The sequence below is a fragment of the Moschus berezovskii genome, chromosome 4, assembly GCF_049115385.1.
Source record: "Moschus berezovskii isolate FMDL1 chromosome 4, NW_MosBer_1.0, whole genome shotgun sequence".
NCBI lineage: Eukaryota > Metazoa > Chordata > Mammalia > Artiodactyla > Moschidae > Moschus > Moschus berezovskii.
The window spans coordinates 125,384,105-125,455,099 of NC_142463.1; the positions used below are offsets into that span (position 1 = coordinate 125,384,105).

The 70,995-nt window shown below is 50.0% G+C and overlaps 2 pseudogenes; both read right to left on the reverse strand.

The window, feature by feature from the left end:
• Nucleotides 1–13,119: 13,119 nt before the first annotated feature.
• Nucleotides 13,120–18,333, reverse strand: LOC148778260 (uncharacterized; annotated as a pseudogene).
• An 11,326-nt stretch (nucleotides 18,334–29,659) lies between these two features.
• On the reverse strand, nucleotides 29,660–45,839 carry LOC148778261 (uncharacterized; annotated as a pseudogene).
• Between the last annotated feature and the right edge of the window lie 25,156 nt (nucleotides 45,840–70,995).

The following is a 70,995-nucleotide window of genomic DNA, read 5'->3' on the forward strand; positions in this document are numbered from 1 at the left end:
TTCACTCCTGAACAAAGACTAGGCCTGATACACCAGTGGAACCTTCATAGCAACCCCAAGATCCGTGTGGCCACTGGAGAGGAACACTGAGTTTACCCTCTCAAGTCTAAATGTGGCCCTCATGCCTTGCTGTAACTCGAAAGGAATCCCGCGGTTCCACTTTCAACATGAATGGAGACATGACTTCCCTTAGGCAAAACTAGCGAGTCTCAGTGGTTCCTGTCATAACTCAAGAAGACCTGCAAGCTTCAAGCCGCAACTCGACTAAAACCATTAAATTCTCCACTCCACGTGACAGGATACCCCTTTCCGCTAATTAGACTTTCCGGACGTTCCCGACGCACAATAGCCAATTACACTTTCACTGTGTCCAGGGAAATGGGAGATGGGTGCATCCCCCCTTTCAGCACCGATCCACAAGTCGGGTTGACAGGGCGCTGATCTTCCATCTGTGAGCCACAGGCCATTGACATCCTAGCTTGCCCTTGCCTGTGTGAGCCCCTGAAGAGAGTTACGTCTCCCCAGGCGCCCAGCAGAACTGTGGCTTCGGATCACCAGAGGTGAGCATCTCAGAGGCCAGGAGCAACCTTGCCAGAAGTGGAGTGGGATCCAGCCTGTGGGTGGGCACTGATCATCAAGAGATGCTCCTGTGAGACGTTGATGGGTCTGGCACACTCTTCACCCAGAGAGCGAGAGAGATGTCTATGGGCTCTACTAGGCCCTCCGCTCCCTCTTATGGTCCTGAAGGCTGGTTGTTACCATCCTGAGCACCTAGCCCTGAGATGATGACACTGCCACCTGCACTGTGCTTCCCTTTGCCCGCGTGTCTATGTGAAGCGTCAGGCCGTCTCTGAGCTACACTAGCCATGTGCATTTCTTCTCATTGGACCTGCACAAGTTTCCTTTGTTTCCTTCCTGATCACTGATTTTCCCGACCTTATGGGGCCCACACGGATGGTGGGTATTTCTCTGGCCTTGTGTTCTGCGGAACACTTTTCCCTTTGTTGATGTGGGTTTATCTTTCCATTTCTCCTGCCTGGTTTATTGTTGTGAGTTTGTTTGTGCCGGCAGAAGAAATTGGTATTTCACTTGTGCCTGAGGTTGTCCCACTTACAACAGCACTGCCTACCTGGAGATTCTGAGCACATTTTCCGAGAGGGCTTCGTTTGGCAGATGACATCTGGAAAGGACCTACACTGTCCCTTCATATACAAAAAGGCTCCTTCCAATGACATAGAAACCAGAATTCTCCAGTTTGCTCTTCCAATATATGGGGAGTCAGAGCAATCCCCCGGAGAAGGGAAAAGCTACCCACTCCAGGATTCTGCACTAGAGAAATCCATGGACTGAAGAATTCATGGTGATGCCAAGACTCTAACAATACTGAGAGACTATAACTTTCACCTTCAGTCAGAGCAAAATCCAGTTTCTTATCATTTCAGTGATTGGCATTGATTAGGGTCCCCGAAAGGATGGGAAGAAATGCAGAGAGAAGAAGACTCAATTTTGTCAGGCGGGCGAGAAAGGAACGGGGTGTGCTTGCCATGAATTCAGGCTTTGCTTGGAAGTGGGGGGGATAGAATGAGGGTGTCCTAATGTAGACTGTGGTGATGCTTACACAGCATTTCGTAGGCCTTCATATTCCCAACTGGCCTCAAGGAAGGAAACTTTATTCACACACTTACGAGCAAAATATAGAGGAAGCCATCAAAGACATAAAAGATGAGAGGGATGCCTCGGGGCCTGATGAAAATTAGCTCAGGGAAGGGAAGTAAGTCTCCCCTAGGTGGGGATGGAGTGGACGGCGTCTACGGGGAAGATACAGGGATGGAGACTGAAGACCCAACCGCGCCCATGGACCAGGTGGTTGATGAAAGCACTCTGGCCTCTGTCCAGAGCAGGGGCCTGTTCTCTTTGCAGGGGAGGGACAGTCATGGTGGGCATCTGAGTCCTTGGCAGGAGGCAGGGCAGGCTGACCCTGCGCAGGTTTTCATTCAGGCCCTGACTCGGGTTCTGCCGTCAAAGTCCAAGCAGGTGCAAGTGCACGGGGAGGTGGAGGTTCTGGAAATCGGGATGGGACTTCCGGGCCTGGGGCTTGGGGTCGTGCAGGCACAGTGATCCGATGTACTGACGGTGCTGGGCAGTACCCGACTGACAACGTGTCTTTGGGATGGGACGTCTCAGGTCTTGATCTCCCCTCAGTGGATCCCTGGGTCTTGCACCTTGAGCTCCAACGTCTGTAGGGGCAGGTCTTGGACGTGGAGGCAGGCTGAGTTTGAAGGCCAGAGCTAGAGCTGGGGGAGAAGAAAAGTTTGCCACAGGCCAGCCTTACCATGTGCCTAAGTGGACCCAAAAGCTTCCTAGAGATTCACTAAGAAGGCCCAGCATCGGAGTCTTCTCTGCATTCTCCAAGATGGTTGATGTGAGGCCAGCCTTTGGTCCAGGCCCAGCCCCAGCTCTGGGGGACTCCTCCCTGTGTGGCTCAGCACTGCCTCCCCACGCTCACATGCAGCAACCCCAGCCACCTCACCTCTGTGCTCTGCCATGCTGGGCTCCAGGTTCTCTTGCTGACTCCGAGGCATGGCTTCTCGGAACTCTGGGTTACAGCCTGCAGTGCTGCACTCCGTGGCAGCCTGAGACTGGGCCCCGGGGTGTGTGCTGGGTGGCATCTGGGCAGCAGGCCTTGCCCTCTTCCTCATCATCGCCAGTTGGGCTGAGCTCTCTGTGGCCATGCTCACCTGGAGTCTGCACTGGGCCTCCCGGGCAGGGGGCTGGTGCTCTGAGCCCTCGCTCTGGGAGGTGGATGGGGTGTGCCCCTCAGGGACCACCTCATGTGGGACGCTCTGCAATGACAGTGACCATCAGCCAGACCTGCTTCAATGTTTCTGAGCTGAGCCTGGCCAGGATGGCTGCTGCTTCTGCCCGTCTGCCTTTCTGCTCCCAGAAAGATCAGAAAGACGAGTGTATGCTCAGATACCCACCCAAGAGGATGGAGACTCCCTTGAGAGTGTGAGGTCAGCCTGGGCAGCCGGGTCTGCCCGGACTCTCTCCATGCCACCCAGCCTGCTCTCCCCTGGGGTGTGGACACAAGCGGCCCAGGGGCTCCTGTCCCACATGCAGCTGGGCTTGCTTGAGGCAGACACACCCCGAGAAACCCCCGACCACACACAGGCGAAGGCCTCAGAGTTCCCTGGGTGGGACGGGAAAGGTGGCCGGACCCGGCCTGGGGCTCCCCGTTACCTTTCTCTTCCTTCAGGCAAACAGCCAGAGGCCTCTCTGGGGCACCTGAGCCAGAGTCGACCGCGTTCCCACACACTGCCTGTGAGCTCGCCTGAGGCCCCTTCCTCTGGGCAGGGGAAAACAGCGGAACATCTTCACAGCAAGCGATCTGTCTGGGGGCTCCTCTCTGCTTGGGAGACCTGGATACCCGGATTCCGGGTTCTGTTGTGTTCTGTTGCCAGGAAGTTGCATCATTTCCTGGTTTGTTGCCGAGGTCCCTTCCACAAAGACCCCAAGGTAACTTCTGTGTTTCTGGCTGTTCCCCCACGCCCTTAAGCCACGTGCAGGCACAGTGACACCAAACAGCCCACCCACAGCCTTGGGGAGACCTGGGTGCAGCCAGGCCTGAGATCTGAGGACACAGCTTCTTTCAGCCCAGGCTCCTTCTTCTCAGAAGTGATGTGGACCTAGGCAAGCCATGTGGCCAGCAGGGTATCCCCAGTCTCTCCATTTGCATAGTGGGGGTCACTTTCCCTTTGCCTATCTAGGTCTGTCACCATACGAAGAGCTCCAGTGCCTGTTCAAACTTTCGGCTGATCACATGGAGTTTAAATACTGAGACTTCCCAAAGGACGGATTCCACACAGGGCTGACCTAGCACAGAATGGGGCAGAATCAGGCCTGAATGGGCTCTGGGTCCTGGGAAAAGGCAGTCCCCTTCTTGCCTTTTTCTTGGCCCCGCATTGGGAGGACCGGAAGGTCATATTCAGACATCGCCCCCTCTGATATAAACCTTCCTCGTCCTCCTCAAGTGTCTCACTCAGCCTCGAGGGGTGGGGGAGGCTGCCCCAACAGTGGATCCCCGCATCCTTGTCTTTGAGTCTCATCATCGTGGGTCATTTCCCCCTGGCAGGGGGAATAGGCACTGTCATTGTTTCCAACCTCAAGAGAGATTCATGCAAATTCTGTGAAATCGACTCATTTCTTCATTTCATTGTTCACTCTCTAGCCCTCCTTCAGTCTCTTTCTTGATCTTTCCAAATTCAGTTTGTCTCTTCCTCTCTGTTTCTCTCCTGTGGATGTTCGCATACCAGTGAATGCATGTACGCATGTATATTGTTGACCTAGGGTGAGGTTTTAACGTTTCCTTTCGAGTGAGGTAAAGATTTGGGGTTGGAGTTGGTGTTAGGAGAGGGGATAGGTCTGGGGTTGTTCTGGGAGACATAGTGGTGTGAGTTCTCAGTCTCTGTTACGTAGGAACTCCTTCTCCAATATTATGCTTGAAAATGTAACTGTGTGTTCAGTTTGTTACCATTTTGATTTGTGAATGCTTAACTTTTGTGTTGCAAAGCTGTTCAAGTGGACGGAAGCCTGTGGTGACTTTTGGTTTCTTGTTTCCTTGACTTGAAGAGACCAAATTATGCTTCCCCGCCACACACATGTTGAGAAGTCCCTGACAATAAGGAGCCTGTTGCCCGTGCTTATTTCCAGGAGTTTCATCACTTCAGGCATTGCGTTGATGTGTTTCACTGAATCTGAGGTGCTATAGACCAAAAGCCAATGTGATTGTTCAGATGGAGCCATCTCCAATTCCCACGGCCTTTCGTTGCAGAGGGTCTTGTTCCCATTTGTATCGCCTCCTCTCCTTTGGCGTCGAGGAACTGACCGTAGAAGCTTCGGTTTATTTCTGGACCCTCAATTCTATTCCATGGATCTGGTTCTGCATGTTTGATTTCTTCCCAGTACCATGCTGTCCTGATGATCCTAGTGTGATAATCTAATTGGCTATCAGGCAGCCTGCTATGTCCGTTTGAGGGCTTTGTGGCAGAATGCATTGAATCTTTTGACTCCTTTTTGTTTCCATAGATATTTTGGTATTCTTTAGTTATAATGCCCTGAGAGCAGCCGTTGGTATTTTGAGAGGAATAGCGGGGAACCTCTGGATTGCCCCACGGTGGGGGTCGGGGGTCGGGGGAAGTGACATCATCTTGCCAGGAGGAATTCTTCTGATCTGAGAGCACAGCTTCCTTTCCATTGGATTGGTGGGCTTCACCTTCTTTCATCCATCTCTTGCAGTTCTCTGAGAAGAGGGGCTTCCCTCCTAGGTTAAATGGACTCCTAGCTATCGTCTTTCAGGGAATGTAACTGTCGGTGGGGTTGATCCTTGCCTTCTCCTTCTAAGTGTTTGCTGTGAGAGTTAGAGATGCCAAGGATTTCTCTTCCCCTTCCTCACTGTCCATCTCTCTGAGACTCCAGGTAGAACAAGCCTAGTCCAGGGTGCAACGGGGCTCGGGGAGTGCAGTTATAGCGTGTTTCTCAGGCCCTCAGTGCTGGGCATCATTCGGTGTACTCTCCCTGTACCTTCCTTCACCTGGTGTTCCTTCAGACCTCTCCTTCAGGCTCTTTTGCATTTATGACGTTTGTATATTATGAACAAAATCCTGCCTAAGCTCTGTGCATGCAAACAGTTGTCTACCAGCTTGGGATGTGTCTTTATTCGTTTTTCAGACGGTCTTTCCCAGAATCCAAATCTTGGATTTGACAAAGTTTACTGTGTTTCCTGGTTACTCTTTGTGTAGTGCCTTTCTGTATTGTGTGTGAAGACTCAGAGCTCATGTCTAATGTCCATGCTCCATTTCCTTCTGGATTTGTGAACCGTTTTGCGTGGATTGTATGTCTAGGAATCATTTGACATGCATTTGTTGAGAGGTGTCAAGTTTCCATGGACATGCATGTCATCCCCTCAGGTTTCCAAATGCGTTGCTCCTGAACTCTTTTGGAGACCTTCTCGGAAAAATGGGTGTTTTTCAGCTTGCATTTCCACAGTTGAATGGATTCAGCAGCTCTAGCAGCAGGGACGCTGTGTCCAGTGAAAAGGGAGTGGGGTGCGGCCTCCCTTTCAGCACCGATCCCCAGGTCTGGTTGACAAGGCGTTGATCTTCCATCTGTGAGCCAGAGGCCACAGGCATCCTTGTGTGCCCTTGGCTGTGTGGGCACCTGAAGGGAGTTTCGTCTCTGCAGGCGCCCAGCAGGCCTGTGGCTTCGGACCGCCAGAGGTGAGCATCTCAGAGGCCAGAAACAACCATGCCAGAAGTGGAATGGGATCCATCCTGAGGGTGGGAACTGATCGTAAAGAGATGCTCCTGTGGGACTTTGATGTGTCCGGCACACTCTTCTCCCAGAGAGCGAGAGAGATGTCTATGCGCTCTTCTTGGCCCTCCGCTCCCTCTTGTGGTCCTGAAGTCTGGTTGTCACCATCCTGAGCACATGGCTCTGAGATGATGACCACCGCCACCTGCACTGTGTTTCCCTTTGCCCGCGTGTCCATGAGAAACGTCAGGCCGTCTCTGAGCTACACTAGCCATGTGCATTGCCTCTCATTGGACCTGCACATGTTTCTTCTGTTTCCTTCCCGATCACTGATTTTCCAAGCTTGTGGGTGCCACACGGATGGTGAGTCTTTCTCTGGCCTTGTGTTCTGTGGAACACTTTTCCCTTTGTTGGTGTGAGTTTACCTTTCCATTTCACCTGCCTGGTTTATTGTTCTGAGTTTGTTTGTGCTGGTGGAAGAACTCAGCATTTCCCTTGTGCCTGAGGTGTCCCACTAACAACAGCACTGCCTAACTGGAGTTTCTGAGCACATTTGCCAAGAGGGCTTCCTTTGGCAGATAACATCTTGAAAGGACCTACAGTTCCTTCCAGATACCCAAAGGCTCCTTCAAATGACAGAAAACAGAATTCTCCAGTTTTGCCTTCCAATTAGTGGGAGTCAGAACAATCCCCTGGAGAAGGGAAAAGCTACCCACTCCTGGATTCTGGACTAGAGAATTCCATGGACTGTAGAATTCATGGGGATGCCAAGACTCTAACAATACTGAGAGACTAACTTTCACCTTCATTCAGAGCAAAATCCAGTTTCCTATCTTTTCAGTGATTGGCATGATTGGGGACCCCGAATGGATGGGAAGAAATGCAGAGAGAAGAAGACTCAAAGTTGTCAGGCAGTAGAGAGAGGAACGGTGAGTGCTTTGCATGAATCCAGGCTTTGCTGGGAAGTGGGGAAGATAGAATGAGTGTGGCCCAATGTAGAGAGTGGTGATGCTTACACAGAATTGAGAAGGCCTCCATATTCCCAACAGGCATCAAGGAAGGAAACTTTACTGACACACACTTCCGAGCAAAATATAGAGAAAGCCATAAATGACATAAAAGATGAGGAGAAAGATGCCTAGGAGAATGATGGAAATCAGCTCAGGGGAAGGGAATTCAATCTCCCCTGGGTGTGGAGGGAGTGGACGGCTTCCAGGGGGAACACATAGGGATGGAGGCTGCAGAGCCAACTATGCCCCTGGACCAGGTGGTTGGAGAAAGGTCTCTGGGCTTCTGTCCAGAGCAGGGGCCTGTTCTCCCTGCAGGGCTGTGACAGTCATGGTGGGCGTCTCAGACCTTGGCAAGAGGCAGGGCAGGCTGCCCCTGCGCAGGTGGTCACTCAGGCCCTGACTCGGGTTCTGCCGACAAAGCATGAGCAGGTGCAATTGCACGTGGAGTTGGAGGTTCTGGAAAGTGGGGTGGGAGTTCGGGGCTTGGTGCTGGGGGTCGTGCAGGCACAGAGATCCCATGTGCTGAGGGTGCTGGCCAGTACCCAGTTGACCCCATGTCTTTGGGAGGGGACGTCTCAGGTCTCGATCTCCCCCCAATGGATCCATGGGTCCTGCGCTTGGAGCTCCCATGTCTATAGGGACAGGTCTTGGACGTGGATGCCAGCTGAGATTGACGGCCAGAGCTAGAGCTGGGGGAGAAGCAAAGTTTGCCACAGGCCAGCCTTGCCATGTGCCTAAGTGAGCACGAAAGCGTCCTAGTGATTCTCTAAAAAGGCCCAGCTTCGGAGTCTTCTCTGCAGTCTCCAAGATGGGCGGTGTGAGGGCAGACTTTGGTCCAGGCCCAGACCCAGCTCTGGGGGACTTGTAACTGTGTGGCTCAGCACAGCCTTCCCACGCTCACATGCAGCAGCCCCAGCCGCCTTACCTCTGTGCTCTGCTGTGTTGGTCTCCAGGTCCTCCTGCTGCCTCTGAGGCAGGGCTCTCTGAGCTCTGATTCAGAGCTGGCTGTGCTGAGCTCCGTGGCAGCCTGAGACTGGGCTCCAGGGTGTGTGCTGGGAGGTTTCTGGGCAGCAGGCCTTGCCCGCTTCCTCTTCATCGCCAGTTGGGCTGAGCCCTCCGTGGCCACGCTCACCTGGAGCCTGCACTGGTCTTCCCGGGCAGGGGGCTGATGCTCTGATCCCTCCCTGTGGGAGTTGGATGGGGTGTGCACTTGAGGGACCACCTTGGTGGGACACTCTGCAATGACAGTGACACTCATCCAGCCCTGCTTCGATATTTCTGAGCTGAACCTGGCCAGGATGGCTGCTGCTTCTGCCCGTCTACCCTTCTGCTCCCAGAAAGACCAGAGAGACGAGTGTCTGCTCAGATTCCCACCCGGGATGACAGAGACCCTCTTGACGGCGTGAGGTCAGCCTGTGAAGCTGGCTCTGCCCGGACTCTCTCCATGCCACCCAGCCTGCTCTCCCCTGGGGTGTGGACAGAAGCGGCCCACGTCTTCTGACACACATGCGGCTGTGCTTGCTTGAGGCAAACAAACTCCGAGAACCCCAATCCACACACAGGGGTAGGCCTTAGGCTTCCCCGGTTGGGACGGAGTGGTGGCCAGACACGATGTGGGTTTCCCCTGTTACCTTTCTGTTCGTTCGGGCAAAGGGTCAGAGGCCTCTCGGGGGAGCCCTGAGCCTGTGTTGACCGCGTTCCCACACTCTGCCTGTGAGCTCACCTGAGGGCCCGGCCTCTGGGCAGGGGTAAACAGCAGAACATCTTGACAGCAAGCGATCTGGCCAGGGTCTCCTCTCCGCTGGGGAGGCCTGGATACCTGGGTTGTGGGTTCTGTTGGGTTCTGTTGCCAGGAAGTGACATCATTTCCTGGTTCGTGGCCGAGGTTCCTTCCAGAAAGATCCCCAAGGGAACCTCTGGGTTTCTGGCTGATCCCCCACGCCCTTATGCCACGTGCAGGCACAGTGACACCCTCACAGCAAACCCCATAGCCTTGGGGAGACCAGGGTACAGCCAGGACCTGAGCTCTGAGGACACAGCTGCTTTCAGCCCAGGCTCCTTCTTCTCAGAAGTGATGTGGCCCTGGGCAAGCCATGTGTCCTGCAGGGTTTCCCCGGTCTCTCAGTCTGCATTGTGAGGGTCACTCTCCCGTCTCCTGCCTAGGTCTCTCAGCTTACGAACAGCTCCAGTGCCTGATTAAACTTTGGGCCGCTATCACATGGAGCTTGGCACTGAGACTTCCCAAAGGACGGATTCCACACAGGGCTGACCTAGCACAGAATGGGACAGAATCAGGCCTGGATGGGCTCTAGGACCTGGGAAAAGGCAGTCCCATTCCTGACTATTTCTCGTTCCCCGCCTTGGGAGGACTGGAAGGTCATATTCAGACATCGCCCCCTCTGATATCAACCTTCCTTGTCCTCCTCAAGTTTCCCACTCAGCCTCGAGGAGTGGGGGAGGCTGCCACAACAGTGGCTCCCCGTATCCTTGTCTTTGAGTCTCATCATTGTGGGTCATTTTCCCCCTTGCAGAGGGAATAGGCACTGTCATTGTTTCCAAATTCAAGAGAGTTTCATGCAAATTCTGTGAAATTGACTCATTTCCTCTCTCCATTTTTCAGTCTCTCGCCCTCCTTCCGTCTCTTTCTTGACCATTCCAAATTCAGTCTGTCTCTTCCTCTCTGTGTCTCTCCTGTGGATGCTCTCATGCCTGTGAATGCATGTACGCATATACATTGTTGACCTAGGGTGAGTCTTTAGGCTTTCCTTTCGAATGATGTAAAGGTTTGGGGTTGGAGTTGGTGTTAGGGGAAGGGATAGGTCTGGGGTTTGTTCTGGGAGACACAGTGGTGTGAGTTCTCAGTCTCTTTTAAGTAGGAACCCCTTCTCCAATATTCTGCTTGCAAATATGCTTTTGTGTTCAGTTTGTTACCATTTTGATTTGTGAATGCTTAGCTTTTCTGTTGCAAAACTGTTCTAGTGGACGGAAGCCCGTGGGTGTCCTTTGGTTTCCTGTTTCCTTGACCTGAAGAGACCCAATTCTGATTTCCCGCCCACACAAACATGTTCAGAAGTCCCTGATATTAAGGATCCTGTGGCCCTTGATTATTTCCAAGAGTTTCATCACTTCAGACTTTGTGTTGATGGGTTTCACTGAATCTGAGGTGCTACGAGACCAAAAGCCAATGTGATTTTTCAGATGGAACAATCTCCAATTCCCATGGCGATTCATTGCAGAGCGTCTTGTTCACATTCGTATCGCCTCCCTTCCTTTGGCATAGAGGAAGTGACCGTAGAAGCTTCGGTTTATTTCTGGACCCTCAATTCCATTCCATGGATCTGGTTCTGCATGATTTATTTCTTCCCAGTACCATGCTGTCCTGATGATCCTAGTGTGATAGTCTAATTGGATCTCATGCAACCTGCTATGACCATTTCAGGGCTTTGTGGCAGATTGCATTGACTCTTTTGACTCCTTTGTATTTCCATAGACATTTTTGAATTGTTTGGTTATAATGCCCTGAGTGCAGCTGTAGGTATTTTGAGAGGAATTGCGTGGAAACTCTGGATTGCCCCACGGTGGGGGTCAGTGGGAGTGGTAAGTGACATCATCTTACCAGGAGGAATTCTTCTGATCCGTGAGCACAGCTTCTTTTCCATTGGATTTGTGGGCTTCACCTTGTTTCATCCATCTCTTTCAGTTCTCTGAGAAGAGGGACTTCCCTCCTGGGTTAGATGGACTCCTAGCTATTTCCTTTCAAGGAATGTCACAGTCGTTGGGGTTGATCCTTGCCTTCTCCTTCTAAGCGTTTGCTGTGAGTGTTAGAAATGCCAAGGATTACTCTTTCCCTTCCTCATTGTCCATCTCTCTGAGCCTCCAGGTATAGCAGGCCTAGTCCTGGTTCCAATGGGGCTCGGGGAGTGCAGCTAGAGCATGTTTCTCAGTCCCACAGTGGTGGGCATCATTCGGTGTACTCTCCGTGTCCCTTCCTTCGCCTGGTGTCCCTTCAGACCTCTCCTTCAGGCTCATTGGTGTTCATGACGTTTGTGTATTAGGGGACAAATCCTGCCTAAGCTCTGTGTATGCAAACAGGTGTCTCCCAGCTTTGGATGTGTCGCTTGCATTTTTCAGACGGAGTTTCCCATAGTCCAAATCTTTGATTTGACAAAGTTCACAGTGTTCCCTGGTTACTCTTTGTGTTGTGCCTTTCTGTATTGTGTGTGAAGACTCAGAGCTCATGTCGAATATCTGCTCCATTTCCTTCTGGATTTGTGAACTGTTTTGCATGGAACGTATGTCTAGGAATCATTTGAAGTGCATTTGTTGAGAGGTGTCAAGTTTCCATGGACATGCATTTCATCCCCTCTGGTTTCGAAATGCGTTGTTCCTAAACTCTTTTGGAGACCTTCTAGGAAAGATGGGTGTTTTTCAGCTTGCGTTTCCACAGTTGAATGGATTCAGCAGCTCTAGTAGCAGGGACGCTGTGTCCAGTGAAAAGGGAGTTGCGTGTGGCCTCCATTTCAGCACCGAACCGCAGGTCGGGTTGACAGGGCGCTGATCTTCTTTCTGTGAGTCAGAGGGCACAGGCATCCTTATGTGCCTTTGGCCGTGTGAGCAGCTGAAGGGAGTTTCGTCACGGCATGCGCCCTGCAGGCCTGAGGCTTCGGATCGCCAGAGGTGAACATCTCAGAGGCCAGGAGCAACCGTGCCAGAAGTGGATTGGGATCCATCCTGAGGGTGAGAACTGATCATCAAGAGATGCTCCTGTGGGACTTTGATGGGTCTGGCACACTCTTCTCCCAGTGTGCGAGAGAGATGTCTATGGGCTCTGCTAGGCCCTCCACTCCCTCTTGTGTTCCCGAAGGTGGTTGTCACCATCCTGAGCCCCTAGCTCTGAGATGATGTCCATTGCCACCTGCACTGTGTTTCCCTTTGCCCGCGTGTCCATGTGAAGCGTCAGGCCATCTCTGAGCTACACTAGCCATGTGCGTTGCCTCTCATTCAACCTGAAAATGTTTCTTCTTTTTCCTTCCCGGTCACTGATTTTCTCGAGCTTGTGGGGGCCACAAGCCTGGTGGGTCTTTCTCTGGCCTTGTGTTCTGTGGAACACTTGTCACTTTTTTGGTGTGGGTTTATCTTTCCATTTCTCCTGCCTGGTTTATTGTTGTGAGTTTTTTTGTGTCTGTGGAAGAACTCAGCGTTTTCCCGGTGCCTGAGGTGTCCCAATTTCAACAGCATTGTCTACCTGGAGATTCTGAGCACATTTGCCGAGAGGGCTTCGATTGGCAGATGACATCTTAGAAAGACCTAAACTGTCCTTTCAGATACCCAAAGTCTCCTTCCAATGACAGAGAAACCAGAATTCTCCAGTTTGGTCTTCCAACATGTGGGGAGTCAGAATAATCTCCTGGAGAAGGGAAAAGCTACCCACTCCAGGATTCTGGCCTAGAGATTTCCATGGATTGTAGAATTCATGGGGATGCCAAGACTCTAACAATACTGAGAGACTATAATTTTCACCTTCAGTCAGAACAAAATCCAATTTCCTATCATTTCAGTGTTTAGCATTGATTAGCGACCTCGAAAGGATGGGAAGATATGCAGAGAGAAGAAGACTCAATGTTGTCAGGTGGGGGAGAGAGGAACAGGGAGTGCTTGCCATGAATCCAGGCTTTGCTGGGAAGTAAGGGGAGGATAGAATGAGGTTTTCCCAATGTAGACAGTGGTAATTCCTACACAGCGTTGTGAAGGCCTCCATACCCCAACTGGAATCAAGGAAGGAAACTTTATTGACACACACTTACGAGCAAAATATACTGAAGCCATAAACGACATAAAAGATGAGGAGAAAGATGCCTAGGAGCCTGATGAAAATCAGCTCAGGGGAAGGGTAGTCATTCTCCCCTGGGTGGGGAGGGAGTGGACAGAGTCCATAAGGAACACACACGGATGGAGTCTGTAGAGCCTACCATGCCCCTGGACCAGGTGGTTGACGAAAGGGCTCTGGGCTACTGTTCAGAGCAGGGGTCTGTTCTCCCCACAGGGGTGGGACAGTCATGATGTGCGTCTGATTCCTTGGCAGGAGGGAGGGCAGGCTGCCCATGCGCAGGTGGTCACCCAGGCCCTGACTCGGGTTCTGCCGCCAAAGCCCGAGCAGGTGAAAGTGCACTTGGAGGTGGAGGTTCTGGAAGGCGGGGTGGGACATCGGGGCCTGGGGCTGGGTGTCGTTCAGGCACAGAGTTCCTATGTGCTGAGTGTTCTGGCCAGTACCCGGCTGGCACCGTGTCTTTGGGAGGGGACGTCTCAGGTCTCGATCTCCCCTCCGTGGATCCCTGGGTCCTGCACCTGGAGCTCCCACCTCCGTAGGGACAGGTCTTGGACATGGAGGCTGGCTGAGTTTGAAGGCCAGAGCTAGAGCTTGGGGAGAAAAAAGTTTGCCACAGGCCAGCCTTGCCATTTGCCTAAGTGGGCCCAAAAGCTTCCTAGAGATTCGCTTAGAAGTCCAGCATCAGAGTCTTCTCTGCCGTCTCCACGATGGGTGGTGTGAGGCCAGCCTTTGTTCCAGGCCCAGCCCCAGCTCTGGGGGACTCCTCCCTGTGTGGCTCAGCACCGCCTCCCCATGCTCGCATGCAGCAGCCCCAGCCACCTCACCTGTGTGCTCTGCCGTGCTGGACTCCAGCTCCTCCTGCTGCCTCCGAGGCAGGGTTTCTCCAAGCTCTGGGCCAGAGCCGGCAGCGCTGAGCTCCGTGGCAGCCTGAGTCTTGGCCCTGGGGTGTGTGCTGGGTGGCGTCTGGGCAGCAGGCCTTGCCCGCTTTCTCTTCACCGCCAGTTGGGCTGAGCCCTCCGTGGCCACGCCCACCTGTAGCCTGCACTGGGCATCCCGGGCAGGGGCTGGTGCTCTGAGCCCTCCCTCTGGGAGGTGGATGGGGTGTGCACTTGAGGGACCTCCTTGGGTGGAAAGCTGTGCAATGACAGTGACTATCAGCCAGCCCTGCTTCGATATTTCTGAGCTGAGCCTGGTGGGAATGGCTGCTGCTTCTGCCCGTCAGCCTTTCTGCTCCCAGAAAGAGCAAAGAGACCAGTGTCCGCTGATACCCACCCGGGAGGACGGAGACCACCCTGAGGGCGTGAGGTAAGCCTGTGCAGCAAGTTTTGCCTGGACTCTCCCCATGCCACCCAGCCTGCTGTCCCCTGGGGTGTGGACACAAGCGGCCCACGTCTCCTGACCCACGTGCTGCTGGGCTTTCTTGAGGCAGACACACCCCGAGAAACCCCCATCCACACACACGGGAAAGCCTGAGGCTTCCCTGGGTGGGACCTAGAGGTTGCTGGAACCGGCCTGGGTTTCCCCTGTTACCTTTCTGTTCCTTTGGGCAAAGGGCCAGAGGCATCTCGGGGGGGCCGTGAGCCAGCGTCGACTGCATTCCACACTCTGCCTGTGAGCTCACCTGAGGGCCCGGCCTCTGGGCAGGGGCAAACAGCAGAACATTTGACAGCAAGCGATCTGGCCAGGGGCTCCACTCCACTGGAGAGGACTGGATACCCGGGTTGCGGGTTCTGTTGGTTCTGTTGCCAGGAACTGACATCATTTCCTGGTTTATGGCCGAGGTCCCTTCCACAAAGCTCCCCAAGGGAACCTCTGGGTTTCTGGTTGTTCCCCCACGCCCTTATGCCATGTACAGGCACAGTGACACCCTCTCAGCCCATCCCACAGCCTTGGGGAGACCTGGGTGCATCCAGGGCCTGAGCTCTGAGGACACAGCTGCTTTCATCCCAGGTTCCTTCTTCTCAGAAGTGATGTGGCCAGGAGCAAGCCATGTGCCCTGCAGGGTCCCCCAGTCTCTCAATCTGCATAGTGGGGTTCACTCTCCCGTCTCCTGCCTAGGTCTCTCAGCCTACGGACAGCTCCAGTGCGTGTTCAAACTTTGGGCCGCTATCACATGGAGCTTGGCACTGAGACTTCCCAAAGGACGGATTCCAAACAGGGCTGACATAGCACAGAATGGGGCAGAATCAGGCCTGGATGGGCTCTAGGACCTGGGAAAAGGCAGTCCAATTCCTGCCTATTTCTTGGTCCCCGCATTGGGAGGACCTGAAGGTCATGTTCAGACATTGCCCCCTCTGATATCAACCTTCCTCGTCCTCTTCAAGTGTCCAACTCAGCCTCGAGGGGTGGGGGAGGCTGCCCCAACAGTGGCTCCTCGCATCCTTGTCTTTGAGTCTCATCATTGTGGGTCATTTTCCCCCTTGCAGGGGGAATAGGCACTGTCATTGTTTCCAACTTCAAGAGAGATTCATGCAAATTCTGTGAAATCAACACATTTCCTCTCTCCATTTTTCAGTCTCTTGCCCTCCTTCCGTCTCTTTCTTCACCTTTCCAAATTCAGTCTGTCTCTTCCTATCTGTATCTCTCCTGTGGATGCTCGCATGCCTGTGAATGCATGTACGCATGTATATTGTTGATCTAGGGTGAGGCTTTAGGGTTTCCTTTCGAGTAATGTAAAGGTTTGGGGTTGGAGTTGGTGTTAGGGGAAGGGATAGGTCTGGGGTTTGTTCTGGGAGACGTAGTGGTGTGAGTTCTCAGTCTCTTTTACGTAAGATCCCCTTCTCTGATATTCTGCTTGCAAATATGCTTTTGTGTTCAATTTGTTAACATTTTGATTTGTGAAAGCTTATCTTTTCTGTTGCAATTCTGTTCAAGTGGCCGGAAGCCCATGGGTGTCCTTTGGTTTCCTGTTTCCTTGACCTAAAGAGACCCAATTCTGATAACCCGCCCACACACACATGTTGAGAAGTCCCTCACAGTAAGGAGCCTGTGGCCCGTCCTTATTTTCAGGAGTTTCATCACGTCAGGGTTTGTGTTGATGTGTTTCACTGAATCTGAGGTTCTATGAGAACAAAAGCCAATGTGATTGTTCTGATGGAACCATCTCCAATTCCCACGGCATTTCATTGCTGAGGCTCTTGTTCACATTCCTTTCTCCTGCCCTCCTTTGGCGTTGAGGAATTGACCATAGAAGCTTGAGTTTATTTCTTGACCCTCAATTCCATTCCATGGATCTGGTTCTGCATGTTTTATATATTCCCAGTACCATGCTGTCCTGATGATCTTAGTGTGATAGTTTAATTGGCTATCAGTCAACCTATTATGACCATTTCAGTGCTTTGCGGCAGATTGCATTGACTCTTTTGACTCCTTTGTGATTCCATAGACATTTTTGAAATCTTTGGTTATACTGCCCTGAGAGCAGCCATTGGTATTTTAAGAGGAATAGCAGGGAACTTCAGGATTGCCCCAAGGTGGGGGTCGGGGGGAGGGGGAAGTGACATCATCTTACAAGGAAGAATACTTCTGATCCGTGAGCACAGCTTCCTTTCCATTGGATTGGTGGGCTTCACCTTCTTTCATCCATCTCTTGCAATTCTCTGAGAAGAAGGGGCTTCACTCCTGGGTTAGATGGAGTCCTAGCTATTGCCTTTCAGAGAATGTCACTGTCTATGGGGTTGATCCTTGCCTTCTCCTTCTAAGCGTTTGCTACGAGTGTTAGAAATTCCAAGGATTTCTCTTCCCCTTCCTCACTGTCCATCTCTCTGAGACTCCAGGTAGAAAAGTCCTAGTCCAGGGTTCCATGGGGTTCGGCAAGTGCAGCCAGACCTTGTTTCTCAGGCCCTCAATGCTGGGCATCATTCGGTGTACTCTCCGTGTCCCTTCCTTCGCCTGGTGTCCCTTCATACTTCTCCTTCAGGCTCGTTGGTGTTCATGTCGTTTGTGTATTAGGGGCCAAATCCTGCCTAAGCTCTGTGTATGCAAACAGCTGTCTCCCAGCTTGGGATGTGTCATTTTCATTTACAGACGGTCTTTCCCAGAGTCCAAATCTTGGATTTGACAAAGTTCACTGTGATCCCTGGTTACTCTTTGTGTAGTTCCTTTCCGTACTGTGTGTGAAGACTCAGAGCTCATGTCTAATGTCTGTTCCAATTCCTTCTGGATTTGAGATCCGTTTTGCATGGAACGTATGTCTAGGAATCATTTGAAGTGCATTTGTTGAGAGGTGTCAAGTTTCCATGGACCAGCACGCCATCCCCTCTGGTTTCCAAATGCGTTGCTCCTAAACTCCTTTGGACTCATTCTCGGAAAGATGGGTGTTTTTCAGCTTGCATTTCCATAGTTGAATGGATTCAGCACCTCTAGCAGGAGGGACGCTGTGTCCAGTGAAAAAGGAGTCCCATGGGGCCTCCATTTCAGCACCGATCCCCAGGTCGGGTTGACAGGACGCTGATCTTCCATCTGTGAGCCAGAGGCCACAGGCATCCTTGTGTGCTCTTGGCTGTATGAGCAGCTGAATGGAGTTTCGTTTCTGCAGGCCCCAGTAGGCCTGCGGCTTCAGACTGCCAGAGATGAGCATCTCTGAGGCCAGAAGCAACCGTGCCAGAAGTGGAGTGGGAACCACCCTGAGGGTGGGCACTGATTGTCAAGAGATGCTCCTGTGAAACATTGATGGGTCCAGCACACTCTTCTCCCAGAGAGCAAGAGAGATGTCTATGGGCTCTGCTAGGCCCTCCGCTCCGTCTTGTGGTCCTGAAGGCTGGTTGTCACCATCCTGAACACCTGGCTCTGAGATGATGACCACCGCCACCTGCACTGTGTTTCCCTTTGCCCGCATGTCCATGCAAAGTGTCAGTCCGTCTCTGAGTTGCACTAGCCATGTGGATTGCCCCTCATTGGACCTGCACATGTTTCTTCTGTTTCCTTCCCTATTATTGATTTTCTCGAGCTTGTGGAGGCCACAAGGTTGGTGGGTCTTTCTCTGGCCTTGTGTTCTGTGGAACACTTGTCCCTTTGTTGGTGTGTGTTTATCTTTCCATTTCTCCTGCCTGGTTTCCTGTTGTGAGTTTGTGCCTGCGGAAGAACTCAGCGTTTCCCTTGTGCCTGAGGTATCCCACCTTCAACAGCATTGCTTACCTGGATGTTCTGAGCACATTTGCCGAGAGGGCTTCGATTGGCAGATGACATCCTGTAAGGACCTACACTCTCCTTTCAGATATCCAAAGACTCCTTCAAATAACATAGAAACCAGAATTCTCCAGTTTGGTCTTCCAATATGTGGGACGTCAGAACAATCCCCTGGAGAAGGGAAAAGCTACCCACTCCAGGATTCTGGCCTAGAGATTTCCATGGACTGTAGAATTCATGGGGATGTCAAGACTCTAACAATACTGAGAGACACTAAATTTCACGTTCAGTCAGAGCGAAATCCAGTTTCCTATCCTTTCAGTGATTGGCTTTGACTGGGTACCCGGAAAGAATTGGAATAAATGCAGAGAGAAGAAGACTCAATGTTGTCCGGCGGAGGAGAGAAGAACGGAGTGTGCTTGCTATGAATCAAGGCTTTGCTGGGAAGTGGGGGGGGGGGGTAGAATGAGGGTGTCTGAATGTAGACAGTGGTGATGCTTACACAGGATTTTTAAGGCCTCCATATTCCCAAATGGAATCAAGGAAGGAAACTTTATTGACACACACCTATGACCAAAATATACACAAAGGCATCAAAGACATAAAAGATGAGGAGAAAGATGCCTAGGAGCCTGATGAAAATCAGCTTAGGGGAAGGGAAGTCAATCTCTCCTGGGTGGGGAGGGAGTGGACGGCATCCATGGGGAACACACAGGGATGGAGGCTGCAGAGCCAACTGCGCCAATTGACGAGGTGTTTGCCGAAAGGGCTGTGGGCCTCTGTCCAGAGCAGGGGCTTGTTCTCCGTGCAGGGGTGTGACAGTCATGGTGGACATCTGAGTCCTTGGCAGGAGCCAGAACAGGCTGCCCCTGCACAGGTGGTCACTCAGGCCCTGACTCGGGTTCTGATGCCAAAGCCCGAGCAGGTGAAAGTGCACGTGGATGTGGAGGTTCTGGAAGGCGGGTTGGGACATTGGGGCCTGGGGTCGGGGTCGTGCAGGCACTGAAATCAGATGTGCTGAGGGTGCTGGCCAGTACCCGCCTGGCCCATGTCTTTGGGAGGGGACGTCTCAGGCCTCGATCTCCCCTCAGTGGATCGCTGGTTCCTGCACCTGGAGTTCCCACATCCAGAGGGACAGGTCCTGGACGTGGAAGCCGGCTGAGATTGACGACCATAGCTACAGTTGGGGGAGAAGAGAAGTTTGCCACAGGCCAGCCTTGCCATGTGTCTAAGTGGGCACGAAATCTTCCTAGACATTCGCTTCGAAGGCCCAGCATCAGAGTCTTCTCTGCAGACTCCAAGATGGTTGGTGTTGGGCCATGCTTTGGTCCAGACCCAGAAACAGCTCTGCGGGACTCCTCTCTGTGTGGTTCATCACCGCCTCTCCATGCTCACATGCAGCACCTCAGCCTCCTCACCTCTGTGCTCTGCAGTGCTGGGCTCAAGGTCCTCCTGCTGCCTTCGAGGCAGTACTTCTCGGAGCTCTGGGTCAGAGTCTGCTGTGCTGAGCTCCGTGGTAGCCTGAGACTGGGCCCAGGGTGTGTGCTGGGTGGTGTCTGGGCAGCAGGACTTTCCTGCTTCCTCTTCACTGCCAGTTGCCCTGAGCCCTCCGTGGCCACGCTCACCTGGAGCCTGCACTGTGCCTCCAGGGCAGGGGGCTCTGAGCCCTCCCTCTGGGAGGTGGATGAGGTGTGCCTCTCAGGGGACACCTTGGGTGGGACTCTGCAATGACAGTGACCATCAGCCAGCCCTTCTTCGAAATCTCTGAGCTGAGCCTGGCCAGAATGGCTGCTGCTTCTGCCCGTCTGCCCTTCTGCTCCCAGAAAGAGCAGAGATGAGTGTCTGCTCAGGTACCCACCCGGGAGGACGGAGACCCGCCTGAGGGCGTGAGGTCAGCCTGGGCAGCAGGCTCTGCCCATACTCTCCACATGCCAACCTGCCTGCTCTCCCCTGGGGTGTGGACACTAGCGGCCCATGGGCTCTTGACCCACATGCGGCTGGGCTTGCTTGAGACAGACACACCCCGAGACAGTCCCGTCCACAGACAGGGAAAGACCTCAGGCTTCCCTGGGTGGGACGGGAGAGGTGGCTGTACCCGGTCTGGGTTTCCCCTGTTACCTTTCTGTTCCTTTGGGCAAAGGGCCAGAGGCCTCTCGGGGGAGCCCTGAGCCAGTGTCTACCACGTTTACACACTCTGCCTGTGAGCTCGCCTGAGGGCTCAGCCTCTGGGCAGGGGCAAACAGCAGAACATCTTGACAGCAAGAGATCTGGCCAGGGGCTCCTCTCCTCTGGGGAGGCCTGGATACCCGGGTTGCGGGTTCTGTTGTTTCTGTTGCCAGGAAGTGACATCATTTCCATTTTCATGGCCGAGGTCCCTTCCACATAGCTCCCCAAGGGAACCTCTGGGTTCTGGTTGTTCCCTTACGCTCTTATGCCACGTGCATGCACAGTGACACCCTCACAGCCCACCCCATAGCCTTGTGGAGACCTGGGTGCAGCCAGGGCCTGAGCTTTGAGGACACAGCTGTTTTCAGCCCAGGCTCCTTCTTCACAAAAGTGATGTGGCCCTGGGCAAGACATGTGCCACGCACGGTTTCCCCAGTCACTCATTTGCATAGTGGCGGTCACTCTCCTGTCTCCTGCCTAGGTCTATCAGCCTACGAACAGCTCCAGTGCCTGTTCAAACTTTGGGCCGCTATCACATGGAGGTTGGCACTGAGACTTCCCAAAGGATGGATTTCAAACAGGGCTGACATAGCACAGAATGGGGCAGAATCAGGCCTGGATGGGCTCTAGGACCTGGGAAAAGGCAGTCCCCTTCCTGCCTATTTCTCGGTCCCCGCCTTGGGAGAACTGGAAGGTCATATTCAAACATCGCCATCTCTGAAATCAACCTTCCTCGTCCTCCTCGACTGTTCCACTCAGCGTTGAGGGGTGGCAGAGTCTGCCCCAACAGTGACTCCCCGCATCCTTGTCTTTCAGTCTCATCATCGTGGGTCATTTTCCCCCTTATAGGGGGAATATGCACTGTCATTGTTTCCAACCTCAAGAGAGATTCATGCAAATTCTGTGAAACCTACTCATTTCCTCTCTCCATTTTTCAGTCTCTTGCCCTCCTTCCATCTCTTTCTTGACCTTTCCAAATTCAATCTGTCTCTTCCTCTCTATTTCTCTCCTGTGGATGCTCCATGCCTGTGAATGCATTTACACATGTATATTGTTGACCTAGCGTAACCTTTAGGGTTTCCTTTCAAATGATGTAAAGGTGTGGGGTTGGAGTTGGTGTTAGGGGAAGTGATTAGTCTGGGGTTTGTTCTGGGAGATGTAGTGGTGTGAGTTCTCAGTATCTTTTATGTAGGAACCACTTTTCCGATATTCTGCTTGCAAATATGCTTTTGTGTTCAGTTTGTTACCATTTTGATTTGTGAATGCTTAGCTTTTCTGTTGCAAGCGTGTTCAAGTGGACAGAAGCCCATGGCTGTCTTTTGGTTTCCTTTTTACTTGACGTGAAGAGACTGAATTTTGCTTCCACCCCACACACATGTTGAGAAGTCCCTGACATTAAGGAGCCTATGGCCCGTGCTTATTTCCAGGAGTTTCATCACTTCAGGCATTGCGTTGATGTGTTTCACTGAGTCTGAGGTGCTGTAAGACCAAAAGCCAATGTGACTGTTCAGATGGAACCATATCCAATTCCCACGGCCTTTCGTTGCAGAGGCTCTTATTCCCATTCGTATCGCATTCCCTCCTTTGGCGTAGAGGAATTGACTGTAGAAGCTTTGGTTTATTTCTGGAGCCTCAGTTCCATTCCATGGATCTGGTTCTGCCTGTTTGATTTCTTCCCAGTACCATGCTGTCCTGATGATCCTAGTGTGATAGTCTAATTGGCTATCAGGCAGCCTGTTATGTCCATTTCAGGTCTTTGGGGCAGATTGCATTGATTCTTTTGACTCCTTTGTGTTTCCATAGATATTTTGGTATTCCTTGTTTATCATGCCCTGAGAACAGCCATTGGTATTTTGAGAGGAATAGCGGGGAACCTCTGGATTGCGCCATGGTGGGGGTCAGGGGGAGGGGAAGGTGATGTCACCTTACCAGGAAGAATTTTTCTGATCCGTGAGCACAGCTTCTTTTCCATAGGATTGGTGGGCTTCACCTTCTTTCATCCATCTCTTGCAGTTCTCTGAGAAGAGGGGCTTCCCTCCTGGGTTAGATGGACTCCTAGCTATTGCCTTTCAGGAAATGTCACTCTCGGTGGGGTTGATCCTTGCCTTCTCCTTCTAAGCGTTTGCTGTGAGTGTTAGAAATGCCAAAGATTTTTCTTCTCATTCATCACTGTCCATCTCTCTGAGCCTCCAGGTAGAACAGGCCTATTCCAGGGTGCCACGGGGCTCGGGGATTTCAGCTAGACAGTGTTTCTCAGGCCCTCAATGCTGGGCATCATTCGGTGTACTCTCTGTGTCCCTTCCTTCGCCTGGTGTCCCTTCAGACCTCTCCTTCAGGTTCCTTTGTGTTCATGTCATTTGTGTATTAGGAGCCAAATCCTGCCTAAGCTCTGTGTATGCAAGCAGTTGTCTCCCAGCTGGGAGGTGTCTTTTGCATTTTTCAGACAGTCTTTCCCAGATTTCAAATATTGGATTTAACAAAGTGCACTGTGTTTCCTGGTTACTCTTTGTGTAGGGCCTTTCTGTATTGTGTGTGAAGACTCAGAGCTCATGTGTAATGTCTGCTCCATTTCCTTCTGGATTTGTGAACCGTTTGGCATGGAACGTATGTATAGGAATCATTTGAAGTGCATTTGTTGAGAGGTGTCAAGTTTCCATAGACATGCATGTCATCCCCTCTGGTTTCCAAATGCGTTGCTCCTAAACTCTTTTGGAGCCTTTCTCGGAAAGATGGGTGTTTTTCAGCTTGCATTTCCACAGTTTAATGGATTCAGCAGCTCTATCATCTGGGACTCTGCGTCCAGTGAAAGGGGAGTCGGGTGCGGCCTCCATTACAGCACCGATCCCCAGTTCGGGTTCACAAGGCGCTGATCTTCCCTCTGAGATACTCAGGCCACAGGCATCTTTGTGCGCCCTTGGCTTTGTGAGAAGCTGAAGGTAGTTTCGTCTGCACAGGCCCCCAGCAGGCCTGCGTGTTCGGACTGCCAGAGGTGAGCATCTCAAGGCCAGGAGCAACTGTGCCAGAAGTGGAGTGGGATCCACCCTGAGGTTGGGCACTGATCGTCAAGAGATGTTCTTATGGGACTTTGATGGATCTGGCATATTCTTCTCCCAGAGAGCAAGAGAGGTGTCTATGGAATCTGCTAGGCCCTTCACTCCCTCTTGAGGTCCCAAAGCCTGGTTGTCACCATCCTGAGCACCTAGCGCTGAGATGATGACAACCGCCACCTGCATTGTGTTTCCCTTTGCCCGCGTGTCCATGCAAAGCATCAGGCCGTTTCTGAGCTACAGTAGCCATGTGCATGGCCTGTCATTGGACCTGCACATGTTTCTTCTGTTTCCTTCCTGATCACTGATTTTCACGAGCCTGTGGGGGACACACGGATGGTTGGTCTTGCTCTGGCCTTGTGTTCTGAGGAACACTTGTCCCTCTGTTGGTGTGGGTTTATCTTTTCATTTCTCCTGCCTGATTTATTGTTGTGAGATTTTTTTTGTGCTGGCAGAAGAACTCAGCGTTTCCCTGTGTCTGAGGTGTCCCACTTTCAACAGCACTGCCTACCTGGAGATTCTGAGCACATTTGCCAAGAGGACTTCGTTTGGCAGATGACCTTTTGAAAGGATCTACACTGTCCTCTCAGATACCCAAAGGCTCTCTCAAATGACATAGAAACCAGAATTCTCCAGTTTGGTCTTCCAATATGTTGGACTTCAGAACAATCCCCTGGAGAAGGGAAAAGCTACCCACTCCAGGATTCTGGCCTAGAGAATTCCATGGACTGAATTCATGGGGATGCCAATACTCTAACAATACTGAGAGACTATAACATTCTCTTTCATTCAGAACGAAATCCAGTTTCCTATACTTTCGGTGATTCGCATTGATTGGGAACCCCGAAAGGATGGGAAGGAATGCAGAGAGAAGAAGACTCAATGTTGTCCGGCGAGGAGGAGAGGAATGGAGTGTGCTTGCCATGAATCCAGGCTTTGCTGGGAAGTGGGGGGGGGGATCGAATGAGGGTGTCTGAATATAGACAGTGGTGATGCTTACACAGGACTGTGAAGGCCTCCATATTCCCAAATGGCATTAAGGAAGGAAATTTTATTCACACACACTTACAAACAAAATATACACGAAGGAATCAAAGACATAAAAGATGAGGAGAAAGATGCCTAGGAGCCTGATGAAAATCAGCTTAGGGGAAGGGAAGTCAATCTCTCCTGGGTGGGGAGGGAGTGGACGGCATCCATGGGGAACACACAGGGATGGAGGCTGCAGAGCCACCTGCACCACTGGACGAGGTGTTTGCCGAAAGGGCTGTGGGCCTCTGTCCAGAGCAGGGGCCTGTTCTCCTTGCAGGAGTGGGACATTCATGGTGGACATCTGAGTCCTTGGCAGGAGCCAGGACAGGCTGCCCCTGCAGGTGTTCACTCAGGCCCTGACTCGGGTTCTGCAGCCAAAGCCCGAGCAGGTGAAAGTGCACGTGGATGTGGAGGTTCTGGAAGGTGGGTTGGGACATCAAGGCCTACAGTTGGGGTCGTGTAGGCACAGAGATCAGATGTGCTGAGGGAGCTGGCCAGGACCTGGCTGGACCCGTGTCTTTGGGAGGGAACATCTCAGGTCTCAATCTCCGCTCCGTGGAATGCTGGGTCCTGCACCTGGCATTCCCTCCTCTGTAGGGACATCTCTTGGACTTGGAGGCTGGCTGAGTTTGACTGCCAGAGCTAGAGTTGCGGGAGAAGAAAAGTTTGACACAGGCCAGCCTTGCCATGTGCATAAGTGGGCATGAAAGCTTCCTAGACACTCGCTAAGAAGGCCCAGCTTCCGAGTCTTCTCTGCAGTCTCCACGATGTTTGGTGTGAGGCCAGGCTTTGGTCCAGGTCTAGCCTCTGGGGGACTCCTCCCTGTGTGGCTCAACACCGCCTCTCCACGCTCACATGTAGCAGCCCCAGACTCCTCAACTCTGTGCTCTGCCGTGCTGGGCTCCAGGTCCTCCTGCTGCCTCCAAGGCAGGGCTTCTCAGAGCTCTGGGTCAGATCCTGCTGTGCTGTTCCCCGTGGCAGCCTGAGACTGGGCCCCTGGGTGTGTGTTGGGTGGTGTCTGGGCAGCAATCCTTGTCCGCTTCCTCTTCATTGCCAGTTGGGCTGAACTCTCCATGTCCACGGTCACTTGCAGCCTGCACTGGGCCTCTGGACAGAGCGTTGGAGTCCGAGCCCTCCTTCTGGAGGGGCATGGGGTGTGCCCCTCAGGGGACACCTTGGGTGGGACTCGAGTGGGACTCTGTAATGACAGTGACCATCAGCCAGCCCTGCTTAGATGTTTCTGAGCTGAGCCTGGTCAGAATGGCTTCTGCTTCTGACCGTCTACCCTAGTGCTTCCAGAAAGAGCAGAGACGAGTGTCTGCTCAAATACTCACCCCTGAGGACGGAAAACCCCCCTGAGGGTGTGAGGTCAGCCTGGGAAGCCGGCTCTGCCCATAGTATCCTCATGCCACCCTGCCTGCTCTCCTCTGGGGTGTGGACACAAGCGGCCCACGGGATCTTGACCCACATGCGGCTGGGCATGCGTGAGGCAGACACACCCCGAGAAAACCCCATCCACACATAGGGAAAAGCCTCAGACTTCCCAGGCTGGGACGGGAAAGGTGGCCTGAACCGGCCTGGGGCTCCCCTGTTACCGTTCTCTTCCTTCTGGCAAAGGGCCAGAGGCTTTTTGGCGGGGCCCTGAGCCAGGGTCGACTGCGTTCCCACACATTCTGCCTGTGAGCTCGCCTGAGTCCCTGGCCTCTGGGCAGGGGCAAACAGCAGAACAACTTGACAACAAGCGATCCGGCTAGGGGCTCCTCTTCGCTGGGGAGGCCTAGATACACAGGATTAGGTTTCTGTTGGGTTCTGTTGCCAGGAAGTGACATCATTTCCTGAGTTCGTGTCCGAGGTCCCTTCCTCAAAGCTCCCCAAGGGAACCTCTGGGTTCCTGGCTGTTCCCCCATGCCTTTAGGCCACGTGCAGGCACAGTGACACCCACACAGCCCACCCCACAGCCTTGGGGAGACCTGGGTGCATCCAGGGCCTGAGCTCTGAGGAAACAGTTGCTTTTTCAGTCCTGTGGCCATTGCTGAGTTTTCCAGATTTGCTGGCATATTGAGTGCAGCACTTTCACAGCATCATTTTTCAGGATTTGAAATAGCTCAATTGGAATTCCATCACCTCCACTAGCTTTGTTCATAGTGATGCTCTCTAAGGCCCACTTGACTTCACATTCCAAGATGTCTGGCTCCAGTTGAGTGATCACACCATCCTGATTATCTTCATAGTGAAGATGTTTTTTGTACAGTTCTTCTGTGTATTCTTGCTACCTCTTCTTAATATCTTCTGCTTCTGGTAGGTCCATACCATTTCTGTCCTTTATCAAGCCCATTTTTGCATGAAATGTTCCCTTGGTATCTCTAATTTTCTTGAAAAGATCTCTTGTTTTTCCTATTCTGTTGTTTTCCTCTATTTCTTTGCATTGATCGCTGAGGAAGGTTTTCTTATCTCTCCTTGCTATTCTTTGGAACTCTGCTTTCAGATGCTTATATCTTTCCATTTCTCCTTTGATTTTCGCTTCTCTTCTTTTCACAGCTATTTGTAAGGCCTCCTCAGACAGCCATTTTGCTTTTTTGCATTTCTTTTCCATGGGGATGGCCTTGGTCCCTGTCTCCTGTACAGTATCATGAACCTCCGTCCAGAGTTCATCAGGCACTCTATCTATCAGATCTAGTCCCTTAAATCTATTTGTCACTTCCACTGTATAATCATAAGGTATTTGATTTGATTCATATCTGAATGGTCTAGTGGTTTTCCCTACTTTCATTAATTTAAGTCTGAATTTGGCAGTAAGGAGTTCATGATCTAAGCCACAGTCAGCTCCTGGTCTTGTTTTTGCTAACTGTATAGAGCTTCTCCATCTTTGGCTGCAAAGAATAAAATCAATCTGATTTTGGTGTTGACCATCTGGTGATGTCCATGTGTAGAGTCTTCTCTTGTGTTGTTGGAAGAGGGTGTTTGCTATGACCAGTGCGTTCTCTTGACAAAACTCAGTTAGCTTTTACCCTACTTCATTTTGTGCTCCAAGGCCAAATTTGCCTGTTACTCCAGATGTTTCTTGACTTCCTACTTTTACATTTCAGTCCCCTATAATGAAAAGGACATCTTTTTTGGGTGTTAGTTCTAATAGGTCTTGTAGGTCTTCACAGAACCGTTCAACTTCGGGTTCTTCAGCATTACTGGTTGGGGTATAGACTTGAATTACTGTAATATTGAATTGTTTTCCTTGGAAACGAACAGTAATCATTCTGTCGTTTTTAAGATTGCATCCAAGTACTGCATTTCGGACTCTTTTGTTGACCATGATGGCTACTCCATTTCTTCTAAGGAATTCCTGCCCACAGTAGTAGATATAATGGTCATCTGAGTTAAATTCACCCATTCCAGTCCATTTTAATTCACTGATTCCTAGAATGTCTATGTTCACTCTTGCCATCTCCTGTTTGACCACTTACAATTTGCCTTGATTCATAGACCTAACATTACAGGTTCCTAATCAATATTGCTCTTTACAGCACCAGATCTTGCTTCTATCACTGGTTACATCCACAACTGGGTATTGGTTTTGCTTTTGTTCCATCCCTTCATTCCTTCTAGAGTTATTTCTCCACTGATCTTCAGTAGCATACTGGGCACCTACCGATCTGGGGAATTCCTCATTCAGTAGCCTATCATTTTACCCTTTGATACTGTTCATGGGATTTTCAAGGCAAGTATACTGAAGTGGTTTGCCATTCCCTTCTCCAGTGTACCACATTCTGTCAGACCTCTCCACCATGACCCGTCCATCTTGGGTGGCCCCACACGGCCCGGATTAGTTTCATTGAGTTAGACAAGGCTGTGGTCCATATGATCAGATCAACTAGTTTTATGGGATTATGATTTCAGTGTGTCTGCCCTCAAATGCCCCCTCGAAATACCTACCGTCTTATTTGGGTTTTTCTTACCTTGGTGGTGGAATATCTCTTCAAAGTTGCTCCAGCAAAGCGCAGCCGCTGTACCTTACCTTGGACGTGCGGTAGCTCCTCTCCGCTACACTTCTGTTTGTGGTCGGTTGCGCCGAGCCAGCATCTCTCAGCATCTCTCGCTTCTGCGCCGCTGGAGCCGGCGTCTCGTTTGGCAGATGACACCTTGAAAGGACTACAGTTCCTTTCAGATACCCAAAGGCTCCTTCAAATGACATAGAAACCAGAATTCTCCAGTTTGGTCTTCCAATATGTGGGGAGTCAGAAAAATCCCCTGGAGAATGGAAAAGTTACCCCCTCCAGGATTCTGGCTTAGAGAATTCAATGGACTGTAGAATTCATGGGGATGCCAAGACTCTAACAATACTGAGAGACTATAAGATTCACGTTCAGTCAGAGCTAAATAAAGTTTCCTATCCTTTCAGTGATTGGCATTGATTGGGTACCCTGAAATAATTGGCATAAATGCAGAGAGAAGAAGACTCAATGTTGTCAGGAGGGGGAGAGAAGAACAGAGTGTGCATGCCATGAATAAAGGCTTTGCTGGGAAGGTGGGGGGACAGATTGAATGAGGGTGTCCTAATGTAGACAGTGGTGATGCTTACGCAGGATTGTGAAGGCCTCCATATTCTCACTGGTATCAAGGAAGGAAACTTTATTGACACACACTTACGAGCAATATACACAGAAAGGCATAAAAGACATAAAAGATGAGGAGAAAGATGCCTAGGAACCTGATGAAAATCAGCTCAGGGGAAGGGAAGTCAGTCTCCCCTGGGTGGGGAGGGAGTGGAAGGCATCCACGGGGAACACACAGGGATGAAGTTTGCAGAGCAAACTATGCCCCTGGATGAGAAGTTTGCCGAAAGGACTCTGGGCCTTTGTCCAGAGCAGGGGCCTGTTCTCCCTGCAGGGGTGTGACAGTCATGGTGGTCATCTGAGTCCTTGGCAGGAGCCAGGACAGGCTGCCACTTTGCAGGTGGTCGCTCAGGCCCTGCCTCGGGTTCAACTGCCAAAGCCCAAGCATTTGCACGTGGATGTGGAGGATCTGGAAGGCGGGTTGGGACATTGGGGCCTAGGGTTGGGGTCGTGCAGGCACAGAAATCCGATGTGCTGAGGGTGCTGGCCAGGACGCGGCTAGCCCCCTGTCTTTGGGAGGGGACATCTCAGGGCTCAATCTCTCCTCAGTGGATCGCTGGGTCCTGCACCTGGAGCTCCCACCTCCGTAGGGACAGGATTTGGATGTGGAGGCCGGCAGAGATTGACGGCCAGAGCTAGAGTTGGGGAAGAAGAAAAGTTTGTCATAGGCCAGCCTTGTCATGTGCCTAAGTGGGAACGAAAGCGTCCTAGACATTCACTAAGAAGGCCCAGCATCGGAGTCTTCTCTGCAGATTCCAAGATTGGTGGTGAGAGGACAGGCTTTGGACCAGGCCAAGCCCCAGCACTGGGGGTCACCTCCCTGTGTGGCTCAGCACCGCCTCTCCATGCTCACGTGCAGTAGCAGTAGCCTCCCAAACTCTGTGCTCTGCCTTGCTGGGCTCCAGGTCCTCCTACTGCCCCTGAGGCAGGGCTTCTCAGACTCTGGGTCAGAGCCTGCTGTGCAGAGCTGCGTGGCAGCCTGAGATTGGACCCCGAGGTGTGTTTGGTGGTGTTAGGGCAGCAGGCCTTGCCCGCTTCCTCTTCATCGCCAGCTGGGCTGAGCCCTCCTTGGCCACGCTCACCTGGAGCCTGCACTGGGCCTCCCAGGCAGGGGGCTGGTGCTCTGATCCCTCCTTCTGGGAGGTGGATGGGGTGTACACTTGAGGGACCACCTCGGGTGGGACACTCTGAAATGATAGTGACCATCAGCCAGCACTGCTTCGATATCTCTGAGCTGAGCCTGGCCAGGATGGCTGCTGCTTCTGCCCGTCTGCCCTTCTGCTCCCAGAAAGAGAAGAGACCAGTGTCTGCTCAGATACCCACCCGGGAGGACGGAGCCCCCCCCCCCCACCCCTGCCAAGGGTGTGAGGTCAGCCTGGGCAGCCGGCTCTGTCCGGACTCTCCCCATGCCAACCAGCGTGCTCTCCCCTGGGGTGTGGACACAAGCGGCCCACGTCTCCTGACCCACATGAGGCTGGGCTTGCTTGAGGCAGACACGCCCCAAGAAAAACGCATCCACACACAGGAAAAGGCCTCAGGGTTCCCCGTGTGGGACGGAAGAGGTGACTGTACCCGGCCTGGGGCTCCCCTGTTACCTTTCTGTTCCTTTGGACAAAGGGCCAGAGTCCTCTCGGGGGGGCCCTGAGCCAGCGTCAACCGCGTTTGCACACACTCTGCCTGTGAGCTCGCCTGAGGGCCCGACCTCTGGGCAGGGGCAAACAGCAGAACATCTTGACAGAAAGCTATCTGGCTGGGGGCTCCTTTCCGCTGGGGAGGCCTGGATACCCGGGTTGCAGGTTTTCATGGGTTCTTGCCAGGAAGTGACATCATTTCCTGGATTCGTGTCAGAGGTCCCTTCCACAAAGCTCCCCAAGGGAGCCTCTGGGTTTCTGGCTGTTCCCCCACACCCTTAGGCCACGTGCACGCACAGTGACACACACAGCCCACCCCACTGACTTGGGGAGACCTGGGTGCAGCCAGAGCCTGAGCTCTGAGGACACAGCTTCTTTCAGCCCAGCCCAGGCTCCTTCTTCTCAGAAGTGATGTGGCCCTGGGCAAGCCATGTGCCCCACAGGGTTTCCCCAATCTCTCCATCTGCAGAGTCGGGGTCATTCTCCCTCCCTTGCCTAGGTCTGTCAGCTTACGAACAGCTCCAGTGCCTGTTCAAACTTTGGGCCGCTATCTTGGACACTTAGACTTCCCAAAGGATGGATTCCACAAAGGGCTGACCTAGCACAGAATGGGGCAGAATCAGGCCTGGATGGGCTCTGGGACCTGGGAAAAGGCAGTCCCCTTCCTATCTGTTTTTAACGCCTGCATTGGGAGGACTGGAAGGTCATATTCAGACATCTCCCCCTCTGATCTCAACCTTCCTCTTCCTACTCAAGTGTCCCACTCAGCCCCCAGGGGTGGGGGAGGCTGCCCCAACAGTGGCTCCCCGCAATCTTGTCTTTGAGTCTCATCATCTTGGATCATTTTCCCCTTGCAGGGGGAATAGGCACTGTCAGTGTTTCCAACCTCAAGAAAGATTCATGTAAATTCTGTGACATCGACTCATTTCCTCTCTCCCTCGTTCCGTTTCTTTCTTGACCTTTCCAAATTCAGTCTGTCTCTTCCTCTCTGTCTCTCTCCTGTGGATGTTCGCATGCCTGTGAATGCATGTACGCATGTATATTGTTGACCTAGGGCACTTTCACACATTGGAGAAGGAAATGGCAACCCACTCCAGTGTTCTTGCCTGGAGAATCCCAGGGAAGGGGGAGCCTGGTGGGCTTCCGTCTGTGGGGTCACACAGAGTCAGACACGACTGAAGTGACTTAGCAGCAGCAGCAGCAGCATCAGCAGGGCGTGGCTTTAGGGTTTCGAGTGAGTTAAAGGTTTGGGGTTGGAGTGGTGTTGGGGAAGGAATAGTTATGGGCTTTATTTTAGGAGACTTAGTGCTGTGAGTTCTCAGTCTTTTTTACATAGGAACCCCTTCTCTGTTATTCTGCTTGCAAATATTTTTTTGTGTTCAGTCTGTTACCCTTTTGATTTGTTAATTCTTAGCTTTTCTGTTGCAAAGTTGTTCAAGTGGACAGAAGCCTGTGGGTGTCCTTTGGTTTCCTGTTTCCTGACTTGAAGACACCCGGTTTTGATCCCCTTCACACATGCTGAGAAGTCCCTGATATTAAGGAGCCTATGGCCCATGCTTATTTCCAGGAGTTTCTTCACTTCAGGCTTTGCGTTGATGTGTTTCACTGAATCTGAGGTGTTATGAGACCAAAAGCCAATGTGATTGTTCAGATGGAACCATCTCCAATTCCCACGGCCTTTCGTTGCAGAGGGTCTTGTTCCCATTCGTATCTCCTCCCCTCCTTTGGCGTTGATGAATTGACCATAGAAGCTTGGGTTGATTTCTGGACCCTCAATTCCATTCCATGGATCTGGTCCTGCGTCTTTGATTTCTTCCCAGTACCATGCTGTCCTGATGATCCTAGCGAGATAGTCTAATTGGCTATCAGGCAGCCTGCTATGTCCATTTCAGGGCTTTGCTGCAGATTGTACTGACTCTTATGACTACTTTCTCTTTCCATAGACATTTTGGAATTCTTTCGTTATAATGCCCTGAGAACAGACGTTGGTATTTTGCGAGGAATAGCGTGAAACCTCAGGATTGCCCCACAGTGGGGGTCGGAGGATGGGGAAGTGACATCATCTTACCAGGACGAATTCTTCTGATCCGCTAGCACAGCATAGTTTCCATTGGATTGGTGGGCTTCACCTTCTTTCATCCATCTCTTGCAGTTCTCTGAGAAGAGGGGCTTCCCTCCTGGGTTAGATGGACTCCTAGCTATTGCCTTTCAGGGAATGTCACTGTCGGTGGGGTTGATACTTGGCTTCTCACTCTAAGCATTAACTTTTAGTATTAGAAATCCCAAGGATTTCCCTTCCCCTTCCTCACAGTCCGTCTCTCTGAGCCTCCAGGTAGAACAGGCCTAGTCCAGGGTCCCACGGGGCTCGGGGATTGCAGCTAGACCGTGTGTCTCAAGCCCTCAGTGCTGGGCATCATTCGGTGTACTCTCCGTGTCCCTTCCTTCGCCTGGTGTCCCTTCAGACCTCTCCTTCAGGCTCCTTTGTGTTCATGACGTTTGTGTATTAGGAGCCAAATCCTGCCTAAGCTCTGTGTATGCAAATAGTTGCTTCCCAGCTTGGGAGGTGGCATTTGCTTTTTGCAGACGTTTTTTTCCCAGACACCAAACCTTGCATTTGACAAGGTTCACTGTGTTTCCTGGTTACTCTTTGTGTAGGGCCTTTCTGTATTGTGTGTGAAGACTCAGAGCTCATGCCTAATGTCTGCTTCATTTCCTTCTGGATTTGTGAACCATTTTGCATGGAATGTATGTCTAGGAATCATTTGAAGTGCATTTGTTGAAAGGAGTCAAGTTTCCATGGACATGCAAGTGATCCCCTCTGGTGTGCAAATACGTTGCTCCGAAACTCTTTTGGAGACCTTCTCGGAAAAATTGGTGTTTATCAGCTTGCATTTCCACAGTTGAATGGATTCAGCAGCTGTAGCATCCGGGACACTTTGTCCAGTGAAAGGGGAGACGGGTGCGGCCTCCGTTTCATGACCGATCCCCAAAACGGTTGACAGGGTGCTTATCTTCAATCTGTGAGCCATAGGCCACAGTCATCGTTATGTGCCCTTGGCTGTGTGAGCAGCTGAAGGGAGTTTCGTCTCTGCAGGCGCCCAGCAGGCCTGAGGCTTCGGACCGCCAGAGGTGAGCGTATCAGAGGACAGGAGCCACCGTGCCAGAAGTGGAGTGGGATCCACCCTGAGGGTGGGCACTGATTGTCAAGAGATGCTCCTGTGGGACTTTGATGGGTCCGGCACACTCTTCTCCCAGAGAGCGAGAGAGATGTCTATGGGCTCTGCTAGGCCCTCTGCTCCCTCTTGTGGTCCCGAAGGCTGGTTGTCACCATCCTGAGCCCCTAGCTCTGAGATGATGACCATTGCCACCTACACTGTGTTTGCCTTTGCCCGCGTGTCCATGTGAAGCATCAGGCTGTCTCTGAGCTACACTAGCCATGTGCATTGCCTCTCATTGGACATGCATATATTTATTCTCTTTCCTTCCCGATCATTGATTTTCTCGAGCATGTGGTGGCCACAAAGATGGTGTCTTTCTCTGGCCTTGTGTTCTGCGGAACACTTGTCCCTTTGTTGGTGTGGGTTTATCTTTCCATTTCTCCTGCCTGGTTTAGTGTTGTGAGTTTGTTTGTGCTTGCAGAAGAACTCCACATTTCCCTTGTGCCTGAGTTGTCCCACATACAACAACAATGCCTACCTGGGGATTCTGAGCACATTTTCCCAGAAGGCTTCGTTTGGCAGATGACATCTTGAAAGTTCCTACACAGTCCTTTCAAATACCCAAAAGCTATTTCAAATGACAAAGAAACCAGAATTCTCCAGTGTGTCTTCCAATAGGTGGGGAGTCAGAACAATCCCCTGGAGAAAGGAAAAGCGATCCACTCCAGGATTCTGGCCTAGAGAATTCAATGGACTGTAGAATTCATGGGGATGCCAAGACTCTAACAATACTGAGAGACTGTAACTTTCACCTTCAGTAAGAGCAAAATCCAATTTCCTAACATTTCAGAGATTGGCATTGATTGGGGACCCCGAAAGGATGGGAAGAAATGCAGAGAGAATTAGACTCAATGTTGTCAGGCGGGGGAGAGGGGAACGGGGAGTGCTTGCCATGAATCCAGGCTTTGCTGGGAAGTGGGGGTAATAGAATGAGGTTGTCTGAATGTAGACAGTGGTGATGCTTACACAGCATTCTGAAGGCCTCGGTATTTCCAAATGGCTTGAAGGAAGGAAAATTTATTGACACACACTTGTGAGCAAAATATACAGAAAGCCATAAAAGACAGAAAAGATGAGAAGAAAGATGCCTAGGAGCCTGATGAAAATCAGCTCAGAGGAAGGGAAGTCAGTCTCCCCTGGGTGGGGAGGGAGTGGAAGGCATCCACAGGGAACACACAGGGATGGAGGCTGCAGAGCCACCCGCGCCTCTGAACGAGGTGTTTGCCGAAAGTGCTCTGTGTCTCTGTCCAGATCAGGGGCCTGTTCTCCGTGCAGGGTTGGGACAGTCATGGTGGGCGCCTGAGTCCTTAGCAGGAGGCAGAACAGGCTGCCCCTGCGCAGGTGGTCACTCAGGCCCTGATTCGGGTTCTGCCACCAAAGCCCGAGCAGGTGCAAGTGCACATGGTGGCGGAGTTTCTGGAAGGCGGGGTAGGACATCGGGGCCTGGGGCTGGTTGTCATGCAGGCACAGAGATCCGATGTGCTGAGGGTGCTGACCAGTACCTGGCTGGCTCCGTGTGTTTAGGACGGGACGTCTTAAGTCTCCATATCCCCTCAGTGGATCCCTGGGTCTTGGAGATGGAGATCCCCCCTCTTTAGGGACAGGTCTTGTACGTGGAGGATGGCTGAGTTTGACGGCCAGAGCTAGAGCTGGGAGAGAAGAAAAATTTGCCACAGGCCAGCCTTGTCATGTGCTTAAGTGGGCAGGAAATATTCCTAGAGATTGGCTAAAAGGCCCAGCATCGGAGTCTTCTCTGCAGTCTCCAAGATGGGTGGTGTGAGGCCAGCCTTTGGTCCACGCCCAGCCTCAGCTCTGGGGTTCTCCTCCATGTGTGGCTCAGCACCGTCTTCCCTCACTCACATGCAGCAGCCCCAGCCGCCTCACCTCTGTGCTCTGCCGTACTGGGCTCCATGACCTCCTGCTGCCTCCGAGGCAGGGCTTCTCGGAACTCTGGGTCAGAACCGGCTGTGCTGAGCTCTGTCGCACTCTGAAACTGTGCTCCAGGGTTTGTGGTGGGTGGTGTCGGTGCAGCAGGCCTTCTCCGCTTCCTTTTCATCGCAAGTTGGGCTGAGCCGTACATTGCCACACTCACCTGGAGCCTGCACTGGGCCTCCCAGGCAGGGGGTTTGTGCTCTGAGCCCTCCCTCTGGAAGGTGGATCAGGTGTGCCCCTCAGGGGTCACCTCGGCTGGGACGCTGTGCAATGATAGTGACCATCAGTCAGCACTGCTTCGATATTTCTGAGCTGAGCCTGGCCAGGATGGCTGCTGCCTCTGGCCGTCTGCAATTCTGCTCCCAGAAAGAGCAGAGATGAGTGTCTGCTCAGATACCACCCGAGAGGACGGAGACCCCCCTGAGAGTGTGAGGTCAGCCTGGGCAGCCGGCTCTGCCCGGACTCTCCCCATGCCACCCAGCCTGCTCTCCCCTGGGGTGTGGACACAAGCGGCCCACGGGCTCCTGACCCACATGCAGCTGGGCTTGTTTGAGGCAGACACACCCCGAGAAACCCCATCCACACACAGGGAAAGGCCTCAGACTTCCCCGGGTGGGATGGGAAAGGTGGCCGGACCCAGCCTGGGGCTCCCCTGTTACCTTTCTGTACCTTCGGGCAAAGGGCCAGATGCCTCTCGGGGGTACCCTGAGCCAGCATCGACCGCGTTCCCCCACACTCTGCCTGTGAGCTCGCCTGAGGCCCTGGCCTATAGGTAGGGGCATACAGCAGAACATCTTGACAGCAATCGATCTGGCTGGGGGCTCCTCTCGGCTGGGGACGTCTGGCTACCCGGGTTTCCGGTTCTGTTATGTTCTGTTGCCAGGAAGTGACATCATGTCCTGGGTTCTTGCCCGAGGTCCCTACCACAAAGCTCCCCAAGGGAACCTCTGGGTTTCTGGCTTTGTCCCCGTGTCCTTAGGCCACGTGGAGGCACAGTGACACTCACACAGCCCATCACACAGCCTTGGGGAGAACTAGGTGCAGCCAGAGCCTGTGCTCTGAGGACACATCTGCTTTCAACCCAGGCTCCTTCATTTCAGAAGTGATATGGCCCTGGGCAATTCATGTGCCCCGCAGGGGTTCCCCCGTCTCTCCATCTGCAGAGATGGGGGTCACTCTCCCATCTCCTGCCTAGGTCTGTCGGTCTACTAGCAGCTCCAGTGCCTGTTCAAACTTTGGGCCGCCATCACAAGGAGCTTGGACACTGAGACTTCCCAAAGGAAGGATTCCACACCGGGCTGACCTAGCACAGAATGGGGCAGAATCAGACCTCGATGGGCTCTGGGACCTGGGAAAAGCAGTCCCCTTCCTGCCTATTTCTTGACCCCCACATTGGGAGGACCGGAAGGTCATATTCGGACATCGCCTCCTCTGATATCAACCTTCCTCGTCCTACTCAAGTGTCCCACTCAGCCTCGAGGGGCTGGGGAGGCTGCCTCAACAGTGGCTCCCCACATCCTTGTCTTTGAGTCTCATCATTGTGGGTCATTTTCCCCCTTGCAGGGGGCATAGGCACTGTCATTGTTTCCAACCTCAGGAGAGATTCATGCAAATTCTTTGAAATCAACTCATTTCCTCTCTCCATTGTTCAGTCTCTCTCCCTCCTTCCGTCTTTTTCTCGACTTTTCCAAATTCAGTCTGTCTCTTCCTCTCTGTGTCTCTCTTGTGGATGTTCACCTACCTGTGAATGCATGTAAGAATGTATATTTTTGACCTAGTGTGTGGCTTTAGGGTTTCGTTTTGAGTGAGGTAAAGGTTTTGGGTTTGATTTGGTGTTAGGGGAAGGGATATGTCTTGGGTTTGTTCTGGGAGATTTATTGGTGTGAGTTCTCAGTCTCATTTACATAGGAACCCCTTCTCCAATATTCTGCTTGAAAATATTCTTTTGTGTTCAGTTTGTTACCATTTTGATTTGTGAATGCTTTGCTTTTCTATTGCAAAGCTGTTCAAGTGGACGGAAGCTCGTGAGTGTCATTTGGTTTCCTCTTTCCTTGACTTGAAGAGACCCAATTTTGCTTCCCCCCCGCCCACATGATAAGAAGTCCCTGATATTAAGGAGTCTATGGACCGTGCTTATTTCTAGGAATTTCATCACTTCAGGCTTTGAGGTGATGTGTTTCACTGAATCGAAGGTGTTAGGAGACCAAAAGCCAATGTGATTTTTCAGACAGCACCATCTCCAATTCCCACGGCTTTTCGGTGCAGATGCTCTTGTTCCCATTCGTATCGCTTCCCCTCCTTTTGCATTGAGGAATTGACCGTAGAAGCTTGGGTGTATTTCTGGCCCCTCAATTCCATTCCATGGATCTGGTTCTGCCTGTTTGATTTCTTCCCAGTACCATGCTGTTCTGATGATCCTAGTGTTATAGTCTTATTGTCTATCAGGCAACCTGCTATGTCCATTTCAGGGCTTTGTGGCAGTTTGCATTGACTCTTTTGACTCCTTTGTGTTTCCGTAGACATTTTGGAATTCTTTCCTTATAATGCCCTGAGAAAAACCATTGATATTTTGAGAGGAATAGCGTGGAACCTCTGGATTGCCCCACGGTGGGGTCCGGAGGTCGGGGAAACTGACATCATCTTACCAGGAGGAATTCTTCTGATCCGTGAGTTTTTTTTCCATTGGGTTGGTGGGCTTCACCTTCTTTCATCCATCTCTTGCAGTTCTCTGAGAAGAGGGGCTTCCCTCCTGGGTAAGATGGACTCCCAACTATTGCCTTTCAGGGAATGTCACTGTCTCTGGGGTTGATACTTGCCTTCTCCTTCTAAACGTTTGCTGTGAGTGTTAGAAATGCCAAGGATTTCTCTTCCCCTTCTTCACTGTCAATCTCTCTGAGCCTCCAGGTAGAACAGGCCACGTCCAGGGTCCCTCGGGGCTCGGGAATTGGAGCTAGACCGTGTTTCTCAGGCCCCCAGTCCTGGGCATTATTTGGTGTACTCTCCGTGTCCCTTCCTTCGCCTGGTGTCCCTTCAGACCTCTCCTTCAGGCTCCTTTGTGTTCATGACGTTTGTGTATTAGGAGCCAAATCCTGCCTAAGCTCTGTGTATGCAAGCAGTTTTCTGCCAGCTGGGAGGTGTCGTTTGCGTTTTTCAGACGATCTTTCCCAGAGTTCAAAATTTGGATTTGACAAAGATCACTGTGTTCCCTGGTTACTCTTTGTGTAGGGCATTTCTGTATTGTGTGTGAAGACTCAGAGCTCATGTTTAATGTCTGCTCCATTTCCTTCTGGATTTGTGAACCGTTTTGCTTGGAACATATGTCTAGGAATCATTTGAAGTGCATATGTTAAGAGGTGTCAAGTTTCCATGGACATGCATGTCATCCCCTCTGGTTTCCAAATGTGTTGCTCCAAAACTCTTTTGAGACCTTCTCGGAAAGATGGGTGTTTTAGAGCTTCCATTTCCACAGTTGAATGGACTCAGCAGCTCTAGCATCAGGGACGCAGTGTCAAGTGTAAGGGGAGTCGGGTTTGGCCACCCATTCATCACCGATCCCCAGCTCAGGTTGACAGGGCGCTGATCTTCCATCTGTGAGCCGCAGGCCACAGGCATCCTTGTTTGCCTTTTGCTGTGTGAGCAGCTGAAGGGAGTTTCGTCTCTGCACACGCCCAGCAGGCATGCGGCTTCGGACCGCCAGAGGTGAGCATCTCAGAGGCCAGGTGCAACTGTGCCAGAAGTGTAGTGGGATCCACCCTGAGGGTGGGCACTGATCATCAAGAGATGCTCCTGTGGGACTCTGATGGGTCCAGCACACTCTTCTCCCAGAGAGCGAGAGAGATGTCTATGCACTCTTCTTGGCCACCGCTTCATCTTGTGGTCCCGAAGGCTGGTTGTCACCATCTTGAGCCCCTAGCTCTGAGATGATGACCACCGCCTCCTGCACTGGTTTCACTTTGCCCGTGTGTCCATGGGAAGCTTCAGGCTGTCTCTGAACTGCACTAGCCATGTGCGTTGCCTCTCATTGTTCCCGCACATGTTTCTTCTGTTTCCGTCCCGATCACTGATTTTCTTGAGATTGTGCGGCCACTCGGATGGTGGGTCTTTCTTTGGCATTATGTTCTGCGGAACACTTGTCACTTGTTGGTGTGGGTTTATCTTTCCATTTCTACTGCCTTGTTTATTGTTGTGAGTTTGTTTGTGATGGCAGAAGAACTCAGCATTTCCCTTGTACCTGAGATGTCCCACTTACAACAGCAATGCCTACCTGGAGATTCTGAGCACATTTTCCGAGAGAGCTTCATTTGGCAGATGACATCTTGAAAGAATCTACAGGGTCCTTTCAGATACACAAGTTCAGTTCAGTTCAGTAGCTCAGTTGTGTCTGACTCTCCGTGACCCCATGAATCACAACGCACCAGGCCTCCCTGTCTATCTCCAACTCCTGGAGTTCACTCAAACTCATGTCCACAGAGTCGGTGATGCCATCCAGCCATCTCATTCTCTGTCGTCCCCTTCTCCTCCCATACCCAACCTTTCCCAGCATCAGAGTCTTTTCCAGTGAGTCAACTCATCCCATGAAGTGGCCAAAGCATTGCAGTTTCAGATTCAGCATCAGTCCTTCCCATAAACACCCAGGATTGATCTCCTTTAGAATGGACTGGTTGGATCTCCTTGCAGTACAAGGGACTCTCAAGAGTCTTCTCCAATACCACAGTTCAAAAGCATCAATTCTACGGTGCTCAGCTTTCTTCACAGTCCAAATCTCACATCCATACATGTCCACGGGAAAAAACATAGCCTTGACTAGACGGAGCTTGGTTGGCAAAGTAATGTCTCTGCTTTTAAATATACTATCAATGTTGGTCATAACTTTCCTTCCAAGGAGTAAGCTTCTTTTAATTTCCTGACTGCAATCAGCATCTGCACTGATTTTGGAGCCCCCAAAAATAAAGTCTGACACTGTTTTCACTGTTTTTCCGTCTATTTCCCATGATGTGATGGGACCAGATGCCATGATCTTTGTTTTCTGAATGTTGAGCTTCAAGCCAACCTTTTCACTCTCCTCTTTCACTTTCATCAAGAGGCTTTTGAGTTCCTCTTCACTTTCTGCCATAAAGGTAGTGTCATCTGCGTATCTGAGTTTATTGCTATTTCTCCCGGCAATCTTGATTTCAGCTTGTGATTCTTCCAGCCCAGCGTTCTTCAACATGTACTCTGCATATAAGATAAATAAGCAAGGTGACAATATACAGCCTTGACGTACTCCTTTTCCTATTTGGAACCAGTCTGTTGTTCCATGTACAGTTCTGAGTGTTGTTTCCTGACCTGCATACAGGTTTCTCAAGAGGCAGGTCAGGTGGTCTGCTATTCCCATCTCTCAGAATATTCTACAGTTTATTGTGATCCACACAGTCAAAGGCTTTGGCATTGTCAATGAAGCAGAAAAAGATGTTTTTCTGGAACTCTTTTGCTTTCTCTATGATCCAGCAGATGTTGGCAATTTGTTCTCTGGTGCCTCTGCCTTTTCAAAAACCTGCTTGAACTTATGGGTGTTCACGGTTCACATACTGGTGAAGTCTGGCTTGGAGAATTTTGAGAATGACTTTACTAGAGTGTGAGATGAGTGCAATTGTGTGGTGGTTTGAGCATGCGTTGGCATTGCCTTTCTTTGTGATTGGAATGAAGACTGAACTTTTCCAGTCCTGTGGCCACTGCTGAGTTTTCCAAATTTGCTGGCATATTGAGTGCAGCACTTTCACAGCATCATCTTTCAAGATTTGAAATAGCTCAACTGGAATTCCATCACCTCCACTAGCTTTGTTCGTAGTGATGCTTTCTAAGGCCCACTTGACTTCACATTCCAAGATGTCTGGCTCTAGGTCAGTGATCACGTTATCGTGACTATCTTGGTTGTGAAGATCTTTTTTGTACAGTTCTTCTGTGTATTCTTGCCACCTCTTCGTGATATCTTTTGCTTCTGTTAGGTCCATACAATTTCTGTCCTTTGTCGAACCCATCTTTGCATGAAATGTTCCCTTGATATCTCTAATGTTCTTGAAGAGATCTCTACTTTTTCCTATTCTGTTGTTTTCCTCTATTTCTTTGCATTAGTCACTGAGGAAGGCTTTCTTATCTCTCCTTGCTATTCCTCGGAATTCTGCATTCAGATGCTTATATCTTTCCTTTTCTCCTTTACTTTTCACTTCTCTTCTTTTCACAGCTATTTGTAAGGCTTCCTCAGACAGCCATTTTGCTTTTTTGCATTTCTTTTCCATGGGGATGATCTTGGTCCCCGTCTCCTGTACAATGTCACGAATCTCCGTCCAGAGTTCATCAGGCACTCTATCTATCAGATCTAGTCCCTTCAATCTATTTCTCACTTCCACTGTATAATCATAAGGGATTTGATTTAGATCATATCTGAATGGTCTAGTGGTTTTCCCTACTTTCTTCAATTTAAGTCTGAATTTGGCAATAAGCAGTGCATGATCAGAGCCACAGTCAGCTCCTGTTCTTGTTTTTGCTAACTGTATAGAGCTTTTCCATGTTTGGCTGCAAACAATATAATCAATCTGATTTTGGTGTTGACCATCTGGTGATGTCCATGTGTAGAGTCTTCTCTTGTGTTGGAAGAGGGTGTTTGCTATGACCAGTGCGTTCTCTTGACAAAACTCTATTAGCCTTTGCCCTGCTTCATTTCGTGCTCCAAGGCCAAATTGCCTGTTACTCCAGGTGTTTCTTGACTTCCTACTTTTGCATTCCAGTCCCCTATAATGAAAAGGACATGACTTTTAGGTGTTAGTTCTAAAAGGACTTTTAGGTCTTCATAGAACCGTTCAACTTCGGCTTCTTCAGTGTTACTGGTTGGGGCATAGGCCTGGGTTACTGTAATATTGAAAGGTTTGCCTTGGAAATGAACAGAAATCATTCTGTCATTTTAAAGATTGCATCCAATTACTTCACTTTGGAATCTTTTGTTGACCATGATGGCTACTCCATTTCTTCTAAGGGATTCCTGCCCACAGTAGTAGATATAATGGTCATCTGAGTTAAATTCACCCATTCCAGTCCATTTTAATTCTCTGATTCCTAGAATGTCTATGTTCACTCTTGCCATCACCTGTTTGACCAGTTCCAATTTGCCTTGATTCATTGACCTAACATTCCAGGTTCCTATGCAATAATGCTTTTATCACAGCGGACCTTGCCTCAATCACCGATCACATCCACAACTGGGTATTGGTTTTGCTTTTGTTCCATCCCTTCAATCCTTCTATAGTTATTTCTCCACTGATCTCCAGTAGCATACTTGGCACCTACCGACCTGGGGAATTTCTCATTCATTATCCTATCATTTTTCCCTTTGATACTGTTCCTGGGCTTCTCAAAGCAATTATACTGAAGTGGTTTGCCATTCCCTTCTCCAATGGACCACATTCGGCTGTGGTCATGTGATCAGATCGACTAGTTTCCTGTGATTATGATTTCAGTGTGTCTGCCCTCTGATGCCCCCTAGCAATACTTACCATCTTATTTGGGTTTCTCTTACCTTGGGCGTGAGAGCAGCTCTTTACAGCTGCTCCAAGTAAGTGTAGCCGCTGCACCTTACCTTGGATGAGGGTTATCTCTTCAAGGCAGCCCCCCCGACCTTGAACGTGGAGTAGCTCCTCTCGGCTCTCCTGCGCCTGTGCAGCCACCGCCTATTAGACGCCTGGCCTCAGGTGTGGGGTAGCTCCTCACAACCTCGCCTCTTTGTGTGGTCGGTTGCGCCGGGGCCAGCGTCTCTAGCGTGTGCACTGCAGGGGTCCGGCATCTCTCGCATCTGCCTCAGATACCCAAAGGCTACTTCAAATGACATAGAAACCAGAATTCTCCAGTTTGGTCTTCCAATATGTTGTTTCTCAGAAAAATCCCCCAAGAAAAGAAAAGCTACCCACTCTAGGATTCTGGCCTGGAGAATTCCATGGACTGTAGAATTCATGGGGATGCCAAGACTCTAACAATACTGAGAGATTATAACTTTCAACTTCACTCAGAGCAAAATCCAGTTTCCTGTCATTTCATTGATTGGCATTGTTTGGAGTTCCCGAAAGAATGGGAATAAATGCAGAGAGAAGAAGACTCAATATTGTCATGCGGCGGAGAGAGGAACGGGGAGCGCTTGCCATGAATCCAGACTTTGCTGGGAAGTGGTGGGGGGATAGAATGAGGGTATCCGAATGTATACAGTGGTGCTGCTTACACAGTATTGTGAAGGCCTCCATATTCCCATCTGGCATCAAGGAAGGAAAATTTGTTGACACACTTACGAGCAAAATATACAGAAAGCCATAAAAGACAGAAAAGATGAGAAGAAAGATGCCTAGGAGCCTGATGAAAATCAGCTCAGGGGAAGGGAAGTCAATCTCCCGTGGGTGGGGAAGGAGTGGACGGCATCCACGGGGAACACACAGGGATGGAGGCTGCAGAGCCAACTGCACCACTGGACGAGGTGTTTGCCGAAAGGGCTCTGGGCCTCTGTCCAGAGCAGGGGCCTGTTCTCCGTGCAGGGGTGGGACAGTCATGGTGTGCATCTGAGTCCATGGAAGGAGCCAGGGCAGTCTGCCCCAGCGCAGGTGATCATTTAGGCCCTGACTCAGGTTCTGCCACCAGAGCCCGAGCAAGTGCAAGTGCACGTGGAGGTGGAGGTTCTGGAAGGCCGGGTGGGACATCGGGGACTGGGGCTGGGGATCATGCAGGCACAGAGATCCGATGTGCTGTTGCTGCTGGCCAGTACACGACTGGCCCCGTGTCTTTTATAGGTGATGTCTTAGGTCTCGATCTCCCCTCAGTGGATCTCTGGGTCCTGCACCTGGAGCTCCCACCTCTGTAGGGACAGTTCTTTTACGTGGAGGCTGGCTGAGTTTGATGGCCAGAGCTAGAGCTGGGGGAGAAGAAGAGTTTGCCACAGGCCAGCCTTACCATGTGCCTAAGTGGGCACGAAAGCATCCTAGAGATTGGCTAAGAAGACCCAGCATCAGAGTCTTCTCTGCAGTCTCCAAGATGCGTGGTGTGAGGGCAGCCTTTATTCCAGTCCCAGCCCCAGCTCTGGTAGAATCCTCCCAGTATGGCTCAGCACTGCCTCCCCACACTCACATGCAGGAACCCCATCCGCCTCACCTCTGTGCTCTGTTGTGCTGGGCTCCAGGTTCTCCTGCTGCTTCCAAGGCAGGGCTTTTCCGAGTTCTGGGTCAGAGCCGGCTATTCTGAGCTTTGTGGTAGCCTGAAACTGGGCCACGGGGTGGGTGCTGGGTGGTGTCTAGGAAGCAGGTCTTGCCTGCTTCCCCATTATCACCAGGTGGTCTGAGCCCTCCGTTGCCACGCTCACCTGACGCCTGCACTGGGCCTCCCGGGCAGGGGGCTGGGGCTCTGAGCTCTCCCTCTGGGTGGTGGATGTGGTGTGCCCCTCAGAGGACACCTCGGGTGGGACACTCTGCAATGATAGTGACCGTCAGCCAGCCCTACTTCGATATTTCTGAGCTGAACCTTTCTAGGATGGCTGCTACTTCTGCCTGTCTTCTCTTTTGTTCCCAGAAAAAGCAGAAACGAGTATCTGCTCAGATACCCACCACGGAGGATGGACATACCCCTGAGGGCGTGAAGTCAGCTTAGGCAGCCGGCTCTTCCTGGACTCTCCCATGCAACCCAGTCTGCTCTCCCCTGGTGTGTGGACACAAGTGGCCCATGGGCTCATGACCCACATGCGGCTGGGCTTGTTTCAGGCAGACACACCCCGCGAAACCCCCATCCACACACAGAAAAAGGCCTCCGTCTTCAACGGGTGGGACTCAAAAGGTGGCCTGACCTGGCCTGGGGCTCCCCTCTTACGTTTCTTTTGTTTGGGAAAAGGGCCAGAGGCCTCTCTGGGGGGCCCTGAACCAGGGTCGACCGCATTCCCAAACACTCTGCCTGTGAGCTGGCCTGAGACCCCGGCCTCTGGGAAAGGGCAAACAGCAGAACATCTTGAGGGCAAGCAATCTGGCTGGGGCTCCTCTCCACTGGGTAGGCCGGGATACCTGGGTTGCAGGTTCTGTTGGGTTCTTTTGCCAGGAAGTGACATCGTGTCCTGGGTCGTGGCAGAGGTCCTTTCCACATAGCTCCCCAAGGGAACCTCTGGGGTTCTGGCTGTTCCCCCACCCCCTTAGGCCACGTACAAGCACACTGACACCCACACAGCCCAACCCACAGCCTTGGAGAGACTTGGGTGAAGCAAGGGCCTAAGCTCTGAGGACACAGCTGCTTTCAGCCCAAGCTCCTTTTCTCAGAAGTGATGTGGCCCTGGGCAAGCCATGTACCCCGCAGGGTTCCCCCAGTCTCTCCATCTGCAGAGTGGGGGTCACTCTCCCATCTCTTGCCTAGGTCTGTCAGCCTACGAACAGGTCCAGTGCCTGTTCTAACTTTGGGCCACTATCACAAGGAGCTTGTACACTGACACTACCCAAATGATGGATTCCACACAGGGCTGACCTAGCACAGAATGGGGCAGAATCAGGCCTGGATGGGCTCTGGGACCTGGGAAAAGGCAGTCACATTCCTGCCTTTTTCTTGACCCCCACTTTGGGAGGACCGGAAGATCATATTCAGACATCGCCCCCTCTGATATCAACCTTCCTCATCCTACTCAAGTGTCCCACTCAGCCTCGAGGGGTTGGGGAGTCTGACCCAACAGTGGCTACCCGCAACCTTGTCTTTGAGTCTCATCATCTTGGGTCATTTTCCCCCTTGCAGGGGGAATAGGCACTGTCATTGCTTCCAACCTCAAGAGAGATTCATGCAAATTCTGTGAAATCGACTCGTTTACTCTCTCCATTGTTCAGTCTCTCGGCCCTCGTTCCATCTCTTTTTTGACCTTTTCAAATTCCGTATGTTTCTCCCTCTCTGTGTCTCTCCTTTGAATGCTCACATGTCTGTGAATGCATGTACGCAAGTATACTGTTGACCTAGGGTGAGGCTTTAGGGTTTCCTTTCGAGTGAGGTAAAGGTTTGGGGCTGGAGTTGGTGTAAGGGGAAGGGACACGTCTGGGTTTGTTCTAGGAGACTTAGTGGTGTGAGTTCTCAGTCTATTTTACATAGGAACCCCTTCTCTGATATTCTGCTTGCAAATATTCTTTTGTGTTCAGTTTGTTACCATTTTGATTTGTGAATGAGTACCTTTTCTGTTGCAAAGCTGTTCAAGTGGAGGGAATACCAAGGGTGTGATTTGGTTTCCTGTTTCCTTGACTTGAAGAGACCCAATATTGCCCCTACCACACACACATGTTGAGAAGTCCCGGACATTAAGGATCCTTTGGCCTGTGCTTAATTCCAGGAGTTTCATCACTTCAGGCTTTGCTTTGATGTGTTTCATTGAATCTGAGGTGCTATGAGACCAAAAGCCAATCTGATTGTTCAGATGGAACCATCTACGATTCCCATGGCCTTTCGTTGCAAAGGCTCTTGTTCCCACTTGTATCACCTCCCCTCCTTTGGCGTCGATGAATTGACGGTAGAAGTTTGGGTTGATTTCTGGACCCTCAATTCCATTCCATGGATCTGGTTCTGCATCTTTGATTTCTGCCCAGTACCATGCTGTCCTCATGATCCAAGTGTGATAGTTTAATTGGCTATCAGGCAGCCTACCATGTCCTTTTCAGGGCTTTGCAGCAGATTTCATTGACTCTTTTGAGTCCTTTGTGTTTCCATAGAGATTTTGAAATTCTTTGGTTATAATGTCTTGAGAGCAGCCGTTGGTATTTTAAGAGGAATAGCTTGGAACCTTTGGATTGCCCCAAGGTGGGGTTCTGGGGCAGGGGGAAGTGGCGTCATCTTACCAGGAGGAATTCTTCTGATCCGTGAGTGCAACTTTTTTTCCATTGGATTGGTGGGCTTCACCTTCTTTCATCCATCTCTTGCAGTTCTCTGAGAAGAGGGGCTTACCTCCTGGGTTAGATGGACTCATAGCTATTGCCTTTCAGGGAATGTCACTGTCGGTGGGGTTGACACTTGTCTTCTCCTTCTAAGTGTTTGCTGTGAGTGTTAGAAATGCCAAGGATTTCCCTTCCTATTCCTCACTGTCCATCTCTCTGAGCCTCCAGGTAGAACAGGCCTAGTTCAGGGTCCCACGGGGCTCGGGGAGTGCAGCTAGACCGTGTTTCTCAGTCCCTCAGTGCTGGGCATCATTTGGTGTACTCCCCGTGTCCCTTCCTTCGCCTGGTGTCCCTTCAGACCTCTCCGTCAGGCTCCTTTGTGTTCATGTCGTTTGTGTATTAGGAGCCAAATCCTCCCTAAGCTCTGTGTATGCAAACAGCTGTCTCCCAGCTTGGGATGTGCCATTTGCGTTTTTCAGACGGTCTCTCCCAGAGTCCAAATTTTGGATTTGACAAAGTTCACTGTTTTCAATGGTTACTCTTTGTGAAGTGCCTTTCCGTATTGTGTGTGTAGACCCAGAGTACATGTGTAATGTCTGCTCCATTTCCTTCTGTATTTGTGAACCGTTTAGCCCAGAACTTTTGTCTAGGAATCATTTAAAATGCATTTGTTGAGAGATGTCAATTTTGTATGGACATGCATGTAATCCCCTCTGATTTCCAAATTCGTTGGTCCTAAACCCTTTTGGAGACCTTCTCGGAAAGATGTGTGTTTTTCAGCTTGCATTTCCACAGTTGAATGGATGCAACAGCTTTAGCAACAAGGATGGTCTAATTGCTTAAGCATCTTAAGAGAAATCCCACATTTTGGTTTGAAGTCGACAGGTTAATTAACATCCTGTGTGTGATTCAAAAATTTCACCGACATAACCAGTCCCACCTGAGAGGATCACCGAGTTTCCTGCCACAACTGACAAAGTGTCCCGTATTCCAGTCCTCTCTTCCAGATTACAGTCAATTCTGTTGCTTTGTCTGGAATGGAATACGGACGATCCCGTCGCACAATACGAGGCTGGTACCACTTTGAAATTCGGGAGGATCCCCTGGGTTTCAAAACACACCTGGAAAAGGAACCGATATGCCCACCCACTCGAGATATAGTCTGATTCCACTGCACAAATTCAAATGTATCCTTGAGTTTCAACTCACAAGACAAGTGGAGACCTGACTCCCCGTGCATTCTCAATACAATCTCCAGATACAAATTCAACTCAACTGTGGCCTAACACTACTTTTGCAACTCGAGAAAAAAAGCGGAGTTCCATGTCTAAAGACGAGACGAGGCCTGACTCCCCAGGGGAATTTTGAGAGCAACCTGGAGAATTCTGTTGCTACTGGAGAGGAATACTGAATTAAACGGACTCAAATCTAGATGCAAACCTATTTCTCTGCAACGACTCCAAAGGAATCCCGAGGTTCCCCTTGCAAATGTAAAGGCATTCTGACTTCCCAGAGACAACACAGGAGGCTAACTAATATTCCAGTCATTACTTGAGACGATCACCACAGTTCCCTCTGCAAGTCGAGCAAAATCTCGAGATTCCCTTTTCAAAGTAAGATGAGGCCCTTTTTTTTTCCTGCAGCACATAGACAGATGTCCAAAATTCCTTCTCCAAATTCGATATGAGGCTTGAATTGTTGATGCAACTTAAGGGTCGCCCAGAGACACCCGTACCAATTAGAGAAGTAAACCGAAATTCGCCGCCACAGTTTAAGAGAAGGCCTGTGATCACACCTCAGCTGAAGATAATGGGCATTCCACTTTCAACTGAAGAGGAATCCCAACTTCCCCTCTCACACTTGATGAGTCTTGTCACATCTATTGACACTCGAGGGCAACCCCGTAGATACTGCAGCAAGGTCAAAGGACTTCGAGTTCACACTCAACTAGAGATGAGTCGTGTTGTGTTTGCAGCAGCTCCAGTGGAACATGGAGTATCACCTCCCAACATGATCGGAGGCATTAATCCCCGCGGAGCCTCTCGAAAAAGCCCAAATACCCTGCTAAAAGAGAAAACAGACCTCACAATCCTTTTGCAACTCGGAGGGAGAGCAGAGTTCCCTCCTCAACAAAGTCTAGGCCTGACCCCTGTGGAACCTTCATGGCAACCTTAAGATCCCTGTTTCCACTGGAGAGGAACACTGAGTTTACCCACTCAAGTCTAAATCTGGCCCTCATGCCCTGTAGAGACACGAAATGAATCCCGAGGTTCCACTTTCAACAAGAAAGGAGACCTGACTTCCCTGAGGCAAAACTAGCGAGTCCAAGTGACTTCCCTGGGGAAACACGAGCGACTTCCTGAGGTCCCCGTCTAAACTCGAGAAGAACCTCAACCTCCCGCCGCAACTGCAGAAAAACCCCATGAACATTCCCTCCATCTGAGATGAGAAAATTATCCCCTGTAGAGTCTCAATAGAAATCCCAAATTCAAGCTTGAAACTAGAACATGTACTTGACACACTTTATGCCACCAGAAACACCCCCAACATAGCTGTCCACATTGAAGAGGAGCACACACTTTGCATACACAACACTAGATGCGGCCCTATTCCTCTACCGCGCCTCGAGAGGAATCTCGAAGTTCCCCTTCCAACACCAAAGGAGACCTATATTACCTGGGGCAACATGAGCGAGTTCCTGAGGTCCCTGTCGCAACTCGAGAAGAACCCCAAGCTTCCCGCCACAATTCGAGAAACACTACAAAATCATCCCCTCAATGAGAGATGAGAAACATTTCCACTGCAGAGTCTCAAGAGAAATCCCACATTCCCACTTGAAATTCGAATGGGTATTGACACCATTTATGTGACCCAAAAACTTCCCCGACATAGCTGTGCACATTGAAGAGGAGCACACGATTTATGTACACATCACTAGATGCGGACCTATTCCTCTACCGCGCTTCGGGAGGAATCCCAAGGTTACCCTTCCAACAGGAAAGGAGACCTCACTTCCCTGGGACAACGCGAGCGAGTTCCTGACGTATCCGTCCCAACTTGAGAGGAACCCCAAGCCTTCTACCACAACTCGAGAAAAACGACAAAGTTCCCCCATCAATGGGAGAGGAGGAACTTTTCTGCTGCAGGATCTCAAGAGAAATCCCACATTCCCGCTTGAAACTCGAATGGGTACTTGACACCCTTGATGCGACTCAAAACGTCCCCTACCATAGCAGTCCTCACAGGAGAGGAGCACACAATTTACGGACTCAATTCGAGATGAGGCCCTATTCCATTTTAATGGCTCGAGAGTAATCCCGAAGTTCCCCTTCCAACACAAAAGCGGCCCAGACTTCCCTGAAGCAACACGAGAGAGTTCCTGAGGTCCCCATCGCAACTCGAGAGAGACCCCAAGCTTCCCACCACAACCCAAGAAAAATCACATGATTCTGCTCTCAAGGTGAGATGAGGAACATTTCCATGGCAGATTCTCAAGAGAAATCCCACATTCTCACTGGAAACTAGACAGGTTCCTGAACATCCTTTATGAGACTCAAAAATTACTACATACCATCCCCAATCGAGAGGAACATCAAGTTTCCTGCCGCAACTTACAAAGTGCCCCGTTTTCCAGTCCTTGTTTCCAGATGAGAGTCGATTCCTCTGCTTTCTCTGGAATGGAATCCGGCCTGGTCGCACAGTATGACGAGGACGATAAAATCTTAAAACTAGGGAAGATCCCAGGTTTTTCAAAGGACAAACAGAAAAGATACGGATGTCCCCACCCACTAGAGACATTGTCTGATTCCACTGCACAGATTCCAATGTATCCTCGATTATCAACTCAGAAGATGAGAGGAGACGTGACTCCCTGAGCATACTTGATACAATCTCCAGGTACAAATTCAACTCTAATGCGGTCTAACACACCTTTAACACCTGGAGAAGAAAGCCGAGTTCTATGTCTGAACACAAGACGAGGTATGACTCCCCTGGAGAATTTTGTGAGTAACACCGAGATCCCTGTCGCCACTGGAGAAGAACACACATTTGACCGACTCAATGCTAGATGCGGCCCTATTAATGGACGGCTATGTCGGGGAAGATTCTGGGTTGCATAAATGTTGTCAAATACCCATTCGAGTTTCAAGCGGGAATGTGGGATTTCTCTTGAGACTCCGCATTTGGGGATAATTTTGTGTTGTTTCTTGAGTTGCAGGGGGAAGTTTGAGGTTCTTCTCGAGTTGCGATGGGGACCTCAGGAATTCGCTCATGTCGCCCAAGAGAAGTCAGGTCTCCTTTCATATTGGAAGGGGAACCTCAGGATTCCTCTCGAGGCATATCAGAGGAATAAGGTCGCATCTAACATTTAGTCGGTCAACTGTGTGTTCTTCTCCAGTGGTGACAGGGATCTCCGGGTTGCTCTCAAAACTCTCCAGGGGAGTCAGGTCTGGCCTTGTGTTCAGACATGGAACTCCGCTTTCTTCTCGAGTTGGAAAAGGGGTGTTAGGCCACATTAGAGTTGAATGTGTACCTGGAGATTGTATCGAGTATGCTCGGGGAGTCAGGTCTCCACTCATCTCGTGAGTTGATACTCGAGGATACATTGGAATCTGTGCAGTGGAATCAGACATCTCGAGAGGGTGGGGACATCCGTTCCTTTTCCATTTCTTTTTTGAAAACCCTGGGATCCTCCCGAGTTTCAAGATGGTACCGGCCTCTTTGTTCTGTACGACTGGATCATACGGATTATATTAAAGAGAAAGCAGAGGAATCGACTCTAATCTGGAAAAGAAGACTGCAATATGGGACTCTTTGTAAGTTCTGGAAGGAAATTTGGTGTTCCTCTCGATTGGGGCTGGATATGCTATTGTAATTTTTGAGTCGCATAAAGGATGTTAAGTAACTTTTCTAGTTTCAAGCAGGAATGTGGGATTTCTCTTGAGAATCTGCAACGGAAATGTTCCTCATCTCGCCATGAGGGCAGAATCTTGTGGTTTTTCTTGAGTTGCCGCAGGAAGCTTGGGGTCCCTCTCGAGTTGCAACGGGGACCTCAGGAACTGGCTCGTGTTGCTTCAGGGAAGTCAGGTTCACTTTTGTGTTGGAAGGGGAACTTCAGGATTACTCTCGAGCCGTTAAATGGGAATAGGGCCTAATCTCGAGTTGAGTCCGTAAATTGTGTGCTCCTCTCCTGTGGGACAGCTATGTTAGGGAACTTGTTGTGTCTCATAAAGGGCGTCAAGAACCCATTCGAGTTTCAAGAGGGAATGTGGGATTTCTCTTGAGATTCTGCAGCAGAAAATTTCCTCATCTCATGTTGATGGGGTAACCTTGTCCTTTTCCAAGACTTGTGTCAGAAAGCTTGGGTACCTCTGGAGTTGCGACGGAGAACTCAGGAATTCGTGTGCTTTGTCCCAAGGAAGTTAGGTCTCCTTTCATGTTGGAAGTGGAACCTAGGGATTCCTGTCGAGGCGCTGTAGATGTATAGGGCCGCATCTAGTGTTGTGCACTTAAATTGTGTGCTCCTCTTCAATGTGGACAGCTATTTCGATGAAGGTTTTGGGTCGCATCAATGGTTTCAAGTACCCGTTCGAGTGTCAAGGGGCAATGTGGGATTTCTCTTGAGGCTCTGCCGTGGAAAATTTTCTCATCTAGGATGGAGGGAATGTTCTTGGGGTTTTTCTCTAGTTGTGGCGGGAAACTGGGGGTTTATCCCTAGTTGTGACGTGGACCTCAGAAATTCGCTCGTGTTGCCCCAGGGAAGTCAGGTCTCCTTTAGTGTTGGAAGGGGAAGCTCGGGATTCATCTTGAAGCGCAGCAGAAGTATAGGGCCGCATCTAGGGTTGAGTCTGTCAACTGTGTGTTCTTCTCCAGTGGCGACAGGGATCTCGGGGTTGCTCTCAAATTTCTCCAGCGGATTCAGGCCTTGTCTCGTGTTCAGACATGGAACTCCACTTTCTTCTCGAGTTGTAAAAGGGTTGTTAGGCCACATTAGAGTTGAATTTGTACCTGTTGATTGTATCGAGTATGTTCGGGGAGTCAGGTCTCCTCTCATCTAGTGAGTTGATACTCGAGGATATATTTGGGTCTGTGCAGTGGAATAAGACAATATCTCTAGTGGGTGGGGACATCCGTATCTTTTCCATTTGTTCTTTGAAATCTGGGGATCATCTCGAGTTTCAAGATGTTACCAGCCTCCTCATACTATGCGACCGGAATGGCCGGATTTCATTCCAGAGAAAGCAGCGGAATCAACACTCATCTGGAAACGAAGACTGGAAAACAGGCACTTTGTAAGTTGTGGCAGGAAACTTGATGTTCCTCTCGATTGGGGATGGTATGTCGTTGTAATTTTTGAGTTGCAAAGAGGATGTTCAGGAACATGTCGAGTTTCAAGTGGGAATGTGGGATTTCTCTTGAGAATCCCCAACATGAATGTTTCTCATTTCGCCTTGAGGGCAGAATCATGTGATTTTTCTCGAGTTGCGGCGGGAAGCTTGGGTTCTCCCTCGAGTTGCGACAGGGACCACAGGAACTCTCTCGTGTTGCTTCAGGGAAGTCAGGGCCCCTTTTGTGTGGGAAGGGTCGGGATTACTCTGGAGCCGTTAAATGGGAATAGGGCTTCATCTCAAATTGAGTCCTTCAATTGTGGGCTCTTCTCCAGTACACACGACAATGTTAGGAAACTTTTTGAGTCGCATAAATGGTGTCAAGTACCCGTTCGAGTTTTAAGCAGGAATGTGGGATTTCTCTTGAGAATCTGCAACCGAAATATTCCTCATCTCACATTGAGGGCAGAATCTATTGATTTTTCTTGAATTGGGGCGGGAAGCTTGGGATCCCTCTCGAGTTTCGACTGGGACCTCAGGAACTCACTCGTGTTGCTTCAGGGAAGTAAGGTCCCCTTTTGTGTGGGAAGGGGAACTTTGGGATTATTCTCGAGCCGTTAAATGTGAATAGGGCCTCATCTCGAGTTGAGTCCATCAATTTTGGGCTCCTCTTCAGTGGGTACGGCTATGTTAGGGAACTTTTTGAGTCACATAAAAGGTGTCAAGTACCCGTTCGATTTTCAAGCGGAAATTGGGATTTCTCTTGAGAATCTGCAACTGAAATATTCCTCATTTCGCCTTGAGGGCAGAATCTATTGATTTTTCTCGAGTTGGGGCGGGAAGCTTGGGGTCCCTCACGAATTGTGATGGAAAACTCAGGAACTCTCTCAGGTTACTTCAGGGAAGTCAGGGCCCCTGTTGTGTGAAGGGGAATTTCGGGATTACTCTTGAGCCGTTAAATGGGAATAGGGCCTCATCTCGAGTGAAGTCTGTATATTGTGTGCTCCTCTCCAGGGGGACGGCTATGTTAGGGAACTTTTTGATTCGAATAAAGGGTGTCAAATACACGTTTGAGTTTAAAGTGGGAATATGGGATTTCTCTTGAGATTTTGCAGAGGAAAAGTTCCTCATTTTGCATTGAGGGGATAATTTTGTTGTGTTTCTCGAGTTGCGAAGTGAAGCTTGGAGTTCTTCTCGAATTGCGATGGGGACCTCAGGAACTCGCTCGTGTTGCTTCAGGGAAGTAAGGTCTCCTATCCTGTTGGAAGGGTAACCTTGGGAATCCTCTCGAAGCGCAGCAAAGTAATAGAGCCACATCTAGCGTTGACTCGGTCAACTGTGTTTTATTCTCCAGTAGAGACAGGGATCTTGGAGTTGCTCTCAAAATTCTCAAGGGGAATCAGGTCTCGTCTCGTGTTCAGACATGGAACTTCGGTTATTTCTCGAGTTGTAAAAGGGGTTTTAGGCCACATTAGAGGTGAATATGTACCTGGAGATTGTGTCGAGTATGCTCAGGGAGACAGGTCTCCACTCGTCTTCTGAGTTGATAGTCGAGGATACATTTGGATCTGTGCAGTGGAATCAGACAATATCTCTAGTGTGTGGGGACATCTGTATCATTTTCATTTTTCCTTTGAAAAACCTGGGATCATACCGAGTTTTAAGACTTTACCGGCCTCGTCATATGGTGCGACGGAAATGGCCGGATTCCATTCCAGAGAAAGCAGAGGAATCGACTCTCATATGGAAACGAAGACTGGAAAATGGGGCACTTTGTCAGTTGTGGCAGGAAACTCGATGTTCCTCTAGATTGGGGATGGTATGTTGTTGTAATTTTTGAGTTGCCTAAACGATGTTCAGGAACATGTCGAGTTTCAAGCGGGAATGTGGGAATTCTCTTGAGAATCTGATACGGAAGTGTTCCTCATAAGGCCGTGAGGTCATAATCATGTGATTTTTCTTGAGTTAAAGCGGGAAGTTTGGGGTCTCTCTCGAGTTGCGACGGGGACCTCAGGAAATCTCTCGTGTTGCTTCAGGGAAGTCTGGGCCGCTTTTGTGTTGGAAGGGGAACTTCGGGATTACTCTCGATCAGTTAAAATTGAATAGGGCCTTATCTCGAATTGAGTCCATAAATTGTGTGCTCCTCTCCTGTGAGGACTGCTATGGTAGGGAACGTTTTGAGTCGCATCAAGGGTGTCAAGTACCCATTCGAGTTTCAAGCGGGAATGTGGGATTTCTCTTGAGATCCTGCAGCAGAAAAGTTCCTCCTCTCCCATTGATGGGGGAACCTTGTCTTTTTTCTCTAGGTGTGGTAGAAGGCTTGGGGTTCCTCTCAAGTTGGGACGGATACGTCAGGAACTCGCTCGCGTTGTCCCAGGGAAGTGAGGTCTCCTTTCCTGTTGGAAGGGTAACCTGGGGATTCCTCTCAAGGCGCGGTAGAGGAATAGGGCCGCATTTAGTGTTGTGTACGTAAATTGTGTGCTCCTCTTCAGTGTGGACAGCTATGTCGAGGAAGTTTTTGGGTCGCATCAATGGTGTCAATACTCTTTCCAATTTCAAGCGGGAATGTGGGATTTCTCTTGAGACTCTGCAGTGGATAATTTTCTCATCTAGGATGGAGGGAATGTTCATGTGGTTTTTCTCCATTTGCGGCGGGAGGTTGGGGTTCTTCTCGAGTTGTGACGGGGACCTCAGGAAGTTGCTCGTGTTGCCCCAGGGAAGTCAAATCTCCTTTTGTGTTGGAAGGCGAACCGCGGGATTCCTCTCGAGGTGCAGCAGAGGAATAGGGCTGCATCTAGCATTGAGTTGGTAAAATGTGAGTTCTTCTCCAAGGGTGATAGTGATCTCGGAGTTGGTATCAAAATTCTCCAGGGGAGTCAGGTCACGTCTCGTGTTCAGACATGGAACTCCACTTTCTTCTCGAGTTTTAAAAGTTGTGTTAGGCCACATTAGAGTTGAATTTGTACCTGGAGATTGTATCGAGTATGCTCGGGGAGTCAGGTCTCCACTGGTCTTGTGAGTTGATACTCGAGGATACATTGGTATCTGAGCAGTGGAATCATACAATATCTCGAGTGGGTGGGGACATCCGCACCTTTTCCATTTTTTTGAGTCGCATAAAGGATGTTAAGTAACCTGTCGAGTTTCAAGCGGGAATGTGGGATTTCTCTTTGGAATCTGCAATGGAAATGTTTCTCATCTCGCCTTGAGGGCCGAATCTTGTAGTTTTTCTCGGGTTGCGGTGGAAGCTTTGGCTCCCTCTGGAGTTCTGCGTGGGACCTCAGGAACTGGCTTGTGTTGCTTCAGGGAAGTCAGGTCCCCTTTTGTGTGGGAAGGGGAACTTCGGGATTACTCTGGAGCCGTTAAATTGGAATAGAGCTTCATCTCGTGTTGAGTCCATCTATTGTGGGGCTCTTCTCCAGTGGGCACGGCTAGGTTAGCGAACTTTTTGAGTCACATAAAGGGTGTCAAGTACCCGTTCGATGTTCAAGAGGGAAAGTGGGATTTCTTTTGAGAATCTGCAAACAAAATATTCCTCATCTCTCCTTGAGGGCAGAATCTATTGATTTTTCTCTAGTTGGGGCGGGAAACTTGGTGTCCCTCTCGAGTTGCAACAGGTAACTCAGGAACTGTCTCGCGTTACTTCAGGGAAGTCAGGGCCCCTGTTGTGTGGGAAGAGTAATTTCGGCGTTACTCTCGAGCCGTTAAATGGGAATAGGGCCTGATCTCGAGTGAAGTCTGTATATTTTGTGCTCTTCTCCAGGGGGACAGCTATATTAGGGAACTTTTTATTTGAATAAAAGGTATCAAATACCCGTTCGTGTTTCAAGTGGGAATGTGGGATTTCTCTTGAGTTTCTGCAGAGGAAAAGTTCCTCATCTCGCATTGAGGGGATAATTTTGTTGTGGTTCGCGAGTTGCGATGGGAAGATTGGGGTTCTTCTCGAGTTGTGATGGGGACCTCAGGAACTAGCTCATGTTGCCCCAAGTAAGTCAGGTTTCCTACCCTGTTGGAAGGGGAACCTCAGGATTCCTCTGGAAGCGCAGCAGAGGAATAGGGCCACATCTCGCGTTGAGTCGGTCAACTGTGTTTTCTTCTCCAGTGGAGACAGAGATCTTGGAGTTGCTCACAAAATTCTCCAGGGGAGTCAGGCCTGGTCTCATGTTCAGACATGGAACTCTGCTATCTTCTCGAGTTGTAAATGGGGTGATAGGCCACATTAGAGTTGAATTTGTACCTGGAGATTTTATCGAGTATGCTCGGGGAGTCAAGTCTCCACTGGTCTTGTGAGTTGATACTCGAGGATACATTGGATCTGTGCAGTGGAATCATACAATGTCTCGAGTGGGTGGGGACATCCGCACCTTTTCCATTTGTGTTTGGAAATCCGGGGATCCTCCCGAGTTGCAAGGTTGTACCGGGCTCCTCATACTCTGCGACCGGAACGTCCGGATTCCATTCCAAAGAAAGCAGAGGAATCGACTCTCATCTGGAAAGGAATACCGGAAAACGGGGCATTTTGCAAGTTGTGGCATGAAACTCGGTGTTCCTCTCGATTGGGGATGTTGTGTCATTGTAATTTTTGAGTAGCATAAAGGATGTTAAGTAACCTGTCGTGTTTCAAGCGGGAATGTGGGATTTCTCTTGAGAATCTGCAACGGAATTGTTCCTCATCTCGCCTTGAGTGCCAAATCTTGTAGTTTTTCTCGAGTTGCCGCGGGACACTTGGGGTCCCACTTGAGTTCTGATAGGGATCTCAGAAACTCACTCGTGTTGCTTCACGGAAATCAGGTCCCCTTTTGTGTTGGAAGGGGAACTTCGGGATTACTCGTGAGCCATTAAGTGGGAATAGGGCCTCATCTCGAGTTGAGTCCGTCTATTGTGTGATCCTCACCAGTGGGCAAGGCTATGTTAGGGAACTTTTCAGTCATATAAAGGGTGTCAAGTACCCGTTCGAGTTTCAAGCAAGAATGTAGGATTTCTCTTGAGAATCTTCAACCGAAGTATTCCTCATCTCGCCATAAGGGCAGAATCTATTGATTTTTCTCGAGTTGGGGCAGGAAGCTTGGGGTCCCTCTCGAGTTGCGACGGGTAACTCAGGAACGGTCTGGGGTTACTTCTGGGAAGTCAGGGCACCTGTTGTGTGGGATGGGGAACATTGGTATTTTCTGGAGCCGTTAATTGGGAATAGGTCCTCATCTTGAGTTGAGTCTGTATATTGTGTGCTCTTCTCCAGTGGGGATGGCTATGTTAGGGAACTTTTTGATTTGCATAAATGGTGTCAAATACCCATTTGAGTTTCAAGTGGGAATGTGGGATTTCTCTTGAGATTTTGACGCATAAAATTTCCTCATCTTGCATTGATGGGCGAACCTCTTCGTTTTTCTTTATTTGCAGCAGAAAGCTTGGGGTGGCTCTTGAGTTGCAATGGGGACCTCAGACTCGCTCGTGTATTCCCATTGATGTTAGGTCTCCTTTCCTGTTGGAAGGGGAAATTTGGGATTCTTCTGGGGCACGGGAGAGGAATCGGTCCACATCTAGTGTTGTGTACCTAAATTGTGTGCTCCTCTTCAATGTGGACGGCTATGTTGGGCTAGTTTCTGGGTCGCATAAATGTTGTCAAATACCCGGTCGAGTTTCAAGAGGGAAGGTGGGATTTCTCTTGAGACCCTGCATTGGAAAATTTCCTCATCCCTCATTTTGGGGATAATTTTGTGGTGTTTCTCGAGTTGCAGTGGGAATTTTGAAGTTCATCTTGAGTTGTGACGGGGACCTCAGGAACTCCCTCGCGTAGCCCCAGGGAAGTTAGGTCTCCTTTAGTGTTGGAAGGGGAACCTCGAGATTCTTCTGGAGGCGCGGTAGAGGAATAGGGCCGCAACTAGTGTTCGATATGTCAATTGTGTGCCCCACTTCAAAATCGACGGCTATGTCGGGGAAGTTTCTGGGTCACATAAATATTGTCAAATACCCGTTCGTGTTTCAAGCGGGAATGTGGGAATTCTCTTGTGATTCTGCAGTTGAAAATTTCCTCATTCCACATTTTGAGGATAATTTTGTGGTGTTTCTCGAGTTGTGGCAGAAAGTTTGAGGTTCTTCTCGAGTTGCAACGGGGATCTCAGGAACTCGCTCGCATTGCCCCAGGGAAGTTAGGTCTCCTTTACTATTGAAGGGGAACCTCGGGATTTCTCTGGAGTGGCGGTAGTGGAATAGGGCCTCATCTAGTGTTGGGTAGGTAAATTGTGTGCTCTGCTTCAAAATGGACTGCTATGTCCAGGAAGGTTTTCGTTCGCATAAATGGTGTCAAGTACCCGTTTGAGTTTCAAGTGGGAATGTGGGAATTCTCTTGAGACTCTGCAGGGGAATATTTTCTCATCTCAGATGGAGGGCATATTCATGGGTTTTTTCTTGAGTTTTGGCGGGACGATTGGTGGTCCTCTCGACTTGTGAGGGGGAACTGAGGAATTCGCTCCTGTTGCCCAAGGGAAGTAAACTCTCCTTTCCTGTTGGAAGGGGAACCTCGGGATTCGTCTCAAGGCACAGCAGAGGAATAGGGTCGCATTTAACATTTAGTTGGTCAACTGTGTTCTTCTCCAGTGGTGACAGGGATCTCCGGGTTGCTCTCAAAACTCTCCAGGGAAGTCAGGCCTGGTCTCGTGTTGAGACATTGAACTCCACTTTCTTCTCGAGTTGGAAAAGGGGTTTTAGTCCACATCAGAGTTGACTTTGTACCTGGAGATTTATCGAGTATGTTAGGGGAGGCAGGTCTCCACTCGTCTTGTGAGTTGATACTCGAGGATACATTGGAATCTTTGCAGTGGAATCAGACAATATCTCGAGTGGGTGGGGCATCCGTTCCTTTTCCATTTGTTTTTGAAAATTCGGGGATCCTCCCGAGTTTCAAGATGGTACCGGCCTCTTTGTTCTGTACGACTGGATCATACGGATTACATTAAAGAGAAAGCAGAGGAATCGACTCTAATCTGGAAAAGAAGACTGCAATATGGGACTCTTTGTAAGTTCTGGAAGGAAATTTGGTGTTCCTCTCGATTGGGGCTGGATATGCTATTGTAATTTTTGAGTCGCATAAAGGATGTTAAGTAACTTTTCTAGTTTCAAGCAGGAATGTGGGATTTCTCTTGAGAATCTGCAACGGAAATGTTCCTCATCTCGCCATGAGGGCAGAATCTTGTGGTTTTTCTTGAGTTGCCGCAGGAAGCTTGGGGTCCCTCTCGAGTTGCAACGGGGACCTCAGGAACTGGCTCGTGTTGCTTCAGGGAAGTCAGGTTCACTTTTGTGTTGGAAGGGGAACTTCAGGATTACTCTCGAGCCGTTAAATGGGAATAGGGCCTAATCTCGAGTTGAGTCCGTAAATTGTGTGCTCCTCTCCTGTGGGACAGCTATGTTAGGGAACTTGTTGTGTCTCATAAAGGGCGTCAAGAACCCATTCGAGTTTCAAGAGGGAATGTGGGATTTCTCTTGAGATTCTGCAGCAGAAAATTTCCTCATCTCATGTTGATGGGGGAACCTTGTCTTTTTCCACGAGTTGTGTCGGAAAGCTTGGTGTACCTCTGGAGTTGCAGTGTAGAACTCAGGAACTCGCTCTCTTTGTCCCAAGGAATTTAGGTCTCCTTTCGTGTTGGAAGGGGAACCTCGGGATTCCACTCCAAGGGCAACAGAGTTATAGGGCCGCATCTAGGGTTGAGTCTGTCAACTGTGTGTTCTTCTCCAGTGGCGACAGGGATCTCGGGGTTGCTCTCAAAATTCTCCAGGGGAGTCAGGCCTCATCTCGTGTTCAGACATGGAACTCCACTTTCTTCTCGAGTTGTAAAAGGGTTGTTAGGCCACATTAGAGTTGAATTTGTACCTGCTGATTGTATTGAGCATGCTCGGGGAGTCGGGTCTCCTCTCGTCTAGTGAGTTGATACTTGAGGATACTTTTGGGTCTGTGCAGTGGAATTAGACAATATCTCTAGTGGGTGGGGACATCCGTATCTTTTCCATTTGTCCTTTGAAAAACCGGGGATCATTCGGAATTTTAAGATGTTACCAGCCTCCTCATACTTTGCGACCAGAATGGCCGGATTCCATTCCAGAAAAAGCAGAGGAATCGACACTCATCTGGAATCAAGGACTGGAAAACAGGGCACTTTGTAAGTTGTGGCAGGAAACTCGATGTTCCTCTCGATTGGGGATGGTACCTCGTTGTAATTTTTGTGTAGCATAAAGGATGTTCAGGAACATGTCGAGTTTTAAGCGGGAATGTGGGATTACTCTTGAGAATCTGCAACGGAAAAGTTTCTCATTTCACTTTTAGGGCAGAATCATGTGATTTTTCTCGAGTTGCTGCAGGAAGATTGGCGTCTCTCTCCCTCGAGTTGCGACGGCAACCAAAGGAACTTGCTCATGTTGCTTCAGGGAAGTCAGGGCCCCTTTTGTGTTGGAAGGGAACTTCACGATTACTCTCGACCCATTAAAATGGAATAGGGCCTCATGTTGAGTTGAGTCCGTAAATTGTGTGCTCGTCTCCTGTGAGGACTGCTATGGTAGGGAACTTTTTGGGTCGCATTAAGGGTTTCAAGTGTCCATTCGAGTTTCAAGCGGGAATGTGGGATTTCTCTTGAGATTCTGCAGCAGAAAATTTCCTCATCTCATGGATGGGGGAACCTTGTCGTTTTTCTCGATTTGCGGTTGAAGGCTTGGGGTTCCTCTCAAGTTCCGATGGATACCTCAGGAGTTCACACGCGTTGTCCCAGGGAAGTTTTGTCTCCTTTTCTGTGGGAAGGGTAACATGGGGATTCCTCTCGAGGAGCTGTAGAGTAATAGGGCCGCATCTAATGTTGTGTATGAAAATTGTGTGCTCCTCTTCAATGTGGACCGCTATGTTGGTGAAGTTTTTTTGTGGCATAAAGGTGTCAAGTACCTGTTCGAGTTTCAACCTTGAATGTGGGATTTCTCTTGCAACTCTGCAGGGGAAATTTTTCTCACCTCGGATGGAGGGCATGTTCATGGGTTTTTTCTCGAGTTGTGGCGGGAGGTTGGGTTTATTCTCGAATTGCAACGGGGACCTCAGGAAGTCGCTCCTGTTGCCTCAGGTAAGTCAAGTCTCCTTTCGTGTTGGAAAGGGAACCTCGGGTTTCCTATCGAGGCGCAGCATAGAAATAGGACCGCATCTAGCATTTAGTCAGTCAACTGTGTGTTCTTCTCCAGGTGTGACAAGGATCTCGGGGTTGCTATCAAAATTCTCCAGGCGAGCCAGGATTCGTCTCGTCTTCCGACATGGAATTCCACTTTCTTCTTGAGTTGTAAAAGGTGTGTTAGGCCACATTAGAGTTGAATTTGTACCTGGAGATGGTATCGAGTATGCTCGGGGAGTCAGGTCTCCACTCGTTTAGTGAGTTGATACTCGAGGATACATTGGAATCTGCAGTGGAATCAGACAATATCTCGAGTGGGTGGGGACATCCGCACGTTTTCAATTTGTGTTTGGAATCCTGGGGATCCCCCTGAGTTTTAAGGTGGCACTGGGCTCCTCATACTCTGTGACCGGAAGGTCCGGATTTCATTCCAGTGAAAGCAGAGGAATCGACTCTCATCTGAAAAAGATGACCGGAAAACAGTGCACTTTGTAGGTTATGGCAGGAAACTCGGTGTTCCCCTCGATTTGGGATGGTGTGTCATTGTAATTTTTGAGTCGCATAAAGGATGTTCAGGAACCTGTCGAGTTTCAAGCGGGAATGTGGGATTTCTCTTGAGAATCTGCAACGGAAATGTTCCTCATCTCACCTTGAAGGCCAAATCTTGTAGTTTTTCTCGAGTTACGGCGGGAAGCTTGGGGTCCCTCTCAAGTTCCTATGGGGACTTCTGGAACTCGCTCGTGTTGCTTCAGGGAAGTCAGGTCCCCTTTTGTGTGGGAAGGGGAACATCGATATTAGTTTGGAGCCATTAAATGGGAATAGGGCCTCATCTCGAGTTGAGTCCACCAATTGTGTGCTCCTCTCCAGTGGGCACGGCTATGTTAGGGAAATTTTTGAGTCGCATAAAGGGTGTCAAATACCCGTTCGAGTTTCAAGTGGGAATGTGGGATTTCTCTTGATATTCTGCAGAGGAAAATTTTCTCATCTCGCATTGAGGGGATAATTTTGTTGTGTTTCTTGAGTTGCGAAGGGAAGATTGGGGTTCTTCTCGAGTTGCGATGGGGACCTCAGGAACTCGCTCATGTTGCCACAGTGAGGTCAGGTCTCCTATCCTGTTAGAAGGGGAATCTCGGGATTCCTCTTGAAGCGCAGCAGAGGAATAGGGCCACATCTAGCGTTGAGTAGGTCAACTGTGTTTGCTTCTCCAGTGGAGGCAGGGATCTCGGGGTTGCTATCAAAAATTTCCAGGGAGTCTGGCCTCATCTCGTGTTCAGACATGGAACTCTGCTTTCTTCTCTTACTGTAAAAGGCGTGTTTGGCCACATTAGAGTTGAAATTGTACCTGGAGATTGTTTCGAGAATGCTCAGAGAGTCAGGTCCCCACTCGTCTTGTGAGCTGATACTCGAGAAACATTTGGAAAGGTGCAGAGGAATCAGACAAGATCTTGAGTGGGGGGGACATCCGTAGCTTTTTCAAATGTGTTTTGATTCCCTGGGGACCCTCCCAGGAATCAAGGTGGAACCTGCCTCCTCCTACCTTGCGATGGACATCCATATTCCATTACAGACAACGCAGGGGAATAGACTTACATCTGGATTATAAGACTGCAAAACGGGGCCATTGTGAGTTGTGGCAGGAAACTCGGTGTTTCTCTCGATTGGCGCTGGGTATGTCAATGTAATTTTTGAGTCGCATAAAGGATGTTAAGTAACCTGTTGAGTTCAAGCTGGAATGTATGATTTCTCTTGAGATTCTGCAGCAGAAAATTTCCTCATCTCGCATCGTTGGGGGAACCTTGCCGTTTTTCTTGAGTTTGGCGGAAAGTTTGGAATTCCTCCCGAGTTGTGACGGAAACCTCAGGAAATCACTCAGGTTGTCCCAGGGAAGTTAGGTCTCCTTTCGTGTTGGAAGGGGGACATCGGGATTCCTCTCAAGGCATGGTAGAGGAATAGGGAAGCATCTAGTTTTGTGTAGGGAAATTGTGTGCTCCTCTTCAATGTTGACGGCTATGTTGGGGATGTTGTTGGGTCGCATAAAGGGTGTCAAGTACCCGTTCGTGTTTCAATCGGGAATGTGGGGTTTCTCTTGAGACTCTGCAGCGGAAAATTATCTCTTCTAGATTTGAGGACATGTTCTTGGGGTTTTTCTCGAGTTGCGGCGGGAAGCTAGTGATTCTTCTCGAGTTGTGACGGGGACCTCAAGAACTCGCCCATGTTGCTCCAGGGAAGTCAGGTCTCCTATCCTGTCGGAATGGGAACCTCGGGACTCCAGTAGAGGCCCAGCAGAGGAATAGGGCCCCATCTAGCGTTAAGTTGCTCAACTGGGTGTTCCTTGCCAGTGGCGACAGGGATCTCGGTGTTGCTATCAAAATTCACCTGGGGAGTCAGTCCTCTACTCATGTTCATACATGGAACTCCGCTTTCTTCTCGAGTTGGAAAAGGTGTTTTAGGCCACAGTCGACTTGAATTTGCACCTGGAGATTGTATTGAGAATGCTCGGGGAGTCAGGTCTCCACTCGTCTTCTGAGTTGATACTTGAGAATACATTTAGATCTGTGCAATGGAATCAGAAAATATCTCGAGTGGGTGGGGAGATCCGTGCATTTACCCTTTGTGTTTTGAAACCCTGGGGACCCTCCCAGGAATCACGGTAGACCGTCCTCCTCCTACCTTGCCATGGAACAACCGGATTCTATTTCAGACAAAGCAGGTGAATAGACTGTCCTCTGGTTATAGGACTGGAAAACGGGGCACTTTGCCAGTTCTGGCCGGAATCTCGGTGTTCCTCTCGATTGGGGCTGTGTATGTCGGTGTAATTTTTGAATCGCATAAATGACGGTAAGTAACCTGTCGAGTTTCAAGAGGGAAAGTGGGATTTCTCTTGAGATTCTGCTGCAGAAAAATTGCTCATCTCACATTGATGGGGGAAACCTTGGAGTTATTCTTGAGTTGCGGCAGAAAGCTTGGGGTTCATCCCGAGTTCCGATGGGGACCTCAGGAACTTGCTCGCTTTGTCCCATGGAAGTTAGGTCTCCTTTCCTGTTGAAAGAGGAACGTCGGGATTCCTCTTGAGGCGTGGTATAGGAATAGTGCCACAACTAGTGTTGTGTACATAAATAGTGTGCTCCACTTCAATGTGGACGGCTATGTTGGGGAAGTTTTTGGGTCGCATAAAGGGTGTCATGTAGCAGTTCGAGTTTCATGCGAGAATGTGGGTTTTCTCTTGAGACTCTGCAGCGTAAAATTTTCACATCTCGAATTGAGGGCATGTTCTTATGTTTTTTCGCGAGTTGCAGCAGGAAGCTTGGGGTTCTCCTAGAATTGTGACGTGTCCTCAGATACTCGATCGTGTTGCCCCAGGGATGTCAGGTTTCCTACCGTTTTGGAAGGGGAACCTCGGGATTCCTCTCGAGGCACACCAGAGCAATAACCCCGCATCTAGCGTTGAGTCAGTCAAATGTGCTTTCCTTGCCTGTGGTGACAGGGATCTCGGGGTTGCTTGCAAAATTTTCTATGGGAGTCAGGTCTCGTCTCATGTTCAGACATGGAACTCCGCTTTCTTCTCGAGTTGTAAAAGGGGTGTTAGGCCACGTTAGAGTTGAATTTGTACCTGGAGATTGTATCGAGTATGTTCGGGGAGTCAGGTTTGCACTCGTTTTGTGAGTTGATCCTCGAGGATACATTTGGATGTGTGCAGTGGAATCAGACTATATCTCGAGTGGATGGGGACATCTGTACCTTTTCCAATTGCTTTCTGAAACCCCGGGGAACCTCCCAGGAATCAATGTGGTACTGGACTCTTCGTACTGTGTGACCAGAACATCCGTTTTTAATTCCGTGGGAAGCAGAGGAATCGACTCTCATCTGGAAAAGAGGATTGGAAAACGGGACCCTTTTTCAGCTGTGGCAGGGAACTCGGTGTTTCTCTCGATTGGGGCATGGAATCTCGGTGTAATTTTTGAGTCACATAAAGAATGTTAGGTAACCTGTCGGATTTCAAGTGGGAATGTGGGATTTCTCTTGAGAATCTTCAACGGAAAATTTCCTCATCTCGCCTTGAAGGCAGAATCTTTTTGTTTTTTCGAGTTGCGGTGGGAAGTTTGGGGTCCCTCTGGAGTTGCAACGGGGACCTCAGGAACTCACTCGTGTTGCTTCAGAAAGTTAGATCCTCTTTTGTGTTGGAAGGGGAACTTCAGGATTACTCTCGAGCCGTTAAAAGGGAATAGGGCCTCATCTCGAGTTGAGTCCGTAATTGTGTGCTCCTCTCCAGTGGGGACGGCTATGTTAGGAAACTTTTTGAATCGTATAAATGGTGTCAAGTACCCGTCTGAGTTTTTAGAGGGTTATGTGGGATTTCTCTTGAGACTCTACAGTGAAAAATTTCCTCATCTCGCAGTGAGGGGATAATTATGGAGTGTTTCTCGATTTGCGGCGGGAAGCTTGGGGTTCTTCTCGAGTTGCGACGGGGACCTCAGGAACTCGCTCTTTTTGCCCCAGGGAAGTCAGGTCTCTTATCGTGTTGGAAGAGGAACCTCGGGATTCCTCTCGAGGTGCAGTAGAGGAAAAGGGCCGCATTTTGTGTTGTGTACGTAAATTGTGTGCTCCTCTTCAATGAGGACGGCTATGTCTGGGAAGTTTTTGGATCACATAAAGGGTGTCAAGTACCTGTTCGAGTTTCGAGCGGGAATGTGGGATTTCTCTTGAGAGTCTGCAGCGGAGAATTTTCTCATCTCGGATTGAGGGCATGTTCTTGGGGTTTTTCTCGAGTTGCGGCGGAAACCATGGGGTTCTTCTCGAATTCTGACGTTGATCTCAGGAACTCGCTCGTTTTGCCCCAGGGAAGTCAGGACTCCTATCGTGTTGGAAAGTGAAACTCGGGATTCCTCTCCAGGCCCAGCAGAGGAATAGGGCCACATCTAGCGTTGAGTCGGTCAACTGTGGGTTCTTCTCCAGTGGCGACAGCGATCTCGGGGTTGCTTTCAAAATTCACCTGGGGAGTAATGCCTCATCTCGTGTTCAGACATGGAACTCTGATTTCTTCTCGAGTTGTAAAAGGGGTGTTAGGCCACATTAGTGAATTTGTACCTGGAGATTGTATCGAGTATGCTCGGAGAGTCAAGCCTCCACTTGTCTTGTGAGTTGATACTCGAGGATACATTGGAATCTGTACTGTGGAATCAGATAATATCTCGAGTGGGTGGGAACATCCACACCCGTTCCATTTTAGTTTTGAAAGCACGGGGATTCTTCCGAATTTCAAGGTGGTACCGGCCTCCTTGTACTGTGCGATTTGAACGTCCGGATTCCATTCCAGAGAAAGCAGAGAAATCGACTGTCTTCTGGAAAAAAGGACTGGAAAATGGGCAATTTGTTAGTTGTGGAAGGAAACCTGGTGTTCCTCTCGATTGGAGCTAGGTATGTCAGTGTAATTTTTGAGTGGCATAAAGGATGTTAAGTAACCTACCGAGTTTCAAACGGGAATGAGGGATTTCTCTTGAGAATCATCAACGGAAATGTTCCTCATCTCGCCGTGAGGGCAGAATCTTGAAGTTTTTCTCGAATTGCAGCGGGAAGCTTGGGGTCCCTCTCAAGTTGTGATGGACCTCAGGAACACGCTCATTTGGCTTCATGGAAGTCATGTCCCCTTTTCTTTTGGAAGGGGAACTACGGGATTACTCTTGAGCCGTTAAATGGGAATAGGGCCTCATCTCGAGTTGAGCCCGTAAATTATGTGCTCCTCTCCAGTGGGGACGGATGTGTTAGGGAAGTGTTTGTGTCTTATAAAGGGTGTGAAGTACCCGTTTGAGTTTCAAGAGGGAATGTGGGATTTCTCCTGAGATTCTGCAGCAGAAATTTTCCTCATCTCCCAGTGACGGGGGAACCTGGTCGTATTTCTTGAGTTGGGGCGGAAAGCTTGTTGTTCCTCTCGAGTTGCGACAGGGACCTCAGAAAATCGCTCTCGTTGTCCCAGGGAAGTTAGGACTCCTTTCTTATTGGAAGAGGAACCTCAGGATTCCTTTCGGGACGTGGTAGAGGAATAGGGCCACATCTAGTGTTGTGTAGCTAATTTGTGTGCTTCTCTTCAATGTGGACGGCTATGTTGCAGAAGTTTTTGGGTCGCATAAATGGTGTCAAGTACCCGTTCAAGTTTCAAGTGGGAATGTGGGATTTCTCTTGAGTCTCTGCAGCAGAAATGTTCCTCATCTCGGATGGAGGGCAAGTTTTTGCGTTTTTTCTCGTGATGCGGCGGGAAACTTGGAGTTCTTCTTGAGCTGACGGAGACTTCAGGAACTCGCTATTTTCTAGGAAGGGGAACCTCGGGATTCTTCTGTAGTCAGAGCAGAAGAATAGGGCCGCATCTAGCGTTGAGTCAGTCAACTGTGTTTTCTTCTCCCGTGGTGACAGGGATCTTGGTGTTGCTCTCAAAATTCTCCAGGCGAGACAGGCCTCGTCTCGTGTTCAGACATGGAACTCCGGTTTCTTCTCAAGGTTTTAAATTTGTGTTAGACGGCATTAGAGTTGAATTTATACCTGTAGATTGTAACGAGTATGCTCGGGGAGTCAGGTCTCATCCCGACATTTGAGGTGATATTCGAGGATACATTTGGATTTGTGCAGTGGAATCAGACAATATCACGAGTGGGTGGGGACATCCGTATCTTTTCAATTTGTCCTTTGAAAAACCTTGGGATCATCCCGAGTTTTAAGATGTTACCGGCCTTTACATACAGTGCGACTGGAACAGCCGGATTACATTCCAGATAAAGCAGAGGAATCGACTCTCATCTGGAAACGAAGACTGGAAAACGGGGCACCTTGTAAGTTGTGGCAGGAAACTCGATGTTCCTCTTGATTGGGGATGGTATGTCACTGTAATTTTTGAGTCGCATAAAGGATATTCAGGAACCTGTCGAGTTTCAAGCGGGAGTGTGGGATTTCTCTTGAGAATCTGCACCGGAAATATTTCTCATCTCGCCTTGAGGGCAGAATCATGTGATTTTTCTCGACCTGCAGCGGGAAGCTTGGGGTATCTCTCGAGTTGCAACGGGAACCTCAGGAACTCTCTCGTGTTGCTTCAGGGAAGTCAGGGCCCCTTTTGTGTTGGAAGGGGAACTTCGGGATTACTCTCGAGCCGTTAAAATGGAATATGGCCTCATCTCGAGTTGAGTCCGTAAATTGTGTTCTCCTCTACTGTGAGGACTGCTATGGTAGGGAACGTTTTGAGTCGCATCAAGGGTGTCAAGTACCCATTCGAGTTTCAAGCAGGAATGTGGGATTTCTCTTGAGATTCTGCAGCAGAAAATTCCTCATCTCCCATTGATGGGGGAACCTTGTCGTTTTCCTCGAGTTGCGGTAGAAGGCTTGGATTTCTTCTCAAGTTGCGATGGATACGTCAGAAAGTCTCTCGTGTAGTCCAAGGGAAGTTATCTCTCCTTTCCTTTTGGAAGGGTAAACTGGGGATTCCTCTCGAGGCGTGGTAGAGTAATAGGGCCGCATCTAGTGTTGTGCACGTAAATTGTGTGCTCCTCTTCAATGTGGACGGCTATGTCAGGGAAGTTTCTGGGTCGCATAAATGTTGTCAAATACCCCTTCGAGTTTCAAACGGGAATGTGGGATTTCTCTTGAGATTCTGCAGCAGAAACTTTCCTCATCTCGTGTTGATGGGGGAACCTTGTCTTTTTCCACGAGTTGTGTCGGAAACCTTGGGGTACCTCTGGAGTTATGATGGAGAAATAAGGAA